The sequence below is a fragment of the Triticum urartu genome, chromosome 4 (genome assembly GCF_003073215.2).
Source record: "Triticum urartu cultivar G1812 chromosome 4, Tu2.1, whole genome shotgun sequence".
In the NCBI taxonomy this organism is placed as follows: Eukaryota; Viridiplantae; Streptophyta; class Magnoliopsida; order Poales; family Poaceae; genus Triticum; species Triticum urartu.
Window position 1 is genome coordinate 135,954,282 of NC_053025.1, and position 72,089 is coordinate 136,026,370.

The window sequence follows — 72,089 nt, forward strand, 5'->3', positions numbered from 1 at the left end:
CGCTTGTTTGAGGATGGAAAGCAGTGCTGAAGCGGATGTTGGTGCCCATGGCCTTCTGGAAAGAATCCCAAAACTTCGAGGTAAAGATGCTGCCACGGTCTGAAGAGATCACTTGAGGAATACCGTGCAGAGAGACAATGCGAGAAGTATAGAGTTCCGCCAATTGAGCTGCAGTGATCGACTCTTTGATAGGCAGAAAGTGAGCCACTTTGGTGAGCTTGTCGATGACAACAAATATAGCATCATTGCCACGCTTGGACTTTGGAAACCCAGTCACGAAGTCCATTTCAATGTGGTCAAACTTCCATTCTGGAATGGCAAGAGGTTGGAGGAGACCAGCTGGCCTTTGGTGTTCTGCCTTCACTCTTCTGCAGACATCATATTCATTCACGAATTGAGCGATCTCGCGCTTCATTCGAGTCCACCAATAAGCTTGCTTGAGGTCCTGATACATCTTCGTGCTCCCAGGGTGGATGGAGAGGAGAGAATTGTGAGCCTCGTTCATGATCACTTTACGAAGTTCACCTTTGGGCACAACAATACGATCCTCGAAGAAGAGAGTGTCCTTGTCATCAAGGCGGTAGCACTTGTACTTGGACTGACTCTTGGCAATCCCAATCTTCACCTTTTTCACCATAGCATCAAGAAGTTGGGCTTGGCGAATCTGGTCTTCTAGGGTAGGAGAGACTTGAAGGTTGGCGAGGAAACCTTGAGGAACAACTTGCAGATTAAGCTTGCGGAAAGCCTCACAAAGCTCGGGTTGATAAGGCTTGAGAATCAGACTGTTGCAGTAGGCCTTTCTGCTCAAAGCGTCAGCAATCACATTGGCCTTGCCTGGAGTATACTTAATACTCGGATTATACTCTTGAATCATTTTGACCCATCGAGTTTGCCTTAGGTTGAGATTAGGCTGAGTGAAGATGTACTTGAGACTCTTGTGATCAGTGAAAATGTCCACTTTTCTTCCCAATAGAAGATGTCTCCAAGTCAAAAGAGCATGCACAACTGCCGCCAACTCGAGATCATGAGTGGGGTAGTTCTTCTCATTAGGCTTCAACTGGAGAGATGTATAAGCAACAACTTTCTTCTCTTGCATCAAAACTGCGCCAAGACCTTGGAGAGAGGCATCACAAAAGACCTCGTACGGCTTGGATTCATCAGGCGGAGTCAAAACTGGAGCAGTGATCAACTTCTCTTTCAACGTGTTGAAAGCCAAATCACACTCTGGAGACCAAACATACTTGACGTGCTTCTGAAGAAGATTTGAGAGAGGCTTCGCGATCTTGGAAAAGTTTTCAATGAATCTTCGGCAATAGCTTGCGAGACCGAGAAAACTGCGGAGTTGCTTCACATTCTGAGGAGGTTCCCAATTCACAATTGCGGATACCTTCTCGGGATTCACGGAAATGCCCTTGGCAGAGATGATATGACCAAGATAAAGAACCTCATCGAGCCAAAATTCACACTTGGAGAACTTGGCATAGAACTGATGTTCCCTGAGCTTATCGAGAACCAAACGCAAGTGCTTGGCATGATCTTCCTTGTTCTTCGAGAAAACCAGAATGTCATCGAGATAGACCAAAACGAAGTCATTGGTGTAGGCGTTGAAGATGAAGTTCATCATGCGAGAGAACGTCGGAGGAGCGTTGGCGAGGCCAAAAGACATGACGGTGTATTCATATGAACCAAAGCTTGTTCTGAATGCTGTCTTGGGAATATCTTCTTCACGAATGCGAATCTGGTGATAACCCATACGGAGATCAAGCTTGGAGAATACTTGGGCACCTTTGAGTTGTTCGAACAGCTCATTGATGTTGGGAAGTGGGTATTTGTTCTTGATGGTCTTCTTGTTCACCGGACGGTAATCAACACAAAGTCGGTCCGTTCCATCCTTCTTCTTCACAAAAAGAACACCACAACCCCACGGAGAAGTACTAGGCCGGATGAGACCCAATCTTTCTTGCTCATCGAGTTGCTTCTTCAGCTCCTTCAACTCTTCAGGTCCGAGCTTGTAAGGACGTTTGCACACAGGTTCCGTGCCAGGCTCAAGTTCAATAACGAATTCAACTGGCCGGTGCGGAGGCATTCCTGGGAGCTCTTCTAGAAAGACGTCTTGATATTCGCAAACGACAGGAATTTGAGAGATGGCATCCAATTCACCCTTCTCATTGAGAGAAAACAGACGAATGGTATTATCCCGAGCGGCAAAGAGAATTACATCCTCGGACGAATGAGTCAATTGAATCTGCCTGGCAGCACAATCAAGCTGAGCCTTGTGCTTAGCAAGCCAATCCATCCCGAGAATAAGATCAATATCCGAGTTACCAAGAACCACCGGAGAAGAGAGAAATTTGTAATCGCCCAATGTGATAGAAACATCTGAGGCAAACGCGCTTGCATTCATAAATTTACCCGGAGAAACCACAGATAACTGACTAGGCAAATCTTGCAAAGGCAACTCATGCTTAGAAACAAATGGCGTCGAGATGAAACAATGCGATGCACCCGTGTCAAAAAGAACTTTTGCAGGAATATCATTAACAGGAAGGTTACCCATGATCACATCTGACGAGTCCTCTGCCTGAGCTGCATTCATCAAATTGACCTTGGCGGACTTGGGGTTATGCTTGACCACAGCTGTGCTTGCCGATCTGACAGGAGGAGGAGGAGGAAGACGCCTCTGGTTGAAACACTTGTTGTCATAGTGACCCTTCTGTTGGCACTTGTTGCACGTGACCTCTGAAAGCGGACGGTGATACGGAGCACTCGATCTTGGAGCTTGAGACGAAGCCTTGTTCTGAAAGCCTGGGTTGGGTGGGTGGGAAGAACCACTGCCACCTTTGCTCTTCTGCTGATATGGCTGACGGAACGGAGGAGGAGGAAGCCAAAACTTCTGCTGCTTGGCCACTTGAGTAGAGGAAGAAGGAGTAACATCTCTGACTCGCTTCCTGGAAGCATCACACCTCAACTGAGCAGCCTCTTGCTTCAGTGCCATGTTGTAGAACTCATCGTATCTCAAGGGCTCGAAGAGAACAAGAGCGAGCTGAATATCTTCTCTGAGACCACCCCTGAACTGTTATATCATGCTCTTCTCATCAGGCACGTCCTGCTTGGCAAAGCGGGCAAGCTTCTGGAACAATTTGTTGTAGTCATAGACAGACAAAGAGCCTTGCTTCAGATTGCGTAATTCCTCACGCTTGCTTTCAACCACGCTCTGCGGAATGTGATGAGCTCGGAAATCTTGACGGAAATCATCCCAAGTGATAACACGTTCACCTCTGGAATCCTTGTACTGCTGGAACCATTCTGCAGCTTGATCTTTGAGTTGGAAGGAAGCGAACTTCACAAAGTCCTCAGACCTGACGTTGCTGCACTCGAAATGCTTACACAGATCCACAAGCCAATCGTCAGCATCGGTTGCCTCAACACAATTACTGAAAGTCTTTGGCCCGTTAGCAAGGAACTGGTTGAGTGTAGCAAAGTGACCCTGGTTTCTGCCTTGATTCCCTTGACTGCCTTGATTGCGCTCTTGGAGAATTTGCATGATCAGCTGAGTGTTTGCATTGGTTGCGGCCATCACAGCTTGCCATGCCTCTGGAGGAGGTGGAGGTGGTGGCGGATCTGGATTCGGGGTCGTGCGCGTTGGAGGAGCCATCCTGAAGAGGTTGACCACCATTAGCACATTGACAGATAAATATTGAAGCTGAATCCAACGGAATGAAAATTGCAACATATAGTCTTCACATCCGAACAAAATGAACGAATGCATTCCTTTTCAAATGGTCACGTATCCATAAATTGAGAAGCCATGTAGAATTAAGGTAGAGAAATAAATCAACAAGGTACGGATCAAGAACGAATAATCGGTAAGAAATCCCAATCTCAAACCAATATCCGTGGAAGAAGAACTAGAGCTACTAGAATTCCCACCTATGAAACTCCCGAACCTTTCCGGTTATGCAATCAGGTGTTGGGGATACAGGGGAAGCATAATATCTCACCCAAACTAGCAAATCCTACATCCAGTTGTATCCATCCTTCAACACATAACCAAGAAAACTTCGGAAACCATCTACCTCAACCTTCGAAAAGCATCCGTTATACAAGTTATGGCGATACTCCCGAACTCCCGCCCCAGTACTGGGTGGCGTCGAGGTTATCTCACCAACGAACTGCATAAAAGAGATTTTCTATGTCGGCGAACATATCTCAAGTATTCCAGAATTGCAACGATAAAATTATGATGACAACACCTCAGAGCTCAACTCCCCGGGACACTTCCACTAAACCCCTGACAGGAGGCACCAAGACAGTATTCTCATCATAAGCCATCGGAACAAATCCAAGATACTCGCGTGATCCTAAAAAAAAATTTAGTGAATTGAGAAGAGAAGAGTCAAAACTCTACGTCAGGATGCCTTACCAGAGCGATGAGGAGACTGGGAAGTAAAAAGAATTCCTAAGCTCTCCGATATATAATTCCTAAAGACTCAAAACATTTTTCTAGACACAACTCGGCTGCTAAAAACGATCAAGCAATGGGGCTCCTAAGGTCGGGGAAGGCTCTGATTACCAACTTGTAACGCCCTCGATGCGGCTATAGCTCCCACGTGTCGAGGCACGACTTAGAGACATAACCGCATTGAAAGCAATGTCGCAAGTCAGGCAATCATTACAACATCCCATGTAATACATAATAAAAGGGGGAGATACATAGTCGGCTTACACTCGCCACGTCACATCAGAGTACATAAATAACATCCATCAAACAAACACTCATGGCCCGACTACGGCGCCAAAATAGAAAAGAAAACCCAACATGCGACAAGGCCCTGAATCAAACCCCAACTAGGCACCACTACTGATCATCGGGAAAGGAAACATAATAACGCTGAGAGTCCTCGTCGAACTCCCACTTGAGCTCGTACTCGTCACCTGGAGCGGAATCACCTGGACCTGCATCTGGAGTTATAATATCTGTGAGCCACAGGGACTCAGCAATCTCGCATCCTCGTGATCAAAACTATTTAATCTTATAGGAATGGATGAGGCAAATATATGTGGAGCTGCAGCAAGCGACTAGCATATGTGGTGGCTAACTTATCCGCAAAAGAGAGCGAGAAGAGGAGGCAAAACGCGAGCGAGAATCTAGAAGAGCAACCTGCGCAAGCATTACTCCAACACCGTGTCCACTTCCCGGACTCCGCCGAGAAGAGGCCATCACGGTAACACACACAGTTGATTTATTTTAATTAATTAAGGTTTAAGTTATCTACAACCGGACATTAACAAATTCCCATCTGCCCATAACCGCGGGCACGGCTTTCGAAAGTTCGATCCCTGCAGGGGAGTCCCAACTTAGCCCATGACAAGCTCTCACGGTCAACGAAGGAATAGACCTCCACCCGAGACACACCGATCAGACTCGGCAACCCGGTACAACAAGACAATTCGACAGGTTAAAACAAGACCAGCAACACCGCCCGAATGTGCCGACAAATCCCGATAGGAGCTGCACATATCTCTTTCTCAGGGCACACTCAGATGAGCCAGACATCGGGTAAGCCAGCCCAGAGTTGCCCCTGGTAGCCTCGGACATTGCTCAGTGGGACCAACACTCAGAGGAGCACTGGCCCGGGGGGGGGTTAAAATAAGATGACCCTTGAGTCTGCAGAACCCAAGGGAAAGAAAAGGGTAGGTGGCAAATGGTAAAACCAAGGTTGGGCATTGCTGGAAAAGCTTTAATCAAGGCGAAATATCAAGGGGTTCCCATTATAACCCAACCGCGTAAGGAACGCAAAATCCGGGAACATAACACCGATATGACGGAAACTAGGGCGGCAAGAGTGGAACAAAACACTAGGCGAGAGGCCGAGCTTTCCATCCTTCACCAAGTATATAGATGCATTAAGATAACATAGCAATATAATGATATCCCCAACAAGAAAAATAAATGATGTTCCAACAAGGAACGCCTCCAAACTTCACCTGCAACTAGCAACACTATAAGAGGGGCTGAGCAAAGCGGTAACATAGCCAATCAACGGTTTGCTAGGACAAGGTGGGTTAAAGGTTGACATGGCAATTAGGAGGCCGACAAGAAAAAGGTAGGCATCGTAGCATTGGCATAGCAAGAGCGAGCAAACTAGCATAGCAAAGATAGTAGTGATTTCGAGGGTATGATCATCTTGCCTGCACAATTGTCAGAGTTGACTGGATCCTCACAAGCAAACTCAACGGGCTCCTCGGTAGCGAACTCGTCTCCCGGCTCTACCCAACAAGACAAACAAGCAACAAGGATACAATCAACCACGTGCAAGACCAAGCAATATGATGAAATGATGATATGCTATATGGAATGCGATGCGGGATGCAAAATGCAAGATATGACAGAAAATGCATGGACCTGGCCTCAACTTGGAATTCCAAGGGTGCCACTGGATAGAGGGGATGAAATCGCTTGAAAACGATATAAAGATCATTGGAATCGGAGTTACGGTTTGGAAATGGCAAGCGTTTTAAGATATGACACCGGTCTGCAATTTACAGCAAGTAGGCATCTAAACGCAATGCAACAAACATGCTACAGCCACCAAACATGACAACAAAATACATGGCAGGGATGCACACAAGATGCTTAACAAAAGACTAGCACTGAGCCACGGCCAATTCATCCATTAAGAGGTTCAAACAAGCATGGCAAAAACGCAAATGCACAAAAGATTCCAGACTTAGTGAAATTAACACTAGTCTGAAATTTCAGACCACGATGCTCTCTTCGGAGCAGCAAAACAACATGATACATGACCTGAACATGACAAGTAAGAACATGGCATGGAGCTACTCAACAAGCTTAACAAAAGACCCAAAGTGACCTGGGGTCAAAAGGGTTCACAAAGTATATTAACGGGCACACGAACATAGCTAAAACACAATCAGTTTTCAGACTTAGTGAAAACTGAGACATGCTGAAATATAACTCACGAAGGCATATAAACGAGCTCGATGCACTCACCACGGAGCAAGTCATGGCAAGGCAAGCATACAGCCATAAAGAAGGCACAAAATACAAGCTAGACATGGCAAGAACAATGGCATAGCATACACGGATCAACTACAACAACGCCGGCAAAATCGCAAACGAGTTGACGATCTGCCCAGATTCACCATGAAGCAAAAGTAGAGCTCGATTGACTCAAGCTATGGTGCTCCATAATTGAAAACAAAGATATGGATGGAAAGAACATAACATGAATAACAAAAGTCCCTTACTGAGCATCCTCAAAAGAGGCACGGATCACTAGGAAACAAGCTGAACATATGGCATCATGAACTAAAATATCCCAGACTTAGTGAAAACAACTAAGTCCCTGAAAACAGATTTACCGGGTGCCTCTCTTTGCGAGCTTGCACAAGTCACCACACACATCCTAAAAATTCATGGGTTGCACCTCTGGAAATAAGACAAAATGCTTAAAAAACATATGAAGGACTCACAGGCATAGCATGCATACAATAATCATGGCAAAAATGACAAAAGTCTAAGATGAACTAGCAGATCTGACAATTAACTCACGAAGCCTCCTTCTAGCAGCATTTTGGGCACCAAGATGAACTCAAATGAAAATTATGCAATGGAAAGAAATGATGTACTCATTGAGGCGAAGATTTTGACATATCATATGCCCAAATCGGAGCTACGGATGCAAAGTTACGGGCGGTCAAAGTAGGCATAAAAATCTGGAATGAGAGGGAAAAAGTCAACCGTTCGAATTCCAGATCTGGATCCAGATCTCAGGTACTGTTCACGCCGGGGTACTGTAGCACGAGCTCGGCGCCGGAGTTCTTCGAGGTCGCCGGAGAAGTTGGCCGGGGCGGGGTCGGCCGGAGGAAGAGGGAGGCGAGGCCGGCCCGGGCGTGAGGCGGCGGGCTCCTTCGCGGCAAGGGGCGGCGGGGTCGGCTGAAGGCGGCGACGGGAGGCGTGCCGCGGCGGCGTGGCGGCGCCGGCCGGCGATGGCGGCGCGGTGGCCGACCGGGAGGAAGACGGCGGCGCGGCCGTCCCTGGCGGCGGGGCGATGCGGGCACGGGAGGCGGCGGCTGCGGGCCGGGAGGGCCATCCTCGGGCTCCATGGGCTGGCGGCGGCGGCGAAGTGGGCCTGAGGCGCGGGCCAACGGGGACGCGGCACGTGGCAGCGGTGACGGGTGGCGATTTGTCCGGCCGGGTCGGACGTGTCCGGCTCGGCGCGGGGATCTATTAGGGTTCGGAGGTAGGGGAAGATCCGAAAAACGGGGGGGTGTATATATAGGCATAAGTAGAGCTAGGAGAGTCCAATTGAGGTGCGGTTTTCGGCCACGCGATCGTGATCGAACGCTCTAGGACATGGAGCAGAGTTTGGTGGGTTTTGGGTCAAATTGGAGGGGTGTTGGGCTGCAACACACACGAGGCCTTTTCGGTCCCTCGGTTAACCGTTGGAGTATCAAACGAAGTCCAAATGATACGAAACTTGACAGGCGGTCTACCGGTAGTAAACCAAGGCCGCATGACAAGTCTCGGTCCAATCCAGAAATGTTTAATCCCCACACACGAAAGAAAGCTAGAAATGACCACCGGAGGAGAACGAAGCGCCGGAATGCAAAACGGACAACGAGGAAAATGCTCAGATGCATGAGACGAACACGTATGCAAATGCAATGCACATGATGACATGATATGAGATGCATGAAAACGAAAACAACACATGGAGACAAAACCCGAACCCGAGGAAATAAATATAACTTAACGCCGGAAACAGCAAGAGTTGGATACAAATTGGGAAAGTCGTATCTGGGGCGTTACAACTAACGAGGGCAACAACCAAGATACTGATGTCTACCTTCTCCTCTCTCGTCACTGAAAGGGACTCGGGAGTCCACACCCTCTCTGCAGAATATGGAGGGAGACCCGACTGGCCGTTGGCCCCGGGGACGTCTCTGCAGTAGAACAAGGTTCCCTACTACCCCTTGACAGAGTCGGGAAAGCTCATTTTACGAAAGGCGTTGTCACCCTGGAGCTGGATGCCCAAGCCCCCGCACAGCTGGTTGAACCCGGTCTTCTCACCAGTTGGTGAATCTTTCTTGACAACGATCGACCGACAAGTGAAGATGTGCTTGAAGATCCCCCAATAGGGGTGACATCCAAGGAAGTTTTCACAGAGGGAGATGGAAGCTGAGAGGTAGATGATGGCATTTGGGGGGATATGGTGGAGTTGCTCTCCGAAATAATCAAGGAACGCCCGGAAGAAAGGGTGGGGAGGCATTGAGAATCCCCTCGCAATGTGGGTGACCACCAGGACACGCTCGTCCTCCTGTGGCGCCGACTCGACCTCCCCCGCGCCCGGACGACACCACCCATCCCGAGGGATGAGTCCCTCCACCGCGAGATCTTCCAGCCGCTTGGCAGAGACGCGCGAAGGCATCCAGTTCCCCGTTGTGCCTCCATCTGTTGCACTGGAGCTGAAGGAGGTGGCTTTCCCGGCCTTCTTTGCCTTCTCCGCCTTGGCCATGGAGTCTCTTGCCATTGTTGAGGGGGCTCTGAGCACTCGAGTGGAGAGGAGAAGCGAAGGAGCCGGAGCAGAGAGAAGGGGATCTGAGGTCCTGGCCTTGGCCTCCAAATCTTTTATATCGCGAGCCAGATCTTGCACCATAGACCTCTGGATCAACGGCACACGCAATAGGGCATCACACAGAATAGATGCGGCATGTGGAGGATTTCATGCGCAAAATCGAGGCGTCGTGCCCCCACTTTCCCCACTAACGCACGTCGTTACCGCTTCTGTGTGCGCGCACACAAATTTAAATCCCGGGATTTCCGGAGCGAATCAATCCGATTGATTACCCATGATTCCTTTCCTAAAGGACACATGTTAGTCCGACTGACCACCCTCCGCGGGGACCCGTGCACTCAGCCAAGCTAAACACCCGACCGAAGTCCTCTTCAGGATTGCTATGAGATGAGCTTGATGCCCCTCCGCGGGTTGACTTGGCCCTTTCAGTAGGCTCCAAGGTGCATGACTCGTAAACCTGGACTAGCTGGCGTTCCCCTAGGATAGGAGTGGCACCTCTCCAGAGAATCAGACCATGCGTCGACATTTTCACTCGAGTTATAATGGCGTGCCCTCACTCGGACCCCAAGTCTATCTCCTTCGAGAGACAAACGAATGCCACCGGGTTTTTCTCGGCGATCAATATTTAACCGAAGGATCGACCCATTCATCCTACGAAACCTCAACCGATTCGGGGGCTAATGATGAGGTCACCTATTATAGGTAGGGTCAAGGACCCATCATATAGGACCCACATGGGGCCCATCACAACCATGGGTAGGTCCCTGGACCATACCAACATTCGGATGCATATCTATGGAAGTCCACTCAGACACCTCGACGGCACTCGGCTGGACAACCACCACTCGGACTAAAGAGGTGAAGGGATGGCGTGGGAGCTATAATAGTCGAGGAATCCTAAGTCACCCTTAAGGCGGAGTCAAGACTACTGTTACCTGTAACTGCTGTAGTAGAGGCTCTTTACATTTGTAACTGACGCAATCAATGGCATTAAGTGCCTTGGCGACGTGGAGGACATGGGGCTGCAACACACTCTATATAAGTCACACTCCACCTCCTGAGCTAGGGTCGGCAACATTTGTAACTATACCCATCAAAGCAAAACCAAGCCTCGGGGCACGAGACATAGGGTTGTTACCTCCGCCTAGAGGGGCCTGAACTCGTAAAACACCGGGTGGTACGCCTGCACTGTAGCTAGAGTCTGCCCCTTATTCGTACCCCTAGTACTCATTGTCAGGATGGTAACCCCGATAGTCCCTTCTGGTCCAGAAAAAATCGTCAAAAAGTTTCGTAGCGTTTGGACTTTGTTTGGTGCTGATTTTCTAAAAAGCCAAAAATAAGCAAAAAAACAACTGGCACCGGGCACTAGATTAATAGGTTAGTCCCCAAAAATGATATATATAATTGCATAATAAACATCCAAAGATTGATAGTATAATAGCATGGAACAATAAAAAGTTATAGATATGTTGGAGACATATCAGTATCCATGAGAGGTGATCAGGGCGATCATAGATCCCTTTGGCCTGCCCTTGCCTATCATACACGCGTTTGATGTAGCGTGAAAGCAAGATGTCAAGGAATTGCCCTGATCTGTCAGCAACCAACTTGAAAGAGCCGAGCATGAGCTACTGGCCTGGCGAGAGATCGCCAGCCTCTAATGGTTCCACGTGCTGGGTTCGTTCTTCGGTCAACGTCGCCCGGGCCTGGCGCGCCAAGTGACAGTGCAAATTCCCGTTAGATCCCTCGGTAGGGTTCATGAAGAGACCGGAAGTACCAGGATGGAGTCTGCAGACACAATTTACCCAGGTTCGGGCCTCCAGAGAGTAATATTCTACATCATGCTTTGTCTTGTTATTCATGGTGAGGGGCATCCTACAGAGGATTGCAAATGGTGTTTGGGATGTCTATCGAGATTGAGTTTCAGACTGGATCGCTAATGAGGACCTAGGCCTCCATTTATATAGACAGGAGAGGCCTAGGGTTTACACATGAGGTAGGTCAGATCAATTTAGCCGCCGCCCTCTATCTTGAGGCACACGCTCATTGCCTTTGCCTTCTTAGGGTTCCCCGATACACCTTGGGGCTGGTGGGCCTTGGTCGAGGTCGGGCTCCTTTACATCAGGTACCCTGGGTTCAGGATCCTGTCAATGGGGTATTCTATTGAGTCACTTGATATATGTTTTGATAATCAACATGAGGATTCCCGTGGTGACATCGGGGTAATCTAGGCATAGAGGTTGATACATGTTTACATCCTACTTTCTCTGAGAGGAACTTTGGAGTGATTCTTTATTGCACGTTGAGGGATTGTTATATGATTCAATCATGTTAGCACTGTTGAGAGATTGCACTAGTGAAAGTATGAACCCTAGGCCTTGTTTCCAAACATTGCAATGCCATTTGTGCTCACTTTTATCAGTTGCTACCTTGTTATTTTTATTAATTCATATTATAAAAACCTATATCTACTATCCATACTACACTTGTATCACCATCTCTTTGCCAAACTAGTGCACCTATACAATTTACCATTGTATTGGGTGTGTTGGGGACACAAGAGATTGCTTGTATTTGATTACAGGGTTGTTTGATAGAGACCATCTTCATCCTACACCTCCCATGGATTGATAAATCTTGGGTCATTCACTTGAGGGAAATTTGTTGTTGTCCTACAAAACTCTGCTCTTGGAGGCCCAAGAGAGTTTAGAAGAATAAAGTTCATAGTAGACATCAATTACTGACTCCGAGTTGCAGCGGAATAAGACGAGACGGTGTAGATCTTACTTGGACTCCCTCGAACCGTGGATGAATGATCCCCCGAACCGCCCACGAACAGTCCCTCGAACAGAAGACCGAAAGCACGACCTCTCTACTAGTTGCAAGCGCACAGTCTTCATGATCTGGCAGCGCTTCGCCCTCCAGAGCTAATCATCGCTAGAGAATTAGAGGAAGGAGATTAGAACCATATTGGGCTTCTAATTATGAGGATTATATGATCTAGGTCTAGCTCTAATTGATTAACTATGACCAACTAGAACTAGACATAGAGAGCTAAAGGAGGCTCCAAAACTTGTGTGTTCAAAGGTGCCCGAGACCTCTAGTATATACAGGTTGGAGGGGAGAGGAGGGGGCGCCCCACAGGGGGAAGGACCTACCCCCCTTGCGCCAGCCAAGAGGAGGGGGAGTCCCCCTCCAATTCGGCCTCCCCTCCCCTTTCCATGGGGAAAAGGGGGCGTCACCCCTTTTGGGCCCAAGTGGCCCAAGTAGCCTTCCACCACATGGCCTTTTTATGCCCCCTAATATTAAGTTAAATATATAAATGCCCTAACTATTACTAGAGCCTTTTATTATCAATTTAACATCTCCAGAAACATTTTCCACCTATATACTATTTATAGGTAATACCCAGTATTGCCTGGTAAACTCCGAAACCCTTCCAGTGACCCTGAAACGCTTTCGATTCCTCTTGAAACTATTTCACAAATATTTCCTCATTACCCTTGTCCTACTAACAATCAATAGATCGTGATTACCTTAATCTTGTGACCTTGTAGGTTCGGTAAAACATAGACATGAACAAAACCCCTTTGTTTAATTACCGATAGCGGAACCGTGGACATCCATATGGATCCCTATGAGTACATGAATGACATTCAAGTAAACCTTTGGTTATCATGTGCTATTCCCTTTGCTCCACGATACTTTACAAAACCCAAGGTGAGATATATCGGTATCCTCTTGAGTCATACACATGAAGGAAATATGCCCTAGAGGCAATAATAAAGTTATTATTTATTTCCTTATATCATGATAAATGTTTATTATTCATGCTAGAATTGTATTAACCGGAAACATGATACTTGTGTGAATACATAGACAAACTAAACGTCACTAGTATGCCTCTACTTGACTAGCTCGTTAATCAAAGATGGTTATGTTTCCTAACCATAGACATGTGTTGTCATTTTATTAACGGGATCACATCATTAGGAGAATGATGTGATTGACATGACCCATTCCATTAGCTTAGCACCCGATCGTTTAGTATGTTGCTATTGCTTTCTTCATGACTTATACATGTTCCTGTGACTATGAGATTATGCAACTCCCGTTTGCCGGAGGAACACTTTGTGTGCTACCAAACGTCACAACGTAACTGGGTGATTATAAAGGTGCTCTACAGGTGTCTCCAAAGGTACATGTTGGGTTGGCGTATTTCGAGATTAGGATTTGTCACTCCGATTGTCGGAGAGGTATCTTTGTGCCCTCTCGGTAATGCACATCACTTAAGCCTTGCAAGCAATGCAACTAATGAGTTAGTTGCGAGATGATGTATTACGGAACGAGTAAAGAGACTTGTCGATAACGAGATTGAACTAGGTATTGAGATACCGACGATCGAATCTTGGGCAAGTAACATACCGATGACAAAGGGAACAACGTATGTTATGCGGTCTGACCGATAAAGATTTTCGTAGAATATGTAGGAGCCAATATGAGCATCCAGGTTCCGCTATTGGTTATTGACCGGAGACGTGTCTCGGTCATGTCTACATTGTTCTCGAACCCATAGGGTCCGCACGCTTAACGTTACGATGACAGTTTCATTATGAGTTTATATATTTTGATGTAACGAAGGTTTTTCGGAGTCCCGGATATGATCATGGACATGACGAGGAGTCTCGAAATGGTCGAGACATAAAGATCAATATATTGGACGGCTATATTCGGACACCGGAAGTGTTTTGGGTGATTTCGGAGAAAACCGGAGTGCTGGAAGGGTTACTGGAACCCCCCGGGGAAGTATTGGGCCTTAGTGGGCCTGAGGGGAGAGAGAGGGCAGCAGCCCAGGAGGTGGCGCACCCCCTCCCATGGGGAGTCCGAATTGGACTAGGGGAGGGGGGCGCGGCCCCTCTTTCCCTCTCCCTCTCTTCCTAGTTGGACTAGGAAAGGGGAGTCCTACTCCTACTATGAGGAGGACTCCCCCCTCCTTGGCGCGCCCCAAGGGCCGGCCGGCCTCTCCCCCTTTCTCCTTTATATACGGGGGCAGGGGGCACCTCTAGACACACAAGTTGATCTTCGTGATCGTTCTCTTAGCCGTGTGCGGTGCCCCCCTCCACCATAATCCTCGATAATATTGTAGCGGTGCTTAGGCGAAGCCCTGCGACGGTAGAACATCAAGATCGTCACCACGCCGTCGTGCTGACGGAACTCTTCCCCGACACTTTGCTTGATCAGAGTTCGGGGATCGTCATCGAGCTGAACGTGTGCTAGAACTCGGAGGTGCCGTAGTTTCGGTGCTTGATCGGTCGGGCCGTGAAGACGTACGACTACATCAACCGCGTTGTGCTAATGCTTCCGCTTCTGGTCTACGAGGGTACGTAGACAACACTCTCCCCTCTCGTTTCTATGCATCACCATGATCTTGCGTGTGCGTAGGAAATTTTTTGAAATTACTACGTTCCCCAACAGTGGCATCCGAGCCAGGTTTTAATGTGTTGATGTTATATGCACGAGTAGAACACAAGTGAGTTCTGGGCGATATAAGTCATAATGCTTACCAGCATGTCATACTTTGGTTCGGCGGTATTGTTGGATGAAGCGGCCCGGACCGACATTACGCGTACGCTTACGTGAGACTGGTTCTACCGACGTGCTTTGCACACAGGTGGCTGGCGGGTGTCAGTTTCTCCAACTTTAGTTGAACTGAGTGTGGCTACGCCCGATCCTTGTGAAGGTTAAAATAGCACCAACTTGACAAACTATCATTGTGGTTTTGATGCGTAGGTAAGATTGGTTCTTGCTTAAGCCCGTAGCAGCCACGTAAAACTTGCAACAAACAAAGTACATGACATCTAACTTGTTTTTGCAGGGCATGTTGTGATGTGATATGGTCAAGACATGATGCTAAATTTTATTGTATGAGATGATCATGTTTTGTAACCGAGTTATCGGCAACTGGCAGGAGCCATATGGTTGTCGCTTTATTGTATGCAATGCAATCGCCCTGTAATGTTTTACTTTATCACTAAGCGGTAGCGATAGTCGTAGAAGCATAAGATTGGCGAGACGACAACGATGCTACGATGGAGATCAAGGTGGCGCGCCGGTGACGATGGTGATCATGACAATGCTTCGGAGATGGAGATCACAAGCACAAGATGATGATGGCCATATCATATCACTTATATTGATTGCATGTGATGTTTATCTTTTATGCATCTTATCTTGCTTTGATTGACGGTAGCATTATAAGATGATCTCTCACTAAATTATCAAGAAGTGTTCTCCCTGAGTATGCACCGTTGCCAAAGTTCGTCGTGCCCAGACACCACGTGATGACCGGGTGTGATAAGCTCTACGTCCATCTACAACGGGTGCAAGCCAGTTTTGCACACGCAGAATACTCAGGTTAAACTTGACGAGCCTAGCATATGCAGATATGGCCTCGGAACACTGAGACCGAAAGGTCGAGCGTGAATTATATAGTAGATATGATCAACATAGTGAAGTTCACCATTGAAAACTACTCCATTTCACGTGATGATCGGTTATGATTTAGTTGATTTGGATCACGTGATCACTTAGAAGATTAGAGGGATGTTTTTCTAAGTGGGAGTTCTTAAGTAATATGATTAATTGAACTTAAATTTATCATGAACTTAGTACTTGATAGTATCTTGCTTGTTTATGTTTAATTGTAGATAAATGGCCCGTGCTGTTGTTCCGTTGAATTTTAATGCGTTCCTTGAGAAAGCAAAGTTGAAAGATGATGGTGGCAATTACACGGACTGGGTCCGTAACTTGAGGATTATCCTCATTGCTGCACAGAAGAATTACATCCTGGAAGCACCACTGGGTGCCAGGCCTGCTGCTGATGCAACTGACGACGTTAAGAATGTCTGGTAGAGCAAAGCTGATGACTACTCGATAGTTCAATGTGCCATGCTTTACGGCTTAGAACTGGGACTTCAACGACGTTTTGAACGTCATGGAGCATATGAGATGTTCCAGGAGTTGAAGTTAATATTTCAAGCAAATGCCCGGATTGAGAGATATGAAGTCTCCAATAAGTTCTATAGCTGCAAGATGGAGGAGAACAGTTCTGTCAGTGAGCATATACTCAAAATGTCTGGGTATAATAATCACTTGATTCAACTAGGAGTTAATCTTCCGGATGATTGCGTCATTGACAGAATTCTCGAATCACTTCCACCTAGCTACAAGAGCTTTGTGATGAACTATAATATGCAAGGGATGGATAAAACAATTCCCGAGCTCTTCGCAATGCTAAAAGCTGTGGAGGTAGAAATCAAGAAGGAGCATCAAGTGTTGATGGTCAACAAGACCACTAGTTTCAAGAAAAAGGGCAAGGGGAAGAAGAAGGGGAACTTCAAGAAGAACAGCAAGCAAGTTGCTGCTCAGGAGAAGAAACCCAAGTCTGGACCTAAGCCTGAAACTGAGTGCTTCTACTGCAAGCAGACTGGTCACTGGAAGCAGAACTGCCCCAAGTATTTGGCGGATAAGAAGGATGGCAAGGTGAACAAAGGTATATGTGATATACATGTTATTGATGTGTACCTTACTAGAGCTCGCAGTAGCACCTGGGTATTTGATACTATTTTTGTTGCTAATATTTGCAACTCGAAACAGGGACTACGGATTAAGCGAACACTAGCGAAGGACGAGGTGACGATGCGCGTGGGAAATGGTTCCAAAGTCGATGTGATCGCAGTCGGCACGCTACCTCTACATCTACCATCGGGATTAGTATTAGACCTAAATAATTGTTATTTGGTGCCAGCGTTAAGCATGAACATTATATCTGGATCTTGTTTGATGCGAGACGGTTATTCATTTAAATCAGAGAATAATGGTTGTTCTATTTATATGAGTAATATCTTTTATGGTCAAGCACCCTTGAAGAGTGGTCTATTTTTGATGAATCTCGATAGTAGTGATACACATATTCATAATGTTGAAGCCAAAAGATGCAGAGTTGATAATGATAGTGCGACGTAATTGTGGCACTGCCGTTTAGGTCATATCAGTGTAAAGCGCATGAAGAAACTCCATACTGATGGACTTTCGGAACCACTTGATTATGAATCACTTGGTACTTGCGAACCATGCCTCATGGGTAAGATGACTAAAACGCCATTCTCCGGTGCTATTGTAACGCCCTCGATGCGGCTATATCTCCCACGTGTCGAAGCACGACTTAGAGGCATAACCGCATTGAAAGCAATGTCGCAAGTGAGGTAATCTTCACACAACCCATGTAATACAATAGGGGAAAAAGATACATAGTTGGCTTACAATCGCCACTTCACACAATTACATGAATAAAGCATTACAACATCCAAATACAATCAAGGTCCGACTACGGAACCAAAATAAAAGAAGAACCCCAAGTGCGACAAAGGTCCCCGATCGACCCCAACTGGGCTCCACTACTGATCAACTAGAACGGAACAACACAAAGGACAAGATCTTCAACGAGCTCCTCCTGAGCTTGGTTGCGTCATCTGCACAGACTCATCGGCACCTGCAAGCTGGTTTTGGAAGTATCTGTGAGCCACAGGGACTCAGCAATCTCGCACCCTCGCGATCAAGACTATTTAAGCTTATGGGTAAGGTAAAAGGTATGAGGTGGAGCTGCAGCAAGCGACTAGCATATATGGTGGCTAACATGCGTAAAAGAGAGCGAGAAGAGAAGGCAAAGCACGATCGATAAACTATGATCAAGAAGTGATCCTAGAACAACCTACGTCAAACATAACTCCAACACCGTGTTCGCTTCCCGGACTCCGCCGGAAAGAGACCATCACGGTTACCCATGCGGTTGATGTATTTTAGTTAAGATCAACTTCAGGTTTTCTACAACCGGACATTAACAAATTCCCATCTGCCCATAACCGCGGGCACGGCTTTCGAAAGTTCAAATCCCTGCAGGGGTGTCCCAACTTAGCCCATGACAAGCTCTCACGGTCAACGAAGGAATAGACCTCCTCCCGAGACGTTCCGATCAGACTCGGTACCTCGGTTCTTCAAGACATTTCGACAATGGTAAAACAAAACCAGCAACACCGCCCGAATGTGCCGACAAATCCCGATAGGAGCTGCACATATCTCGTTCTCAGGGCACACTCAGATGAGCTCTCCATACAACTAAAACCAAACCTCGAGTTTCCCCAGGGGGGCGCTGCAAAGGACTCTAGTTTGGACCAACACTCAGAGGAGCACTGGCCCGGGGGGTAAAATAATGATGACCCTCAGGAGCACGACTCCCAAGGGAAAAGAAAAGGCTAGGTGGAAAATGGTAAAACCAATGTTGGGCATTGCTGGAGGAGTTTTATTCAAGGCGAACTGTCAAGGGGTTCCCATTATAGCCCAACCGCGTAAGGGACGCAAAATCTGGGAACATAACACCGATATGACAGAATAGGGCGGCAAGAGTGGAACAAAACACCAGGCATAAGGCCGAGCCTTCCACCCTTTACCAAGTATATAGATGCATTAATTAAATAAGATATATTGTGATATCCCAACAAGTAAACATGTTCCAACAAGGAACAACATCTCCATGTTCCAACAAGGAACAGACTTCAATCTTCACCTGCAACTAACAACGCTATAAGAGGGCTGAGCAAAGAGGTAACATAGCCAAACAACGGTTTGCTAGGACAAGGTGGGTTAGAGGCTTGGTTCAACAATATAGGAGGCATGATAATCAAGTGGTAGGTATCGCAGCATAGGCATAGCAAAAGAGCGAGCATCTAGCAAGCAAAGATAGAAGTGATTTCGAGGGTATGGTCATCTTGCCTGCAAAGTTGTCAGAGTTGACTGGATCCTCGAAAGCAAACTCAACGGGCTCCTCATTAGCGAAATCGTCTCCCGGCTCTACCAAAACAAGACAAACAAGCAACAAGGACACAATCAACCACATGCAAACTCAAACAATATGATGCGAACATGGTATGCTATGCGGGATGCAAAATGGGATGCATATGCAAGATTTGACAAGGAATTAATGAAACTGGCCTCAACTTGGAAATCCAAGTATGCCACTGGAAATATGAGATGAAATCGCTTGAAAACGATATAAAGAACGCCGGAATCGGAGTTACGGTTTGGAAATGGCAAGCGATTCAAATATGGCCACGTTCTGCAATTTACAGCAAGTAGCCACCTAAATGCAATGAGATGAACATGTTACAGCATTCAAACATGGCATCAAAATACATGGCAGGGATGCATTCATGATTCTTAACAAAAGTCTAGCACTGAGCTACGGCCAATTCATCAATTAATAGGTTCAAACAAGCATGGAAAAAATGCATTTGGTAAACAGATCTCAGACTTGGTGAAATTAACACTTGTCTGGAATTTCAGATCAGGTAGCACACTTTGGAGCAAGAAAACTATATGCTACAGGAACTTAACATGGCAAAGCAAGACATAGCATGGAGCTACTCAAAGAGCTTAACAAAAGTCCCTTAGTGACCTTGAGCCAAAGGGATCAGAAAATACATTTGCAAGCATGTGAACATGGCAAAAACATAATCAGATCACAGACTTAGAGAAAAACTAGAGCATGCTGAAACAGATATCAAGTAGGCATGTTTACGAGCTCGATGCACTCACTACAGAGCAAGTCATGAAAATCTAAGCATACACCCATCAAGAATACACAAAATACAAGCTAGACATGGCAAGAACAATAGCATAGTATGCACGGATCAAACTACAACATCCTCGGCAAAATCGCTAACAAGTAGACAATCTGCCCAGATTCACAAAATAACAAAAGTAGAGCTCGATTGACTCAAGCTAGGGTGCTCCATAATTGCAAACAAAGACATGGATGGATAGAGCACTACAAGATTAGCAAAACAGCCTTACTGATCATCCTAAAAAGAGGCACGGATTACTAGGAAACAACATGAACATATGGCATATTGAGATAAACAGATCAAGGACTTAGTGGAAATGCTAAGTCCCTGAATTCAGCATTAACGAATGCACCACTTTGCAAGCTTGTGCTAGTCACCACACACATCACAAAAATACATGGGTTGCACCTCTGGATAGATGGCAAAACATATAACAAAACACATGTAGAGCTCATGGGCATATCATGCACACAATAATCATGGCAAAAATGACAAATAGCTATATGGTGCAGCAGATCTGACAATTAACTCAAATAGCACTCTTCTAACAACATTTCGGACATCAAGATGAACTCAAATGAAAATGATGCAATGAGATGAAATGATGTGCTCTCTGAGACGAACATTTTGATATGCTACACGCATGAATCGGAGCTACGGATGCAAAGTTATGACATGATGAACATGGGCATATGAATCTAGGAATTTCGGGGACTTAGTGAAATTATACCTCCGCGAAAGTCAACGCGGGACGGAGATATCCGGGACGAGGAGATCCGGATCGAGGGGAAGACGTTTGGATCGGGGAAGTGGTGGATCTCATCCCACTCCCCCGATCGGATCCGGCCGGAGTGGAGGAAGACGCCGGCGAGGTCGGCGCGATCTCCGGCGAGCGGTGGAACTCCGTTGAGGCGCGGTGGAGCTCCGGCGGCGAGGCCGCGCTGGCAAAAGGCCGCGCTGGCAAAAGGCGGCGCCGGCAGGAAGGAGCGGTGGCGGTGGAGCAACGGCCGGGCGGCGAGCTCGCGCGGCGGCCGGCGCGCGGGCACGGGCGGCGGCTCGGGTGTCCAGGCGGCGGCGCGGCGATCGGGCCCAGAGGGCCTCGCGCGGGCCCTGGCGGGCCGGCGGGAAGGAGAGATGGCGCGGGATGACGTGGCGGCGGCTGAGTGGGTGCGGGAGGCGGCGGCGCTGACATGGCACTCCCTCATTGGGCGGGGTGAGGTGGCTGGCTGGGTGGACGCGTCCGCCGGCGGGCGGACATGTCCGGCGGTGCGGAGAGAGGTAAGATCTAGGGTTTGTACCGCAATTTTTGGGGAGGGGATCACATATATATAGGTAGAGGGAGCTAGGAGAGTCCAAATGAGGTGCGGTTTTCGGCCACGCGATCGTGATCGAACGACCGAGATGATGGAGGAGGTTTAGGTGGGTTTTTGGGCCAAAATGGAGGGGTGTTGGGCTGCAACACACACGAGGCCTTCTCGGTCCCTCGGTTAACCGTTGGAGCATCAAACGAAGTCCAAATGGTACGAAACTTGACAGGCGGTCTACCGGTAGTAAACCAAGGCCGCTTGGCAAGTCTCGGTCCAATCCGGAAATGTTTAACCCCCACACATGAAAAGAAGGTAGAAATGACCACCGGAGGAGATAGGAGCGCCGGAATGCAAAACGGACAACGGGGAAAATGCTCGGATGCATGAGACGAACACGTATGCAAATGAAATGCACATGATGACATGATATGCAATGCATGACACGCAAGCAATGACAAGGCAACAACAGCGAATAACTAGAGGACACCTGGCACATTGGTCACGGGGCGTTACAGCTATGGAGAGAGCAACAAATTTGTTGGAAATCATACATACAGATGTATGTGGTCCAATGAATGTTGAAGCTCGTGGCGGATATCGTTATTTTCTCACCTTCACAGATGATTTAAGCAGATATGGGTATATCTACTTAATGAAACATAAGTCTGAAACATTTGAAAAGTTCAAAGAATTTTAGAGTGAAGTTGAAAATCATCGTAACAAGAAAATAAAGTTTCTACGATCTGATCATGGAGGAGAATATTTGAGTTACGAGTTTGGTCTACATTTGAAACAATGCGGAATAGTTTCGCAACTCACGCCACCCGGAACACCACAACGTAATGGTGTGTCCGAACGTCGTAATCGTACTTTACTTGATATGGTACAATCTATGATGTCTCTTACAAATTTACCGCTATCGTTTTGTGGTTATGCTTTAGAGACGGCCGCATTCATGTTAAATAGGGCACCATCAAAATCCGTTGAGACGACGCCTTATGAACTGTGGTTTGGCAAGAAACCAAAGTTGTCATTTCTAAAAGTTTGGGGCTGTGATGCTTATGTGAAAAAACTTCAACCTGATAAGCTCGAAACCAAGTCGGAGAAATGTGTCTTCATAGGATACCCAAAGGAGACAGTTGGGTACACCTTCTATCACAGATCCGAAGGCAAGACATTTGTTGCTAAGAATGGATCCTTTCTAGAGAAAGAGTTTCTCTCGAAAGAAGTGAGTGGGAGGAAAGTAGAACTTGATGAGGTAACTGTACCTGCTCCCTTATTGGAAAGTAGTACATCACAGAAACCGGTTTTTGTGACACCTGCACCAATTAGTGAGGAAGTTAATGATGATGATCATGAAACTTCAGAACAAGTTACTACTGAACCTCATAGATCAACCAGAGTAAGATCCGCACCAGAGTGGTACGGTAATCCTGTTCTGGAAGTCATGCTACTAGATCATGATGAACCTGCGAACTATGAAGAAGCGATGGTGAGCCCAGATTCCGCAAAATGGCTTGAAGACATGAAATCTGAGATGGGATCCATGTATGAGAACAAAGTGTGGACTTTGGTTGACTTGCCCAATGATAGGCAAGCAATTGAGAATAAATGGATCTTCAAGAAGAAGACTGACACTAACGGTAATGTTACTGTCTACAAAGCTTGACTTGTCGCAAAAGGTTTTTGACAAGTTCAAGGGATTGACTACGATGAGACCTTCTCACCCGTAGCGATGCTTAAGTCTGTCCGAATCATGTTAGCAATTGCCGCATTTTATGATTATGAAATTTGGCAGATGGATGTCAAAACTGCATTCCTGAATGGATTTCTGGAAGGAGAGTTGTATATGATGCAGCCGGAAGGTTTTGTCCCAAAGGTAACTAACAAAGTGTGCAAGCTCCAACGATCCATTTATGGACTGGTGCAAGCCTCTCGGAGTTGGAATAAACGCTTTGATAGTGTGATCAAACCATTTGGTTTTGTACAGAATTTTGGAGAAGCCTGTATTTACAAGAAAGTGAGTGGGAGCTCCATAGCATTTCTGATATTATATGTGGATGACATATTACTAACCGGAAATGATATAGAATTTCTGGATAGCATAAAGGGATACTTGAATAAGAGTTTTTCAATGAAAGACCTCGGTGAAGCTACTTACATATTGGGCATTAAGATCTATAGAGATAGATCAAGATGCTTAATTGGACTTTCACAAAGCACATACCTTGACAAAGTTTTGAAGAAGTTCAAAATGGATCAAGAAAAGAAAGGATTATTGCCTGTGTTACAAGGTGTGAAGTTGAGTAAGACTCAATGCCCGACCACTGCAGAAGATAGAGAGAAAATGAAAGATGTTCCCTATGCTTCAGCCATAGGCTCTATCATGTATGCAATGCTGTGTACCAGACCTGATGTGTGTCTTGCTATAAGTCTAGCAGGGAGGTACCAAAGTAATCCAGGAGTGGATCACTGGACAGCGGTCAAGAACATCCTGAAATACCTGAAAAGGACTAAGGATATGTTTCTCGTATATGGAGGTGACAAAGAGCTCATCGTAAATGGTTACGTTGATGCAAGCTTTGACACTGATCCGGACGATTCTAAATCACAAACCGGATACGTGTTTACATTAAACGGTGGAGCTGTCAGTTGGTGCAGTTCTAAACAAAGCGTCGTGGCGGGATCTACGTGTGAAGAGGAATACATAGCTGCTTCGGAAGCAGCAAATGAAGGAGTCTGGATGAAGGAGTTCATATCCAATCTAGGTATCATACCTAGTGCATCGGGTCCAATGAAAATCTTTTGTGACAATACTGGTGCAATTGCCTTGGCAAAGGAATCCATATTTCACAAGAGAACCAAGCACATCAAGAGACGCTTCAATTCCATCCGGGATCTAGTCTAGGTGGGAGACATAGAGATTTGCAAGATACATACGGATCTGAATGTAGCAGACCCGTTGACTAAGCCTCTTCCACGAGCAAAACATGATCAGCACCAAGGCTCCATGGGTGTTAGAATCATTACTATGTAATCTAGATTATTGACTCTAGTGCAAGTGGGAGACTGAAGGAAATATGCCCTAGAGGCAATAATAAAGTTATTATTTATTTGCTTATATCATGATAAATGTTTATTATTCATGCTAGAATTGTATTAACCGGAAACATAATACTTGTGTGAATACATAGACAAACTAAACGTCACTAGTATGCCTCTACTTGACTAGCTCGTTAATCAAAGATGGTTATGTTTCCTAACCATAAACATGTGTTGTCATTTGATTAATAGGATCACATCATTAGGAGAATGATGTGATTGACATGACCCATTCCATTAGCTTAGCACCCGATCGTTTAGTATGTTGCTATTGCTTTCTTCATGACTTATACATGTTCCTGTGACTATGAGATTATGCAACTCCCGTTTGCCAGAGGAACACTTTGTGTGCTACCAAACGTCACAACGTAACTGGGTGATTATAAAGGTGCTTTACAGGTGTCTCCAAAGGTACATGTTGGGTTGGCGTATTTCGAGATTAGGATTTGTCACTCCGATTGTCGGAGAGGTATCTCTGGGCCTTCTTGGTAATGCACATCACTTAAGCCTTGCAAGCAATGCAACTAATGAGTTAGTTGCGAGATGATGTATTACGGAACGAGTAAAGAGACTTGCTGATAACGAGATTGAACTAGGTATTGAGATACCGACGATCGAATCTCGGGCAAGTAACATACCGATGACAAAGGGAACAACGTATGTTGTTATGTGGTCTGACCGATAAAGATCTTCGTAGAATATGTAGGAGCCAATATGAGCATCCAGGTTCCGCTATTGGTTATTGACCGGAGACGTGTCTCGGTCATGTCTACATTGTTCTCGAACCCATAGGGTCCGCACGCTTAACGTTACGATGACAGTTTCATTATGAGTTTATATATTTTGATGTACCGAAGGTTTTTCGGAGTCCCGGATATGATCACGGACATGACGAGGAGTCTCGAAATGGTCTAGACATAAAGATCGATATATTGGACGGCTATATTCGGACACCGGAAGTGTTTCGGGTGATTTCAGAGAAAACCGGAGTGCTGGAAGGGTTACCGGACCCCCCTAGGGAAGTATTGGGCCTTAGAGGCAATAATAAATTGGTTATTATCATATTTCCTTGTTCATGATAATCTTTTATTATCCATGCTAGAATTGTATTGATAGGAAACTCAGATACATGTGTGGATACATAGACAACACCATGTCCCTAGTAAGCCTCTAGTTGACTAGCTCGTTGATCAATAGATGGTTACAGTTTCCTGACCATGGACATTGGATGTCGTTGATAACGGGATCACATCATTAGGAGAATGATGTGATGGACAAGACCCAATCCTAAGCCTAGCACAAGATCATGTAGTTTGTTTGCTAAAGCTTTTCTAATGTCAAGTATCATTTCCTTAGACCATGAGATTGTGCAACTCCCGGATACCGTAGGAGTGCTTTGGGTGTGCCAAACGTCACAACGTAACTGGGTGGCTATAAAGGTTCACTACAGGTATCTCCGAAAGTGTCTGTTGGGTTGGCACGAATCGAGACTGGGATTTGTCACTCCGTTACACGGAGAGGTATCTCTAGGCCCACTCGGTAGGACATCATCATAATGTGCACAATGTGACCAAGGAGTTGATCACGGGATGATGTGTTACGGAATGAGTAAAGAGACTTGCCGGTAACGAGATTGAACAAGGTATCGGGATACCGACGATCGAATCTCGGGCAAGTACAATACCGCTGGACAAAGGGAATTGAATACGGGATTGATTGAATCCTCGACATCATGGTTCATCCGATGAGATCATCGTGGAACATGTGGGAGCCAACATGGGTATCCAGATCCCGCTGTTGGTTATTGGCCGGAGAGTTGTCTCGGTCATGTCTGCATGGTTCCCGAACCCGTAGGGTCTACACACTTAAGGTTCGATGACGCTAGGGTTATTAGGAAGACTTGTATGTGATTACCGAATGTTGTTCGGAGTCCCGGATGAGATCCCGGACGTCACGAGGAGTTCCGGAATGGTCCGGAGGTAAAGATTTATATATGGAAAGTTGTTGTTCGGGTTCCGGGAAAAGTTCGATTTTTTCCGGTATTGTACCGGGAAGCTTCCGGAATGTTTTGGAGGTCCGAAAAATGTTCCACCACGTCCAATACAGTAGCATGGGCTGCAGGGGGCGCCCTAACCTTAATGGGCCAAGGGCACCAGCCCCCCGAAGGCCCATGCGCATGGGAGAGGGGAAACCCTAAGGGGAAGGGCCTCCACTTGACTTGGGAGGCACTCCTCCCCCCTTGGCCGCCGCCCCCAACCCTAGATGGGATCTAAATGGGGCCGGCCCCCTCTCTCCCCACCTATAAATAGTGGAGGGGTGGGAGGGCGGCCACACCCTTGAACCTAGCGCAGCCCCTCCCCTCCAATACCTCTCCTCCCCCGCGTGAGCTTGGCGAAGCCCTGCCGGAGAACTGCCACTCCATCACCACCACGCCGTCGTGCTACTGTTGGACTCTCTTCCTCAACCTCTCCCTCCTCCTTGCTAGATCAAGGCGTGGGAGACGTCTCCGTTCCGTACGTGTGTTGAACGTGGAGGTGCCGTCCGTTCGGCGCTAGGATCATCGGTGATTTGGATCACAACGAGTACGACTCCATCAACCCCGTTCACTTGAACGCTTCCGCTTATCGATCTACAAGGGTATGTAGACGCACTCCCCTTCCCCTCGTTGCTAGATTACTCCATAGATTGATCTTGGTGATGCATAGAAAATTTTAAAATTCTGCTACGATCCCCAACAAACACGCCGTGTTATAACAATTGAATTCTGATGATATAATCTCAAAGTATAACAAACAAGTTTGGGTCGATTCAATATGATTGTTCTTCTAGCGTCATACTCTCAATGTTGTTTTAGGACTATCATTACTCTTAACGATGTCCTAAGATCCGGAAAAAATGATCACCAACAACACTTGAGCTAGTCTTAGAGGCGAGACTAGGAATCTTATTTTACCGTTTATCATTCCACACATGCATACGAGTCTTTTCACTGAATCGCATATTTGATGATCATATTAGTTATAACATAGAATATAAACTCTTAGTTATGAACATGGAAATATAGTAATACAATATTATTGCCTCTAGGGCATGTGGCAACGTGGTCAGCACCCCTTAGTCCGGGACATCGTCAGTCGGCGTTGGAGATGCCCTAACCAACCCAAACACAAGAATTTTTCATAAAAAAGAACACAACGAAGTTCCCCACCACTTTGCTTGAAACTGGTTAGAACCAGAATTTAGCAAGGTATATAATGCTCCGACCCTTGCTGGCAGGAGGTCCAACTACGTTTTTGAAGGAAATATGCCCTAGAGGCAATAATAAAGTTATTATTTATTTCCTTGTTTCATGATAAATGTTTATTATTCATGCTAGAATTGTATTAACCGGAAACATGATACATGTGTGAATACATAGACAAACAGAGTGTCACTAGTATGCCTCTACTTGACTAGCTCGTTGATCAAAGATGGTTATGTTTCCTAGCCATAGACATGAGTTGTCATTTGATTAACGGGATCACATCATTAGGAGAATGATGTGATTGACTTGACCCATTCCATTAGCTTAGCACTCGATCATTTAGTATGTTGCTATTGCTTTCTTCATGACTTATACATGTTCCTATGACTATGAGATTATGCAACTCCCGTTTACCGGAGGAACACTTTGTGTGCTACCAAACGTCACAATGTAACTGGGTGATTATAAAGGTGCTCTACAGGTGTCTCCAAAGGTACATGTTGGGTTGGCGTATTTCGAGATTAGGATTTGTCACTCCGATTGTTGGAGAGGTATCTCTGGGCCCTCTCGGTAATGCACATCACTTAAGCCTTGCAAGCATTGCAACTAATGAGTTAGTTGCGGGATGATGTATTATGGAACGAGTAAAGAGACTTGCCGGTAACGAGATTGAACTAGGTATTGAGATACCGACGATCGAATCTCGGGCAAGTAACATACCGATGACAAAGGGAACAACGTATGTTGTTATGCGGTCTGACCGATAAAGATCTTCGTAGAATATGTGGGAGCCAATATGAGCATCCAGGTTCCGCTATTGGTTATTGACCGGAGACATGTCTCGGTCATGTCTACATAGTTCTCGAACCCGTAGGGTCCGCACGCTTAAAGTTTCGGTGATGATTGTATTATGAGTTTATGTGATTTGATGTACCGAAGGTAGTTCGGAGTCTCGGATGAGATCGGGGACATGACGAGGAGTCTCAAAATGGTCGAGACGTAAAGATCGATATATTGGACATCGGAAAGGTTCCGAGTGATTCGGGTATTTTCGGGGGTACCGGGGAGTTACGGGAATACGAGGAAGAAGTAATGGGCCTCATGGGCCAAGTGGTGGAAGAGAGGAGGCAGGGCGCGCGGCCCCCTAGCCCAAACCGAATTGGACTAGGGGGCCGGCCCCCTTTCCTCCTTTTCCTCCTTCTCCTTCCTTCTCCTTCTCCTCCTTCCTTTCCTCCTCCTAGTAGGAGTAGGAAAGGGGAGCCCTACTCCTACTAGGAGGAGGACTCCTCCTCCTGGCGCGCCCATAGAGGGCCGGCCGGCCTTCCCCCTTGCTCCTTTATATACAGAGGCAGGGGGGCACCTCTAGACACACAAGTTGATTAGTTGATCTCTCCCAGCCGTGTGCGGTGCCCCCCTCCACCATATTCCACCTCGGTCATATCGTAGCGGTGCTTAGGCGAAGCCCTGCGTCGGTAGCAACATCATCACCGTCACCATGCCATCGTGCTGACGGAACTCTCCCGTGAAGCTCTGCTGGATCGGAGTTCGTGGGACGTCATCGAGCTGAACGTGTGCTGAACTCGGAGGTGTCGTGCGTTCGGTACTTGGATCGGTCGGATCGTGAAGACGTACGACTACATCAACCGCGTTGTGCTAACGCTTCCACTTTCGGTCTACAAGGGTACGTGGACAACACTCTCCCCTCTCGTTGCTATGCATCACCATGATCTTGCGTGTGCATAGGATTTTTTTTGAAATTACTACGTTCCCCTACAGTTTTTAGGTGTCGTTTTGTGTCCGTTTAGAGTTTGTGTCCTGCTCAGGAAGGCGAGGCGGCGGCGGCTCCCCGAAGATGGAAAATGTTCTCCCCGCCCACCCCCATCCAGGCGGTGCATCTAGCCTTATCGGAGGGCGTGTGGAGGTGTGTCTCCGGCGAATCTCATGGGATCCGAGCGACGTTTGTCTTTGGTGGATCCACTTGGATCCGGTATTTGTTCATCTGTGTTTGTGTGTCTGCGGGTTAGGTCCTTTCGATCTACGCTTCTCTTAATCGGCGACGGTTGTTGTTGTGATGAGATGGTCCTATGGGGTCTTAGCACGATGACTTTCCGACTGTTTAATACAATAAGATTTGCTTGGCTCTGGCAAGGGAGGGCGATGACTAAGGCGCGCCTTCGGCTCGCTTACTCGTCGCTAGGTTGTCTACGAATCTAGATGTAATATGTACTTCTAGTGTCTTATGTACTACCTTGACAATTGATGAATAAATCAGAAGTTTCCCTAAAAAATACCGACCATATTTTTTCCTCAACGAGTGTATTAGTAGAAAATTAGAAAATGTGAATAAGTCAGCACTAAATCAAATTAAAACTTGTTATTGCATCAAAATTTAAAGCGTATAGTTATAGACCACTTCACACGGTTCAAATAGCCCACAAAACAAAAAAAACCCAACGCCAACAAATGGTGATTATTCTCGGCATCTATCTGAAAGCATCCAGACTAATAACATTCTGTAGAAACACTATATGTAAGACATAAATGGCATGTTTATTGTTGAAGCACGAACGAATTGAATCATCAGTTGCCAGTCATAAGTATAAATAAACTACGAGTCAGACAAAAAAAGCCTTTATATAGAGCATGTTTTATTTCAAGAGCATGCCAGGACGTAGCATGTATATAGAGCATGTCTGCTTGACAATTTTAATAGTCATGTCTGTTGGCGGCAACTTACCGCCCATCATTTTTGACCTGGCTACTTACTTAACATATCATTTGCCTCGAGAACTAACACCAATGCCACACTCCACACGCTCTGTCCACCACTACATATCAACAAACTGTCCATATAAATCTAGAGTCATTGGCCATGAGTCTGTGGGATATTAGAAAACCATAAAACCATAGCCAATCGATGGCTATTACTATGATAATGAAGTTGTTAGTGCATTCTTTTTTGGTACATGGGTTTGAAGCAATGCAGTTTCCACCAACAGGGGGGCTTGAAAGTTTTCCTCCGTGGGTGGATCGTCACACATCTTGGTGGACCAGTGCCACCACTCGTGTGACCATGAAATCGCAGTGGGCGGACTATAGAAACGCACTGCGCCATATCCTCTTTGTGGCCACCAAAGAGGAAAGGTAGTAGGTATCAACGGCGACAGACTCACCAGCAGGAGCGCCCACCCCGACACCCGTTGTTGCAGCCGCCACCCGCCGCTTGACCACCCTTGTGCCATAAAAGTCGATGCCATCGGCGATGGAAGGCTACACAACCAGAGGGACGACGGGGGGTGAGGGAGGATCAGTAGCAGGGGACCATGGGGACGATCCCATATGGAGGATGGGGTGGCGGGGAGAGACGACCTAGAGCCGTGTAGATGCAGGCTTGGTCTGGCCGCTGTGATCTTCTTCTGTGGTCCGATAGCATCTGTAGTTCGTAGCCGCCCGCATACGCTTAATTAATGATGGTGGTGGTCGGAGCTCGGCGAAGAAGGTAGTGGTGGCCGAAGCTTGAGCGGAGAGGGGCGACGACCAAGGTGAGAAATGGAAAGGGGAGGAAGACGACGACGTAGTCACGAAGTGTATGTGTCTTCCCGCCCCTCACCTAGTCAATGATGTGGCCCACTCAATGACGTTTTCGTGTGATTTGGGGCTGCGAGAAACATCCCACGACGAAACGAATGAGTGAACGGTTCGCTCCAGCCGAATCATCTAGCCGCCACACAGGGAGATTCATGCAGAACACCCAACAGCTCGCAGAGTGTTCGCCGGGAGTCATCAAACATCTGACGTTAGTCAGTTATCGTTTCCGTTATATGGAGCATGTTTTTTTTTTCCTCAAGAGCATGCTAGGACACATCACATACATAGAGGATACAACACGTCTGCATGGCAATATTAATAGCCATGTCGGCGGCAACTTACCACCCACCATTTTTACCATGTGAACTGGCTACTTGCCTACTGTACCATTTGCCTTTAGAACTAATAACACCCAATGCCGCACTCCATATGCTCCACCCACCGCTGCATAGTAACAAACCGTCCATAGAAAATCTAGAGTGTTGGCCACAGAGTACGGAGGGATTGAATACTAGAAAACCATAAAACCATGGCCAATCGGTGGCTATTACTATGATCATGAAGTAGTCAGTGCATTCTATTTTGGTGCATGGGTTTGAAGCGACGCAGCTTCCACCAACAAGGGGGACCTGAAAGTCTTCCTCCGTGGGTCGACGGTCGCACATCTCCCAACTGTCCCCAGAGTTTACCGACGACGCAATCCAAAGGCAAGAGAGAAGACCCAACGGCGCGGCCTCCATTAGCATTAGCAGCGAACTGAGCGACGCCGCCGATCAAGAACTGGGAGCAGGACAAGGAAAGGGAGAGATCTTTTCTCCGGCAACAGGAAAAGGCATAAAAAAGAAAAGAAAAGAAGGACGAAAAGGAAATCTTGGCTTCAAGCCGCCTCCTCCTCCTCTCTTCTTCGTCTTCCCCTTTCCCCCTCCTTCGGTCCTCCCTCCGCTGCTGCGTGCGTGCCGATCGAGCCTCGCGCACGCGGAGATAGAACACGTCATCGTCGTCATCCCCTTGTCTCTCTATCTCTCTCTTCACGCGCGGCGCGGGAGCAGGGAGGAGAGGCGACGAGCCGCGGGCGGGGGCGAGGGAGGGAGAAAAACCTGACCCTTTTTTCCTCCCGTCACGTATTAAAAATCCATTTCTTCTCCGTCTTCCCTTTTTCCGCTAATCCCGCTGTCCCTATCCCCTCCCGTCCCCTCGCCGCCGGCCCGGCGCGCCCAGATCGCGACCCCCTCCCCTCCGCCCTCGCCGATCGTCCCGCCCCCGCCGCGCGCTCCTCCGGGGGCTCGCCGTTGTCCGGCGTCGCCTCTCCCGGCACGTCTCGCCCACGTCGGGCGGTTGCTCCGCGCCTCGTCCACGTGCGAGGAGTCGCGGCTGCGGGGGCTTCGAGGGAGCGAGCCAGCGAGCGAGCTCCGGCGCCCATGGTCGACATCCACGAGTGCGCCGTGGTGCTCGTGCAGGAGCCCGACCATGCGGCGGCGGCGGCGGCCAACCCGGACCCGTCCTCGATCTCCGCCGGCGCCTGGCGGCCCTTCGAGGATGCCGCGGCCGCCGTCGTGGGCCGGATCCAGCCGTCTGTCTCCTCCGAGGACCGCCGCGCCGCCGTCGTGCACTACGTCCAGCGCCTCATCAGGTGCAGCGTCGGCTGCGAGGTAACCAGCTACTCCCTTCTTTTTCCGCATGCTCTGATTCTCTAACCCTTATGCTTGCCTTGCTCTATCGTTTGCTTACAAGCTCCGTGTTCCTTTGCGCATCAAGGACATGGGCACGGCGCTGTACCCTTGTTAGTTGTCTCTGACGTTCTCCAGATCATGCCTATGTGGCTGCCTTACGATGGTTTTATTACGAGGATTCCTCGCAGTTGTTAGGATTCATACTCTAGGTCATGGAAATATTGTCTGGATAACCTGCTAGGTGCAATTGGGCAGTGCTGCTGCTCATTTCATAGTTACTATGCTTCCCGTTCTGTTTGGCTCTACCATAATGCCCTAAGTGATTTTTTTATGCTATATCATGCTATCGCTAGTGATGCCGCCAAACTCCCCGACTTTCCCTTTTGCGTCAAGGACATGGGTGCCGCCAAACTCCTCGACTTTCCTTTGTGCGTCAAGACATGGGTGCCATACACTTGTAGTTATATGTGACGTAGTCTCCTGGTCATGTCTATGTAGATGTCTTGGGATGTTTTAGGAGGATTCCTCCCACTTGTTCTGATTCATCCTTTAGGGCATGGAAATGTTGTCTGGATAACCTGCTAGGTGCGATTGTGAAGTGCTGCTGCTCATTTCATAGTTACTATGCTTCCCGTTCTGTTTGGCTCTACCATAATGCCCTAAGTGATTTTTTTATGCTATATCATGCTATCGATAGTGATGCCGCCAAACTCCCCGACTTTCCCTTTTGCGTCAAGGACATGGGTGCCGCTAAACTCCTCGACTTTCCTTTGTGCGTCAAGACATGGGTGCCATACACTTGTAGTTATATGTGACGTAGTCTCCAGGTCATGTCTATGTAGATGTCTTGGGATGTTTTAGGAGGATTCCTCACACTTGTTCTGATTCATCCTTTAGGGCATGGAAATGTTGTCTGGATAACCTGCTAGGTGCAATTGTGAAGTGCTGCTGCTCATTTCATAGTTACTATGCTTCCCATTCTGTTTGGCTCTACCATAATGCCCTAAGTGATTTTTTTATGCTATATCATGCTATCACTAGTGATGCCGCCAAACTCCCCGACTTTCCTTTTTGCGTCAAGGACATGGGCGCCGCCAAACTCCCTGACTTTCCTTTGTGCGTCAAGGACATGGGTGCCATACCCTTGTAGTTATATGTGACGTAGTCTCCGGGTCATGTCTATGTAGATGTTTTGGGATGTTTTAGGAGGATTCCTCACACTTGTTCTGATTCATCCTTTAGGGCATGGAAATGTTGTCTGGATAACCTGCTAGGTGCAATTGTGAAGTGCTGCTGCTCATTTTATAGTTACTATGATTGAGTTTTTGTTTAACTCTACTGTAATGTGCTAATGGCTGAAATATGTTTTTTAACGCCAGCGCTGGTGATGCCACCAAACTGATGTATAAGTTGGTATATTAGAGATCCTGCTCTCATGGTGCTGGAGAGCTAGATTTATCATGCTTTAATTGGGCCCAAATGTTTTTATGCCATTAGTGGGCATGCATTCTAGTTTCTCACGTTGCATGGTTTAATGGTGGTCTATTTATGTGAGTGTGAATTGATGAATGACACGTGTCTGGGCACTGCATCGAACAACATCGACTTTGTTGACCTTGGGGTGGCCAGTTGGTTGTATACGTACGTAAATTAGTGACCGTTCTCATGATGTGGCTCTCACGGGTCTTTTGGTGCCCTTATTTTATATTTGCACGTGCAAGAAATTTCATGTCCTGACTTCATCGGTATATTTATGAATTTGAGTAAGGTGATATTTGCATATATGTTGCCTATTAGGTATATGTCGTTTTTGGATTATTGTTAATATGAAACACATGAGGTCTGGTGAGTGGTTGCCATAACTTGAGATGAATGGCACGTGTACGTTTATTTTGGTTTATAGTGAGAATCAGTAGATTGGAAGGGTTCCTTATTTGTGTCATGCATGCTCGAGTGCTTTTGCTAGATGATACATCACATGACAAACATGCAAGTAATATCGGCACTTCTGGCACGTGTTTGAGTCATCTCTGTGACACAGATGTTTGTGCTGTCTATACGCCTCACCATTAGCATCGACGACGAGGAGGTTGTGCAGTACAACTTTCTATACACCTTGAAGTTTGCACTTTCAGGGTCCTCTTTAGATGAATTGTTCTATACAGAAATGGAGTATCGGTTATTAAGTACAGATTTGTGCACTAAACAGCAAAACAAGTATACACATAAAAGTTCTTCAAGAGGTTCACAGTGAGTTGTTCTATGAAGAGTCCATTTATTATATTAGGTATCAACATGGTCTTAGATAGATAACCTGGAAATCTCAGATTTCATCGTGTACACAAATGGGAAAATAATTATTGCTTGAGATTTTGTTCCCCTGCCGAGACTGGTGCATCTTATTTTTAATAATTGGACAGAATGTGAAGTATACAATTAACCTCTTCTTTTCTGTGTGGAAAACATAGGTGTTTCCGTTTGGATCTGTTCCACTGAAAACATATCTTCCTGATGGAGATATCGACTTGACTGCATTTGGTTCCACAAGCTCTGATGAAAACCTAGCAAATGAGGTTCGCGCTGTTCTGGAATCAGAAGAACTGAGGAAAGATGCTGAGTTTGAAGTGAAGGATGTCCAGTATATCCATGCTGAGGTTTGCCGCTTTGACTGTGTTTTTTCAATATTACCAATTAGACCTAATTCACACGCTTCTAAGTTGCTGCTATGACTCCCGACATATGCTTGTTTTTTATTTGCTCTATACAATGTCAGGCAGTGTACATTTATATTTAATTTATCCAGCTATCTTTCAATGTCATCGAAACATTTCTGTCTTACCATACATGGTACTAGTGACAATAGAATAAATAATCCATCTTTGCATACAGTATCAATAACACATGTGAATATCCCAATGTTAGTGGCATACTGCCAATGATAAAATAAGTACTCCCTCCGTCTCAAAATTCTTGTCTTAGATTTGTCTAAATACGGATGTATCAAGTCTCGTTTTAGTATTAGATACATCCATATGTAGACAAATGATACATCCGTATCTAGACAAATCTAAGACAAGAATTTTGGGGCGGAGGGAGTAGTTGACTGCATTCAAGTGTACTGTCCAGTAGTTGACTGCATTTTTTCTTTGTTCTTCCTGTGCACATGGATATATCGATATCATAGATCATTTTGGAAGGTCACCTTTTGTATTGAACTGCTAGGGATTGTGCAGTGGTGGACATGCTGTCGCATAACAATTCTGTATTTATCGTCCAAATGTTTCAAATGACAAGTCTTTCCGATGGCAGGTGAAGCTGGTCAAATGCCTTGTGCAAAATATTGTTGTAGACATTTCATTCAATCAGATTGGTGGACTCTGTACGCTTTGTTTTCTTGAGCAGGTAACATCTCAAAAGCTGAAACATGTTGTCGATTGTGTTTTTTCCTTTAATGCACAGATCTATCTTCTATCTTATATTTGATGCAATAAAAATAATCTTTCTCTTTCTTATGTGGCACTCCCTCTGTAAAGAAATACAAGAGCGTTAGTGATCTAAACGCTCTTATATTAAACGCTCTTATATTTCTTTACAGAGGGAGTAGGACTTAGGGTGAAAGGTTTTCTTAAGTCAGCCTGCTCATTGGCATGCATGTTTATAACCATTATGTTTTACAGGTTGATGAAAGATTTGGAAAAAAACACCTTTTCAAGAAAAGCATAATGCTGATAAAAGCCTGGTGTTATTATGAAAGCCGCATTCTCGGTGCCCACCATGGTTTAATTTCTACCTACGCCTTGGAGATATTGGTGCTATATATTTTCCATCTTTTCCACAAGTCTTTGGATGGTCCATTAGCTGTAAGTTCTGACTTAAATTTGTATTCCACATTTGTAAAATTGCTGCTGACCTAGGTTACACAAATTCCAACCCCATGGGTGACATAACTGTTTCCTCTGCTGCAGGTCCTCTATAGATTTCTGGACTATTATAGCAAATTTGACTGGGATAACAAGGGTATAAGCTTGTATGGTCCTGTACCATTGTCTTCCTTACCTGAGCTAGTTTGTAAGTGAATGCAGTCTGATCTGTTCGTTTGGTTGAAATTTTGTTGTCATAATTGGTCATCACATAGTTTTTCTTGCGCAGCCGAAGCACCAGACACTCATGATGTTGATTTCCTTAAGCGGGAGGAGTTTCTCAAAGAATGTGCACAAAGGTTTACTGTCCCCCCTAGGAACTTTGAGAGAAATACTCGACTGTTCTCAAGAAAATTTCTCAACATAGTGGATCCACTGAAGCAGAACAACAATCTTGGGCGTAGTGTCAGCAAAGGTTTCTTCTCTGCTTCATCATGAAATTTGTTTGTACAGAGGAAAAGTGCGCTTGAAATTGTGCCATGCAACTTTAGTCAACTTAGAATGACTTGATGCTTAAACTTGATAGTTCTCAACTTACATTATTTGTGAATTCATTTTGGTCTCGTGAGTTGCCTCTCAGGGGAAGAATGTGGGTTGACTTCTTTTTTGTCAAATTTGAATACTTGCATTGCATGTAGCTGAGGTCAGCTTTTGGGCATAATCATCTCACCATCAGCTCACATAATCAGCTCACATAATGGGTGGTTGCATCTGGCTTCCCACATTTCGTAGCTTTACTGTTGATGTTTGCTTGTCTAAATTTGGGTTTTTGTATCTACTTCCTCTAAACTTGATTGTTTTAAATTTTACCACTAACTGCAACTAGTGTTATTTGGTCTGTCTTGCTTTTGCTACATTCTTGCTGCTGCTTGTCCATGCTTTGTTTCTCAGCGGGCCAAGATATTTATTTCAGTTCAGCACAGAAGCAAACTTTCAGCTACTTAACCAAGCAGTACCACTGTGCTCACTTGCACTGCATAATAAGCTAGAACTTGGATACTGATGGCATTGATTTATTTTATGTTGCATGGATAGTTGTGGTTTGAACCCAACCCACAAGCATTATGGTATGCTGCACAGTTACTTTTGTGCATTAAGCTGTTGCTTTGCTGTTTATTGTCCAAGATGCTTATAGCAGATTTTTTTAATTTGCTGGCCTAATATCACTCTGATGCGCAGGTAACTTCTATCGGATACGCAGTGCATTTGATCTTGGTGCCCGGAAGCTTGGGAAGATCCTTCAAGTGCCTATCAATTCTGCTGTGCCTGAAGTGAATCAGTTTTTTAGGAACACATTGAAGCGAAATCACACTATGGTAAGGCCAGATGTGCAGGACATTGCACTGGACTTCAATATTGAAAGAGACAACAAAGGTTTAGACCGTAATTCTTTTGGTGATCTATCTGATCAGTTCAACAGCATCAGTATTTCAGATGTCAATAACCATGGGTCTCTGAAGGAAAAAGAACAAAATCCTATGGTTGAGCATGAGGAAATGAAGTCTGTTTCAAATCCTGTAACAAGTTCTATTAGTACGAGGAATAACAGTGACTTCTGTGAGACTGCACCATCAACTAGTGAAACCTTGTCACCTGGGAAAGCTCTCTATGCACCACATCTCTTGTATGAGCCAGGAAATGGGAAGGTTGGTGCCAATCATGATATAAACTTGGCACACCATGGGATGACATCGAAAGGGTACCCAGGAACTAAGTATCGCAATGAGAATTCACATCCAGTGGATAACTGCTTACCACCAGCTAAGAACTCAGATAGCAATGGGGCACATATTAAAGAGGCAGGTGGTGATGGAGGTGCAATCAATGACATTTTATCAGATCTTGCTGGAGATCACGGAACAAATTTGTATAATCTTTCCTATGCACAAGGGTGCCAACAAGATTACCCAGTAAACCATGATTACCCGGTTAATCAAGTTTACTATCAAATGCCTGCTCCACCACCTGCACAATATCAGAACAATCGCTCACCAAATGGCCATAGCAGAAAAAATGGTTATGGCTATGCTGGTACAAGTGGAATATCCCCTGGTTCTTATCCATCTGGCTATTTCGTTGTAAGACCATTTTATCAACCGGATGATACTATGCGAGCTCGTGGAACAGGCACCTACTTTCCTGACCCAGTATGTTCCCTTTTTGTACATTATTATGCTTATATACAACTTGAAGTCACATTGAAATTCACTACATCTGGCATTTCCCTACATATTCATTTCATTTCACGTTTATGCATATGTAGATGCTGAGATGAACCACTACTACTTTTCCTGTGTACTTGAATAATTTCCTTATTGGAGTTACTGTACCTTCTGTACATGAGGCTGAAAAATAACCCTACTACTTTTATGTTTCTGTTGCAGAATTAGGTTACTTTTGCAAGGTTAATGCGCATTTGTGTTGTTTCGGCTTGTCTGTCTTGTGTTTTCCCTGAGTTTGTCTGTCTTTTTGGATATTGCAGACTTTGTGCAAGGACAGGCCACCTGCTGGACGAGGGGAAAGAGGAAGACATAGTTTCCATCCAAATCACTATCACAGGGCTCACCGCTATCCCAGAATGGATATGCCTTCAGATATGGTGCTGTCGGAGGAATGGAGGCAAGTGCCAGTGCCACCATTGCAGATTTACATTCCTGGTGCAAGTGATCATGGAATTCCCTCCCCGTTGAATATACCATTATCATCTCCATCCCCCCGGGCTCCAAGGGATGGTATTCATCGCAATGGTTTTATTCACCCACAAGACAATAAACTTGAATTTGGGACTTTGGGGGCATTGCCTTTGGAAGTTAAGGGTACTTCTCAAGACCATCCTAGCAAATCTAGTTCTGCCGCCAACAGTCAATCTTCTGCACCTGTAAGCCCTGTGTCTTCAGCATTAAATCCTGGAAAGGGTTCTAATCGGATGAGGTACGTATGATGCATTACTTTAGTCGTCAAAAGTATTAACACCGTCTCTTTCATGGGAGGGCCACCTAGCTGGTAGCTTTATCTTTAGATGTTACAGCTGGATTATTATCTATTGACACGCACTTCCTTTAATATATTTTTAGTGTTAGGTCAGAGCTTCTGCAAAATATATTAGTATGGTCATTATCCAGATCACCGTATTATGGTCTGCCCTTGCTCTCCCACATTACTAAAAACCAGTGCCCGCTATTTTCCGTACTTCACTAAAAGGACCGTCCACGTTAATCTTCATCGCTTCTGTTTTATGTGTTAATGTCTTTCCTTTGGGATACTCCTAATTAGCATGGCCGAACCCGTCCACTCTTATGTTACATTAATCTTCATCGCTCCTGTCTGTTATGTCTTTCCTTTGGGATAATGTTGATTATTGATCATCCCAGTAGTATGGTTAAAGACTGGGCAGTTTAACATGTGCCATCCCCTGTAGGCTTCTGATTGGTATATGGCATTCATGCATTTCTCTTGTCTTGTTTGTTGCCGCATTCACCTTTAACTTGTATGCTTTCAGCATTGAATCATTCACAATTGGTAATCGCGTATGTACAATTTGCAGGAATGGTGGGCCATATCATCTTAAGGACAACGGAGATTTCCCGCCACTCTCCAGCTGACGCAAGACATAGTTGACCATCATGTACCAAAGACATGTCAAGCCAAGAGAAAGATGCCGCTACATCGTGCACACCCGGTGCGGCAATAGCAGAGGGTTAATCTACAAAATAATTCACCATCATGTACATCCTGACTTTAACTTGTCGTTCCCAAGTCGTCGTCAGATTTTCACCATGCCGCCGGAACGCAGCCTGCGCTGCTGTGACTGGAATCTCATGGTGTCCCCCCATTTCCCTCAAAAAAGAAAAGAAGAGGAAAAGAAAGAATAAGCACAGCTTAATCTCTGTCTGTGCCATGTAGATACTTTGTTGGGGGGAAGAAAAAGAGCTAGCCTAGCTTGTGTTGTTTTGTGGTGATAGTGTAATCTGTCTGGTTCTCGGAGAGGCCTTTGTGTTGGAAGGCCCCTTGCCCGAAGTAACAGTAGATGCTTGATGAAATTGGTAGGTACAGAGTTAAAACTGTATGTGATGTTAGATTTACAGTTGGTCGGAAAATTAACCAGAGATAGTCATAGTTGTGCTTCATCACCGTTGCGACCAATGTCTACCCTTGTTCTTGTGCTTGTGTTCTACTACCATATCGTTCGTACTGTAGATTTTAGACGAAGCAGGGGAGAAAATCATGATGCAGAAGAAAAATCATGATGCTGGTTCTCGAGAGTGGAGCTTGAGAGGTTGGGCGCTCATCGCAGCGTCTTGTTCCTGGCGGTCCAGTCCATGGTTATCACAGCAGGAGGATGGAGGCTGTGAGCGAGTCCAGTACGGTCTACCCAAGTCAAAGTCCGGTAGTCCACGATGCATGCGTCTGCTACACTAGTGTGCTCTCACCGTCACACAATCTTATTCAGACTAAGCTTTGGTAGGCCCCTGGAATTCATATATGATCTGCAAATGCGCTGGTGCACCAGGCGCCAGCTCCAGGAGACCAAGCGTATATGCATATTACTCCCTTCGTCTGGAGTCACTTATTCTGGGGGCGGAGGCAGTACTACGTACTGACCAACCAGTCAAATTGATAGTGGTGGAAAAAGAAGCGACAGCTGAAAGACCAGACCGAAGTCATTGTGGAATGCATCAACGCGTCTTGCAAAGAGTCATGCATAAATAACAGCAGCAGTAGCATAGCATTCGATGTTACATTTGATTTAGGCATCTGAACATAACTTCACAGAGAAAGCCAGCTCTTGTGTGTGTGTGTGAGAGAGAGAGAGCCAGCTCTTGTGTTCAAGAGAGAGAGAGAGAGCCAGCTCTTTTATAGCTGTTTCTGAGAGCTCTAGTATGCATCATTTAGAGCATCTCCAGCCGCGTCCCCAACAGGCCCGCCCAAACTATTTTTTTCGGCGCCGGCGCCAAAAAAACGCCTCAGTCGCGTCCTCAGAACGCCGAAAATCGCCGGTTCGGCCCTTTTTTCCGCCCGGCGGTCACAGGCCGAACCCGACGCACTGGGGGGCAATTGGGGGCTCCGGCGCAAGGGAAAAGCACGGCTGGCCCACACCATCAGGGGAAAAGTCAAGGTTTTCTTCCCCAACTCGCCTCCCACCCCCGCGCCCTCGGCCGCCACTAGCTATATCCCGGCGCCGCCCGCCGCCCTTCACCGCTAGATAGCCATTCTCCGCCGGAAAAATAGCAGAGCTTCGCCACGACAGCCCCTCCAACAGCAGCTGTGCGTTTCCGGCCGCCGTTTCCGGCCACGGAGGTGCAGTTTAGCGGCGGGTACACGCCCACCGGGCGCAAGGTGTTCGGCGATTTGCCTGCCTCGGCGATGGACTCGGATGACGAGGAAGCGCTCACCGCGCTGCTGGAGGAGAAAGCCGAGGCCGACGTCCAGGAAGAAGAGCATCTCATGGTGCTCGCCGCCCTCGCCCAGCTGCCGGCGAGCAATGAAAAGCCGCGGCGAGGTGGCTCGGCGCCGGGGCGGGTGAAAGCAAAGAACCGGCATTGTCTCGAAGGCTACTGCATGCTCTACTCCGACTACTTCGCCGATGCTCCACTTCACGGCGAGAAAACATTTCGGCGCCGTTATCGGATCAGCCGAAAGCTCTTCCTCAGGATTATGAATTCCATCCGGGAGTTCAACAACTACTTCAAGTGCAAGATGGATTGCACCGGCGCCCTTGGATTCACCTCCATCCAGAAGTGCACGACAGCGATGAGGATGCTTGCATACGGAGCTTCCGGCAATTCACTCGACGATTATGGGCGCATGGCCGAGTCCACCAGCATAGAGTGTTTCTATAAGTTCTGTCGGACAGTGGTGGCAGTGTTTGGACTGCAATACTTGAGAACACCCAATGCAGAAGACACTGCTCGGATCCTAGCACAGAATGCAGCAAGAGGATTTCCTGGGATGCTTGGAAGCATCGACTGCATGCATTGAAAATGGAAGAATTGCCCATTTGCTTGGCAGGGGATGTACAAAGGCGCCAAAGGCGGTTGCAATGTGGTACTTGAGGCGGTGGCCACACAGGACCTTTGGATTTGGCACTCCTTCTTTGGTATGCCAGGAACTCACAATGACATCAACGTGTTGCAGTGCTCTCCTGTCTTTGCTAAGCTTGTTGAAGGTCATTCTCCTCCGGTGATCTTTGAGATCAATGGGCGGCACTACAACAAGGGGTACTATCTAGCTGATGGCATCTATCCGAGATGGTCGACATTTGTGAAGACGATCTCAAACCCTGTGCCAGGAGGCAAGAACGCCTGGTTTGCGAAGATTCAGGAGGTTTGCAGGAAGGATGTCGAGCGGGCATTTGGTGTGCTCCAATCTCGATTTGCTGTTGTCCGGTACCCCGCTCAGACCTGGTCCAAAGATCAAATGTGGGAGATTATGACTTGCTGTGTCATCTTGCACAACATGATCATCGAGAGCGAGCAATAAGACCCAGTGTTTGACACTAAACCATACTACAGGCAGGGTCCTCTAGCCGAAGTTGATCACCAGCTACCGGCAACCTGGACTGCCTATCTCAGTATGCGTCAGGAGATCCGAGACCCACAGGTGCATCATCAATTGCAGAAAGATCTGATTGAGCACCTATGAAGGCTCAAGGGGGACGACGGGCGCGACGTGTGATGAAATATGAGTTTTTATTTGTTGAACTATATAATTTGTATTGAACTTTTTGTTGTTGTACTATTTTGTTGAAGTATTTGATTTTTCTGTGATGAAATATGTGATAAGAAAAAAATGTGTTGATAATTGAACGCCGAGATACGGCGAACCACGCCGAATATGGGCCTATTCTCGCCCATATGGGCCTTTTATTCGCCGAAATGGGGCTGAAAAGTGAGCCAATTTCAACGCCTGGGGGCGACGGCTGGACGCAAAACCGCCCCCAACGCCGATTGTATCGCCGGCTCGCCCCCAGGGGACGATTTTTATGCGTCCTGGGGGTCCAACAGCTGGAGATGCTCTTACTGATCTTCCCCGAGAGCCAGACAGACGCACACCCACCAGAACCGAACCGAACGGTTCGGTTAAACCGAATGCCCAGTCCTCCTGCACAGGTCGCACACCCCTCTGCCTGGGAATGGCAAGATTAACGCATGGTGTTACCAGAACATGCACACCTATACAGGATGGAACAATGGCGGTGTTTCTTTTGTCACATCCCGACGTGCCAAAAGTTGTTGTGGCCCACCACCTATCACCATACACCGTCCGCTCAAGTCGGGAAAATATCTAGTGCTACCAACCTTTAGGTGCTACCGTGATATAAGCTTCTGGGCCGTCGGATTTTCATATCAGATGGCTCTCAACAACTCTACAACAGTTGCAAAAAAGCCTACGAGGAGTCTAAAAATTGTGTATAGGTCCAGCAGATCCAACAGCTCCCGGATGCCGTCCGATCTAAGAATCCGACGGCCCAGATGCCCGTATCACGGTAGCATCTAAGTCTTGATAGCACCAGATACTCTCGTCACCCTTTTTACTAGTCAGATGGCATTCATCATCGCTCGCATTTACCTTCTGTGCCAGCTCGTTCGCATGTGAATAAATTACTCAAAACCACCACATTTGTGACAAGGATACTTCAAAACTATTGCTTTTTGTCAAAAATCACAAAAAACCATCACTTCTGCGTAAAGTGAATAACAAAATGCACTAATTCCAAACTGAGCAGTGTCTAACAACAAAATTGACAGGTGGGACCTATCTATCAGGCTAATCTGGCGAAGACTAATCCTAATCAATGTGTTGACCTGCTGAGTTGAGTTGGACAGAGTCCCATATGTCAGCCACACATTTTATTTTCCCCTCTTAATTTTCTTCCTCTCCACATGGACAGGAACGCCACTGCACTGCACGCCGCCCTTGTTGGTCGATGGTCACGCCAAGCTCTGGCCGCCCCCGTGCTTGCAGCGCCCGCCGGGAGGCCCTGGCTGCGCACGTCGTCGTGGAACGCCATGTGCAGGCCCGTGCTCGCGGCGCCCGCCGGGATGGCCTGGTCGCGCCCGCGCTCATGGTGGTTCCCTGTGGTGGAGCGCCCTCGCCGCACCTGTGCTGGAGGCGGTGTGCTAGGGCCTCGTCGCGCCGCACGCGCACAAGAAAAATTGGGGCCCGTCACCGACGACTACCCCAGCACTACCAATGATTTTGACTCCGGCGGCGCGGGGAACGACCAGATCCAGAGCGTAGGGAGGCGGGGAAGGTCTAGGGCAAGGCAGGAGCCTGCCGCCCGAGCCGCCCGCAACACGGTGGTACGCGAAGGAATCAATCTGCCCCGGCCAGCAGCAGGTCAACGTCGTCGCTCCCGTTTCGGTCGATCCGCCTGCTCCCGCATCCATTTGCTACCTGCTCACGCCGCTTGCTTCTACTTCTCGCTCAGGATGGGGGGAGTGTGATCCAGTGCTTGCGCCGGCGAGGCAGAGGCCTCAGGCTCAACCACAACCGGCAATGGCGACGGTGGCCTCTGCCTCGGCCCGAGTAGGACGGGTCGCGACCACAGGCTCAACCGTGGCCAGCAACGGCGACGGTGGCCTCTGCCTCGGCCGAGGGTAGGACGGGCGGCGGCCACAGGGTTGATCACAGCCGGCAATGGGTCTGTCCCACCGGAGTGGGCCGGCGACAAGAAGAGAAATACGTAGGAAGGAAGGAGAGGAGAGAGGAGATAAGAGGTGTGGCTTACAGGTGGGCCCCTGTCCACCTTAGCAAGTCAAACATCAACTAGGACTAGTCTTTGCCACATCAGCACAGACATATAGGTCCCACCTAGTAGTTTTGTTGTTAGTCACGACTCAAGTCATTTAGTATGATTTGTTACTCACTTGACGCAAAAGTGATGGTCATTTATGATTTTTGACAAAAATGATGGTTTTGAGATCCCTTAGCCACAAATGTGATGATTTTGATCCATTTACTCTTCACATGTCCAGCTGCGCGCGATGAAACAATTGTGCCTAGCTTGTACGCCTAGAACCCTCCACTGCCTATTACTAGCAAACGAGCATGCGGGATAGAGAACTCATCTCGAGGGATTGTTTAACGGACAGAAGAATGTCCACATAAGTTCGCGTCCTTGGCCAGGTGCACTAGAAACTTAGACACCATTTCTTCCCTGTCCCCGGCGATCATTCCTATTAGACGTGATATATTCCCAATTTTCTGTGATGTAGACTTCGATTACCATTCAACTTTTGACAAGACCAAGCACCATACAATTTTCCTATCCTCAGTACAAGGGTTCTCGAGATTCAACAGATTCTTTCCGTTGGTACCACTTCAATTCTTAAAAGAGAAGAGAAAATACGGCAATGGAAGTGTGCAGGAAGCGGACCAAAGACACGGTTTCCTCGTGCGATGTAGTATATGCACGCACGTATGGTCGAAAAAAATAAGGGTTCAGACGCGCTTTTGATTTGTTTCATATATGGAGCTGAGTCATATCCTGATCGCTTCTCACGAGATGCACTTCACCGGCCATCACCAAACAAAATTAGGAGAATAAAACGAACAGACAAGCCGGCACTCCCCACTCCCTACGCGAATGACTGGATGGTGTCGAACTGGATACACAACGAGGCGCTGTCGCCAAATTTGTTTTTAAGAAGGATCCACAACGAGGCGGCAAAGACGAATATAATTTACCCAATGTGTACGGTGGGGAAAAAGAATACCCCGGCCACTGTCACATGAAATGAAGGGAGCAGCATTGCGATAAGCTCTACTGACCAAGGCTCCAATGATCATGGCGAACCGAGATCCTTCCCCTATCTTGTAGACAGCGTGTCGCTTTCCCTTTGTTTTCGTGATTTGTTTCCCCCCTTTACCTGCATAACCCAGCTTGAGGCACTACCTTAGTGAGTTGTCGTTTTCGCTCATGGTCTCATTTTTATTTTGCATAGAAAAACGGAGAGAATAAATTTATTTAATTTTTTATGTGGTTTGTTTTGATTCATATACATGGATTTTAACGGAGGCTTTTCCTAAGAATTCTTTTTCACTATAATTCACACCTAAAAATTCTGTTAACTCAAATCAGGAGTTTCTATATAGTTTAATGAATTCTATTCCGCTGATTTTACAAGCTCATGCTTTTACACAAGTTTGCTCCGTTGAGATTGTGGCCCAAAGACAACAACAAGTTTTGCTCACGGCGCACCATCGATGGGTGTGGTAGAAAGAAGACTTTGTCACTCCCGACGATTTGGATGTGTTTTCCAATTTCAGCAGGGACGTTTTCAAGGATTTGTGTTTTCACCTTTCCGCAAAAAATAAGGCTTCAATGATAAGTCTCTAGTTTAATTTCCTGTTGCAATGACTATTTTTATTCCCCGTGATTTTTTTTTTGAAAAAATGGCTATTTTTATTGCTCCTTTTCTTTTTGCATGTTGTGAGCGTCTATATTTTTTGTTTCTTAAAGTAAATAATGTGCCTAATTTTTTTCGTGGGTATCTCGGCCCCAGTAGATGTTACTGAATTTGGCTGTCCCTGTGTTGGCGTCTGCTTTACTTGTCTATCTAGTCCACCACATTCTGCAAGTTGTCGATTTGTTTGGAATATCTCGGACGGATTTGCCATCATCCATGTGGCGATGAGCATCCGAGTCATCCCTGAGCCAGAGATGGTGATCTACCCAGCCAGCCCAGAAGAAAACATCAACTTTGCCGGGCAAAGAAAGAAAACAGAGTATGCGGTGGCTCGAGGTCGAATGCTCGATAGGTGGTGGTGTGAGATGCGGACGGGGCGTGGCAGTGACCCATCATGGATCAACACGTAGGAGTACATCTGAAGACATGGACATAGAGTATGCTCGTCGTGGCATTATTGCGACGCGGCGACCCACCGCGTCCAGATGCTCAATCAATTTCCTGCGCTCGCTCAACCAACCACCCTACTCATTTCCTTCGATGGATTGGGTGCTAGTGGTGGTACTGATTGCTTAGCTTAAGGCTGCTATGAAAATCTGCCAAATCTGTACTTTCTGGATGACAGGTAGATTTTCTTCTTTAACAAGACTCTATATATGAGTGAGTTGCCCTTGACTGGGTGAATACATGTTAAAACCCATATTTTGGGTATAGTTTGTTTGCCTACATACTTCTCAGCCGGGTTGAGAAGAAACGCACACATGTTGTTTGGTTGCATGCTTGTTTTAACTGAAAAAGGCTTTCGTCCCGTTTTATATTATAAAGCAAATCGCTCAAGCCAAACATCCAACAAGGTTCACACACACAAGTCTCAACACAAAGAGGTAGCAAAGGGTTAATGCTGAGGGCACAGCTCAACAAGCCCTGTAAACAGAAAAACTCTCACACACAGCAGCCCAGACAACGGGACTAGTCGGGCCCCGGAGGAGGCGACGGCAGCGGGGGCGCCACGTGGAAGGCCATCGATCGAAGGTCGGCGAGGAGGGTGTTGATGGCCTCACAGTCCTGTGGGCGGCTAAGCGGCCGCCAGAGCTGCAAGTAACCACACATTTTGAAGATCGCGCCAGTCGCACGTCGAAGAGGAACATTCTGAATCACAAGCTTATCGCGGATGGTCCAAAGCATCCAGACAAGGACCCCAACGCACATCCATCTAATATGGCGTTAGCGGGGCGGGGGGGGGGGGGGGGTGGGGGGGGGGGGGGGGGGGGTGTGTGGAGGCGTGGATTTCAGCAAGCAAGTCGGGAAATTGGTGTTGCACCACTGTCCACCGACCGTCTCACGGAAACAGGATCAAAGGAACTGGGCTGTGGGGCAAGAGAAGAAGATGTGGTCCATTACGCTTAAGGACCTCAACCCCAGAAGGGAGGCGGCTCCGGATCCATTGCCATATGAAGATCCTGATCTTCAGAGGTAGCCGAATGTCCCAAATCAGGCTAAAGGGCTCGGGGGCCGACGAGGGGGCGATGGCCGAGTAAAGGGACTTAGTGGAGAAGCAGCCGGAGGGCTCCAGTCGCCAAGATGGAGTCAGGGGCGCCCTCGACATCCATCGGGAGATGGGTGATGTCCTGGAGGAGTGCATCCCAAGCGGCCACCTCAAGCGGGCCAAAGGGGCGACGAAAGGCGAGGCGCCCTAAGTCAATAAGGGCCGCCTCGACAGAGACCCGAGGGTCCACCGCAATGGCAAAGAGCTCCGGGAAACGCGCGGCCAGGGGGAGGACGCCGATCCAACGATCGAACCAAAACAGGGTCGAGGATCCGGAGCCAACCGGGATGGACGTGCCAATGCGGAGTACAGGTAGCAGTTGGATCACGGCCTGCCAGAACTGGGAGCCACCGGATCGCTGACAAAATGCGAGTGGCTGGCCCAGAAGGTACTTGTTCCGGATGATGGTAAGCCAAAGGCCTCCTTCCCCATTGGCGATGCGCCAAAGCCATCGGGTCAGGAGAGCAATGTTCATGCGCCGAGAGGACAAGATCCCAAGGCCACCCTGGTCCTTGGGTTTGCAGATGTCGGGCCGGCTCACCATATGGTACTTCTGCTTACCACCCTCGCCAGCCCAGAAGAATCTGGATTGGTACTTGGCGATCTCCTGATGGAGCGTCTCATGAAGGATATAGAAGCTCATGAGGAACCAAAGAAGGCTAGCAAGAGAGGAGTTGATGAGGATCATGCGGGCGGCCTTCGTAAGCCACCTCCCTTTCCAGGGCTCAACCTGGTGCTGCATCCGGGTCATCGTGGGACGAAGGTCAGCCACGGTGAGGCATGAGTCACTAATGGGTATCCCCAAGTAGGTCGTGGGGAAAGTACCCAACCGGTAATTCAGCCAGTCAGCTATATCCTGGGCCTCCGCCGGGGGGTACCCAAGAATCATCACTTCGCTCTTATCGAAGTTGATTGTGAGCCCCGACATCTGTTGGAAGCACAAGAGGAGGAACTTCAGATTGGCAATGTCTCGCGCAGTGCCCTCCACCATTATTATGGTATCGTCTGCATATTGCAAGAGGGAGACCCCCCCTCCTACCAGGTGAGGGACAATGCCGCGAATATGGCCAGCAGCTTTGGCCTTATCTTGTTTTACACAGATGCAAAGTGGGGTGTTTGATTACATGCAACACATGTCGTCTGGTAACCTCTTGTTAGAATGATGCGGTTACCAGCACACTCACATGCACATCATAAACGATAAAGCAGAGTCTTAACGCACACTCAGAAGCAGTTAAATGATAAACAGTCTCGAAATAGGCTTTCGCCCCGCTTTATAAATAAAGCAAGAACCAAATAGAACTATACACAATGGTGAAGCAGCCCACTTACAAAGCCGATCCAGAGGTACCCATCACACGTAGAACACACGCAACTACGCTACCGACAACACGCACCGGTCGAGCTAAACATCAACCTGGCACCCCTAGTGAGGGAGTAATGGACTAAGGCAATAACCGAACAGCGTACACGGCTGAACGATACACAATGGTGAGGCAGCCCACTTACAAGCCGATCCTAAGGTACCCAGCACATGTAGAACGCACACGACTACGCTACCGACAACACGCACCGGGCGAGCTAAATATACCCACGCTACAACCTGGCACACCTAGGCTCCAAGGCAACGCCCTCAAGAGGGAAAACGACGTAGAGCGCCGAGAAGAGAAGAACCACAACGACATCTTCAGGAAGAACACGGCACCCACGGGTGTCGCCATCATTAGCGCCAAGGCACGGAGCTTTCGCTCGGTGATGTCTACCATACAACTTATTCTTGTAGACTCGTGTTGGGCCTCCAAGAGCAGAGTTTTGTAGGACAACAACAAATTTCTCTCAAGTGGATGAACTAAGGTTTATCAATCCGTGGGAGGCGTAGAATGAAGATGGTCTCTCTTAAACAACCCTACAATCAAAGACAAGAAATCTCTCGTGTCTCCAACACACCAAATATAATGATAAATTGTATAGGTGCACTAGTTCGGCAAAGAGATGGTGATACAAGTGTAGTATGGATAGTAGATATGGATTTTTGTAATTTGAAAATTTAAAAACAGCAAGGTAGCAAGTGATAAAATGGAACACAAACAATATTGCAATGCTTGGAAACAAGGCCTAGGATCATACTTTCACTAGTGCAATCTCTCAACAGTGCTAGCATAACTGAATCATATAACAATCCCTCAACGTGTGACAAAGAATCACTCCAAAGCTCTTATCTAGCGGAGAACATAAGATAAAATTGTTGTAGGGTACGAAACCACCTCAAAGTTATCTTTTCCAATCAATCTATTGAGCCATCCCTCTAAGTGTCACAAACAACCCTAGAGTTCATACTAAAATAACACCATATGATACACATCAACCAACTCTAACGTTACCTAGATACTCCAATGTCACCACAAGTATTCGAAAGTTGATTATTCTATATGCATCAAACAACTTCAGATTCATAATATTCAATCCAAAACAAAGAACTTCAAAGGGTCCCCAAAGTTTCTACCAGAGAAAGTAGGACGAAAATGTGCATCAACCCTATGCCTAGATTACCCCAATGTCACCACGGGAATTCGCAAGTTGATTGCCAAAACATATATCAAGTGAATCAATAGAACGCCCCACAATCACCACGGGTGTCCACATGCAAGGCATACATCAAGTGTTCTCAAATCCAAAATATTCAATCCGATAATAGTGAAACCTCAAAGGAAAAGACTCAATTCATCACAACAAGATAGAGAGGGGAAAGACACCATATGATCCAACTATATTAACAAAGCTCGCGGTACATCAAGATTGTGATAAATCAAGAACACGAGACGAGAGAGAGAGAGAGATAGATAGATAGATAGATAGATAGAGAGAGAGAGGTCAAACACATAGCTACTAGTAGATACCCTCAGCCCCGAGGGTGAACTACTCCATCCTCATCATGGAGACCGCCTGGATGATGAAGATGGCCTTCGGTGATGATTTCCCCCTCCAGCAGGGTGCCAGAATAGGGCTCAAGATGGGATCTCTTTGGTACAGAGGCTTGTGTCGGCGGACTCGAAGTTTTAGGTTTATTTATGGGGGTTTCTTTATTCATAGGAATTTTCAGCGTTGGAATCACGCGAAAAGGAGTTACAAGGGGCCCACAAGGCACTTGGGCATCATCACCCCCCTAGACGCGCCCATGTGCCTTATGGCCGCCTCGTGGATCTTCTGGTCCTCCCACGAAGCTTCAAGGGTCTCTTTTGTTCCAAAAAATCGTCAAAAAGTTTCAGCCCATTCCGAGAACTTTTATTTGTGCACAAAAACAACACTACAGTGGTTCTGCTGAAAACAATGTTAATCCAGGTTAGTTCCATTCAAATAATAGCAAAACCATATAAAATTGTTATAATCATGGCATGAATACTTTATAAATTATAGATACGTTGGAGACGTATCACTCGCCAACTCAACCGTGTCACTCCCCATATCCGGATCAGGACGTCACCCTCCGGGGAGAGAGCACGTCCGGGCTACCCACCGCACCACCTCCCATTGTACCCACAACCCGGGAAGGGAGCCACCATCATCTCAATGTTGTCCGTCGAAGAGCAAGCATGCGAACCGCCATCCGGGGACGCCGCCCCGGCATCCCTATCGCGAGATATCGTCGGTCGCGCACCTCACACCGCACAACCACGGTAGGAAGAGCGATGCCAGTCCATCAACTCCTAGCCCGGCATCAGTCCCCGAGTCTGGGTAGGCGCCTCCACCATAGGAGGCGCCCACACCTGTGTCCCTTGCGAATACCCTGTGGACTGGGGGACATGACTCTAAGACTATCGCCGGCGAGACTACCGAGCGCCCATGGCCAGGCGAGCTCACATGACGCCATGTCCGTGGTCACCGGCGCCAATCCATGCACCGACGCACCGTAACACGACTACCACCATCGAGCACTGTACCTGGGCACCCCTGCGGGCACATCCCAAGCCACTCCCAACCTCGATCCGCCCCGGACCCCGATTCGACCCGCCCGAGAACGAACCCTAGATCTAGTCCATCCTCGAAACGCATGTGGCCGGCACCACCGGCGCCCGCCCATCCCCACGTACCGTCCGAATATATCCAGGAGAAGGGGGCCGACACCGCCGCCCCATGCCACCTGAACAAACCTGGTTGCCGCGCCACCACAGCCACTCCATGCGCGCTCCGCCACCCTGCCCAGGTGCCGCCCAGGACGAGCTCACATGCGAGGTAGAGCACCACCACCGCCCGCGTTCATAGCCACCGAAAGGGAAGTAGAGGCCACCAGCCAGCACTGCCTGCCGGCCAGAATCGACCATCGCTTCGAGGCGCACACCACTGCTCGCAGCCGTCCACGCCCGCAAGGAGACTACGCGCCACCATGTCGCGGTGCCCCACGCCCACACTCGACTGGGAGGCCTGCGCTGCCTGATACGTCCATTTTGCGTCATGCTTTTATATCGATATTTATTGCATTATGGGCTGTTATTTCACATTATGTCACAATACTTATGGCTATTCTCTCTTATTTTACAAGGTTTACATAAGGAGGGAGAATGCCGACAGCTGGAATTCTGGGCTGGAAAAGGAGCAAATATTAGAGACCTATTCTACACAACTCCAAAAGTCCTGAAACTCCACGGAATACCTTATAATAAATAATGAAAAATCCTTGCCAAAGATGAAGACTAGGGGGCCCACACCCTTTCCACGAGGGTGGGGGGCGCCCCCCCTAGGGCGCGCCCCCTACCTCGTGGGCCCCCTGGTGGCTCTCGGATGACCATCTTCTGCAATATGAAGTCTTTCATCGAGGAAAAAACCAGAAGCAACCTTTCGGGATGAAACTCCGCCGCCACGAGGCGGAACCTTGGCGGAACCAATCTAGGGCTCCGGCAGAGCTGTTCTGCCAGGGAAACTTCCCTCCCGGAGGGGGAAATCATCGCCATCGTCATCACCAACGCTCCTGTCATCGGGAGAGGGCAATCTCCATCAACATCTTCATCAGCACCATCTCATCTCAAAACCCTAGTTCATCTCTTGTATCCAATTCTTGTCTCCAAGTCCGGGATTGGTGCTAGTAGGTTGCTAGTAGTGTTAATTACTCCTTGTAGTTGATGCTAGTTGGTTTAATTGGTGGAAGATTATATGTTCAGATCCTTTATGCATATTATTACCCCTCTGATTATGAATATGAATATGCTTTGTGAGTAGTTACGTTTGTTCCCGAGGACAAGGGAGAAGTCTTGCTATTAGTAGTCATGTGAATTTGGTATTCGTTCGATATTTTGATGAGATGTATGTTGTCTAGCCTCTAGTGGTGTTATGTGAACATCGACTACATAACACTTCACCATTATTTGGGCCTAGAGGAAGGCATTGGGAAGTAATAAGTAGATGCTGGGTTGCTAGAGTGACAAAAGCTTAAACCCTACTTTATGCGTTGCTTTGTAAGGGGCTGATTTGGATCCATATGTTTCATGCTATGGTTAGGTTTACCTTAATACTTTTGTTGTAGTTGTGGATGCTTGCAATAGAGGTTAATCATAAGTGAGATGCTTGTTCAAGTAAGAACAACACCCACGCACCGGTCCACCCACATACCAAATTATCAAAGTACCGAACACGAATCATATGAGCGTGATGAAAACTAGCTTGACGATATTCCCACGTGTCCTCAGGAGCACTTTTCCTTATATAAGAGTTTGTCCAGGCTTGTCCTTTTCTACAAAAAGGATTGGGCCACCTTGCTGCACTTAATTTACTTTTGTTACTTGTTTCTCGTTACAAATTATCTCATCACAAAACTATCTGTTACCACTTATTTCAGTACTTGCAGAGAATACCTTGCTGAAAACCGCTTATCATTTCCTTCTGCTCCTCGTTGGATTTGACACTCTTACTTATCGAAAGGACTACGATAGATCCCCTATACTTGTGGGTCATAAAGACTCTTTTCTGGCGCCGTTGCCGGGGAGTGAAGCGCCTTTGGTAGGTGGAATTTGGTAAGGAAAAATTTATAGAGTGTGCTGAAATTTACTGTCACTTGTTACTATGGAAAGTAATCCTCTGAGGGGCTTGTTCAGGGTATCTTCACCCCGACCAGTAGAGCAAAGAGTTGCTCCTCAATCTACTGAACCAATTGAAAATAAAATTCCTTATGAGTATCCTTCGGGTATGATAGAAAAACTGCTAGCTAATCCTTTTACAGGAGATGGAACAAAGCATCCTGATGAACACCTAATATATGTGGATGAAGTTTGTGGATTATTTAAGCTTGCAGGTATACCCGACGATGTTGCTAAGAAGAAGGTCTTCCCTTTATCTTTGAAGGGAGACACATTGACATGGTATAGGCTATGTGATGATACGAGATCATGGAACTATAGAAGATTGAAATTGGAATTTCATCAAAAGTATTACCCTATGCATCTTGTTCATCGTGACCGCAATTATATATATAATTTTTGGCCTCGCGAAGGAGAAAGCATCGCTCAAGCTTGGGGGAGGCTTAAATCAATGTTATATTCATGCCCCAATCATGAGCTCCCAAGAGAAACAATCCTTCAAAAATTTTATGCCCGGCTTTCTGAAAATAATCGCACCATGCTCGATACTTCTTGTGCTGGCTCTTTTATGATGAAGACTATTGGATTTAGATGGGATTTATTGGATAGAATTAAAGGCAACTCTGAAGATTGGGATCTCGACAAAGGTAAGGAGTCAGGTATGAAACCTAAGTTTGATTGTGTTAAATCTTTTATGGATATCGATACTTTCCGTAAGTTTAGCACTAAATATGGACTTGATTCTGAGATAGTAGCTTCTTTCTGTGAATCTTTTGCTACTTATGTTGATCTCCCTAAGGAGAAGTGGTTTAAATATCATCCTCCAATAGAAGTAAAAGTAGCTGCACCTATTAAAGTTGAAGAAAAGTCTGTCACTTATAATGATCCTATTGTTCCTACTTGTTATGTTGAGAAACCACCTTTCCCTGTTAGGATAAAGGATCATGCTAAAGCTTCAACCGTGGTTCATAAAAGCAATATTAAAACATATAAACCTCCTGAGCAAGTTAAAGTTGAACCTAATATCGCTATTGTTAAAGATCTCTTGTCTGATAATATTGATGGGCATGTTATTCAGTTCTGCGGTGAAACTGCTAGAATTGCTAAACCTTGTGCTAATGATAAAAATAGACCTGTGGTAGGCATGCCTGTTATTTCTGTTAAAATATGAGATCATTGTTATCATGGCTTATGTGATATGGGTGCTAGTGCTAGTGCAATACCTATTGACTTATACAAAGAAATTATGCATGACATTGCACCTGTTGAGTTAGAAGAAATTGATGTTACTATTAAACTTGCTAATAGAGATACTATTTCACCAATGGGAATTGTTAGAGATGTTGAAGTCTTGTGTGGGAAAACTAAATATCATGCTGATTTTCTTGTTCTTGGTTCCCCACAAGATAGCTTTTGTCCCATTATATTTGGTAGACCCTTCTTAAATACTGTTAATGCTACCATAGATTGCACAAGGGATGTTGTTACTGTCGGCTTAGATGATATGACTCATGAGTTTAATTTCTATAAATTTAGTAAACAACACCGTGAAGAATAATTTCCTAGTAAGGATGCAATTATTGGTCTTGCTTCTATTGCTGTACCTCCTAGCGATCCTTTAGAACAATATTTGCTAGACCATGAGAATGATATGTTTATGAATGAAAGAAGGGAAATAGATGAAGTATTCTTTAAACAGGAACCTATTCTGAAACACAATTTGCCTATTGAAATCCTAGGGGATCCCCCTCCACCTAAGGGTGAACCCGTGTTTGAGCTTAAACCGTTGCCTGATAATCTTAAATATGCTTATCTTGATGAAAAGAAGATATATCCTGTTATTATTAGTGCTAGACTTTCAGAGCATGAAGAAGAAAGATTATTGAAAACTCTGAAGAAGCACCGTGCTGCTATTGGATATACTCTTGATGATCTTAAGGGCATTAGTCCCACTCTATGTTAACATAAAATAAATTTGGAAGCAGATGCCAAACCAGTTCGTGATCCTCAACGACGTCTGAATCCTAAAATGAAAGAAGTGGTAAGAAAATAAATACTAAAGCTTCTGGAGGCAGGTATAATTTATCCCGTTGCTGATAGTCAGTGGGTAAGTCTTGTTCATTGTGTCCCTAAGAAGGGAGGTATTACTGTTGTTCCTAATGATAAAGATGAATTGATTCCACAAAGAATTATTACAGGTTATAGGATGGTAATTGATTTCCACAAATTAAATAAGGCTACTAAGAAAGATCATTACCCCTTACCTTTTATCGATCAAATTCTAGAAAGATTATGCAAACATACACATTACTGCTTTCTAGATGGTTATTCTGGTTTCTCTCAAATACCTGTGTCGGCTAAAGATCAATCAAAGACTACTTTTACATGCCCTTTTGGTACTTTTGCTTATAGACGTATGCCTTTTGGTTTATGTAATGCACCTGCTACCTTTCAAAGATGCATGATGGCTATATTCTCTGACTTTTGTGAAAAGATTTGTGAGGTTTTCATGGATGACTTTTCCGTCTATGGATCTTCTTTTGATGATTGCTTGAGAAATCTTGATCGAGTTTTGCAGAGATGTGAAGAAACTAATCTTGTCTTGAATTGGGAAAAGTGCCACTTTATGGTTAATGAGGGTATTGTCTTGGGGCATAAAGTTTCTGAAAGAGGTATTGAAGTTGATAAAGCCAAGGTTGATGCTATTGAAAAGATGACATGTCCCAAGGACATCAAAGGTATAAGAAGTTTCCTTGGTCACGCCGGATTTTATAGGAGGTTCATTAAGGACTTCTCAAAAATTTCTCGGCCTCCGACTAATTTATTACAAAAATATATACCATTTGTCTTTGATGATGATTGTGTAGAAGCATTCGAAATACTTAAGAAAGCATTAGTCTCTGCAGCTGTTGTTCAGCCACCTGGTTGGAATTTACCCTTTGAAATTATGTGTGATGCTAGCGATTATGCTATAGGTGGTGTTCTAGGGCAAAGAGTTGATAAGAAATTAAATCCTATCCATTATGCTAGTAAGACTCTAGAGAATGCTCAAAGAAATTATGCTACTACTGAAAAAGAACTTTTAGCAGTTGTATTTGCTTATGATAAGTTCAGACCTTATATTGTTGATTCTAAAGTAACTATCCACACTGATCATGCTGCTATTAAATATCTTATGGAGAAGAAAGATGCTAAACCTAGACTTATTAGATGGGTTCTCTTGCTACAAGAATTTGATTTGCATATTGTTGATAGAAAATGAGCTGAGAACCCTGTTGCAGACAACTTATCTAGGTTAGAGAATGTTCTTGATGACCCACTACCTATTGATGATAGCTTTCCTGATGAACAATTAAATGTCATAAGTACTTCTCGTAGTACCCCTTGGTATGCTGATTATGCTAATTACATAGTTGCTAAATTTATACCACCTAGCTTCACATACCAACAAAAGAAAAAGTTCTTCTATGATTTGAGACATTACTTTTGGGATGACCCACATCTTTATAAAGAAGGAGTAGATGGTGTTATTAGACGTTGTGTACCTGAGCATGAACAGGAATAGATCCTACGCAAGTGCCACTCCGAAACTTATGGAGGACACCACGTGGGAGATAGAACTGCACATAAGGTATTGCAATCCGGTTTTTATTGGCCTACTCTCTTCAAGGATGCCCGTAAGTTTGTCCTATCTTGTGATGAATGTCAAAGAATTGGTAATATTAGTAGACGTCAAGAAATGCCTATGAAATATTCACTTGTTATTGAACCGTTTGATGTTTGGGGCTTTGATTATATGGGACCTTTTCCTGCCTCTAATGGATATACACATATTGTAGTTGATGTTGATTACGTTACTAAGTGGGTAGAAGCTATTCCAACTGGTAGTGCTGATCATAACACTTCTATTAAAATGCTTAAAGAAGTTATTTTTCCAAGGTTTGGAGTCCCTAGATATTTAATGACTGATGGTGGTTCACATTTTATTCATGGTGCTTTCCATAAAATGCTTGCTAAATATGACGTCAATCATAGAATTGCATCTTCGTATCTCCCACAGTCTAGTGGTCAAGTAAAATTGAGTAATAGAGAACTCAAATTAATTTTGCAAAAGACTGTCAATAGGTCTAGAAAGAATTGGTCCAAGAAACTTGATGATGCATTATGGGCCTATAGAACTGCATATAAAAATCCTATGGGTATGTCTCCGTATAAAATGGTAGATGGAAAAGCATGTCACTTACCTCTCAAACTAGAACATAAGGCATATTGGGCTATTAAAGAGCTCAACTATGATTTCAAACTTGCCGGTGAAAAGAGGTCATTTGATATTAGCTCACTTGATGAATGGAGAACCCAAGCTTATGAAAATGCCAAGTTGTTTAAAGAAAAGGTTATAAGATGGCATGACAAAAGGATACAATAGCGTGAGTTTAATGTAGGTGATTATGTATTGCTATACAACTCTCGTTTAAGATTTTTTGCAGGAAAACTTCTCTCTAAATGGGAAGGCCCCTATGTTATCGAGGAGGTCTATTGTTCGGGTGCCATAAAAATCAACAACTTCAAAGGCACAAATCCGAAGGTGGTAAACGTCAGAGAATTAAACATTATATCTCAGGTAATCCCATAAATATTGAAACCAATATTATTGAAACCGTAACCCCGGAGGAATACATAAGGGACACTTTCTAGAACGTTTCAGACCCCGAAAAGGAATAGGTATGTGGTACGGTAAGTAAACCGATTCCAAAACAATTTTAAGGCAATATTTCTTCGTTTTGGAATATTTAGAAAAATAGAAAATTAAGTAGCAGTCCGGGAAGGACACGAGGGCCCCACGAGGGTGGAGGGCGCGCCCTACCCCCTTGGGCGCGCACCCCTACCTCGTGAGCACCTCGTGTGCCTTCCGGACTCCGTTTTCTTGCACGATACGTATTTTGGTCGGTAAAAATTCACTATATATTCTCCTGAAGGTTTTGACTCCCGTATCACGCAAATATTCGCTGTTCTTGTTTCGAGCTGTTTTTCTGACATATCTAGATTATCATGACGTCCCCAAGTGCTTCCAAGGACAAGTTCTTCGAGAAGGTCATCAACCCTTACCTCGCGGAGGTGCTGCGACACCCTCAAACCATTGAGATGCGTGATGGGTTGCTGCACATCCGCGATGCTGAGGGACCAAAGGGAACCGGAAGCGTGGAGACGAGGCTCGAAGTAATGGAGCAAAAAGTTTTCAAGTGCCAGGGGATGGTGGAGCGTGGAATCAACGCTAGCCACACGATGCTCGCGGAGTTCACTAACAACTATAAGCCGGATGTCAAGAACACCGAGGAGGCCATCTTCAAGCTACATGAGAAGATCGAGCACCTCCAAGCCCAAATCTATGACATGTGAAACCAAAACTGTGAGTATGAATATAGATTCAAAAGAATGAGTTTGGCTGCAGATTCGAGGATTCCGGAGACTCGATCCTCCTTCTATGATGGTGAACCTATGCCTTGGAAGATGGATGACAAGCCCGCATCATCAACAACACCTCCACCTTCTTCACCAACCAAGGAGATATAATCACATGGGTATGGGCACTCCCCTTGGCAACTGCCAAGATTGGGGGAGGTGCCCCGGTATCGTATCACAATCACAACTCTTATCTTTACCGTTTTCCTTAGTTCGATCCTATTAGTAGTATTTTGATCTAGTAGAATAAGGTTTATGGCATGATCTAGTTTTAAGTTTTGCTTTATGATCTCTCTATGTAATTGAGTCCGTGAGCTATATAATAAAGATTAGTGTTGAGTCAAGGGCTTGATTTTCTTGCTATGATCTTGGGTGAATAAAAGAAAAGAGAAAAAGAATAAGAAGAAACAAAAGTTCATATTGATCTTATTGATAGTAATGGCTTCACATAGAAAGAGTGTGATGATTAAAAGTTGTTGGGAGTTGGCAGACATAGCTTTGGTCATCATTGCAATTAATAGGAAGTAATAAGGAAAGAGAGGTTTCACATATAAATATACTATTATTGACATCTTTTATGATTGGGAGAACTCATCAAAATATGACATGCTAAAGAGTTGATGTTGGACAAGGAAGACAACGTAATGGGTTATGTTTTCTTATATCTGAGATAAAGTATGTTGTCATGGATCATCCAACATGTTGAGCTTGCCTTTCCCCCTCATGCTAGCCAAATTCTCAGCACCAAGTAGAGATACTACTTGTGCTACCAAATACCCTTAAACCAGTTTTGCCATGAGAGTCCACCATATCTACCTATGGATTGAGTAAGATCCTTCAAGTAAGTTATCATCGGTGCAAAGAAATAAAAATTGCTCTAAATATGTATGATTAGTGTGGGAGAAATAAGCTTTATACGATCTTGTGATGTGGAAGTAATAAAAGCGACGGACTGCATAATAAAGGTTCATATCACAAGGGGCAATATAAAGTGACGTTCTTTCGCATTAAGATTTTGCGCATCCAACCATAAAAGCGCATGGCAACCTCTGCTTCCCTCTGCGAAGGGCCTATCTTTTATTATTATCTTCTACCTTCTGCAAGTGTCATGGTGATCTTCACCTCTCCCTTTTTCATTTTATCCTTTGGCAAGCCCGGCATGTTGGAAAGAACCTGATATATATATCTAATTGGATGTAGGGGGGCATGAGTTATTATTGTTGACATTACCCTTGAGGTAAAAGGTTGTGGGGCAAAACTATAAGCCCCTATCTTTCTCTATGTCCGATTAAAACTCGGTAACCACAAGTATTGCACGAGTGTTAGCAATTATGAAGGACTAGATGATAGTTGAGTATGTGAACTTGCTTTTTAGCTCTGACATAGACTCTTTCTCATGTTATCATAAATTGCAATTGCTTCAATGACTGAGGTTATAGTTTGTTGGTTCTCAATAAGTTTCTGATTCATACTTTTGCATTGTGAATAGATCATCACTTGAACATAAGTAATCATATGACAATATCTATGTATGTTGCTGTTATGAGAATAATCATGATGCCCTCATGTCCGTATTTTATTTTTATCGACGCCTCTACCTCTAAACACGGGGACATATTTATTGTTACCGGCTTTTGCTTGAGGACAAGCGAGGTCTAAGCTTGGGGGAGATGATACGTCCATTTTGCATCATGCTTTTATATCGATATTTATTGCATTATGGGCTATTATTTCACATTATGTCACAATACTTATGGCTATTCTCTCTTATTTTACAAGGTTTACATAAGGAGGGAGAATGCCGGCAGCTGGAATTCTGGGCTGGAAAAGGAGCAAATATTAGAGACCTATTCTGCACAACTCCAAAAGTCCTGAAACTCCACGGAATACCTTATAATAAATAATGAAAAATCCTCGCCAAAGATGAAGACCAGGGGGCCCACACCCTTTCCACAAGGGTGGGGGGCGCCCCCCCTAGGGTGTGCCCCCTACCTCGTGGGCCCCCTAGTGGCTCTCGGATGACCATCTTCTGCTATATGAAGTCTTTCGTCGAGGAAAAAACCAGAAGCAACCTTTCGGGACAAAACTCCGCCGCCATGAGGCGGAACCTTGGCGGAACCAATCTAGGGCTCCGACATAGCTGTTCTGCCGGGGAAACTTCCCTCCCGGAGGGGGAAATCATCGCCATCGTCATCACCAACGCTCCTATCATCGGGAGAGGGCAATCTCCATCAACATCTTCATCAGCACCATCTCATCTCAAAACCCTAGTTCATCTCTTGTATCCAATTCTTGTCTCCAAGTCCGGGATTGGTGCTAGTAGGTTGCTAGTGGTGTTAATTACTCCTTGTAGTTGATGCTAGTTGGTTTAATTGGTGGAAGATTATATGTTCAAATCCTTTATGCATATTATTACCCCTCTGATTATGAATATGAATATGCTTTGTGAGTAGTTACGTTTGTTCCTGAGGACAAGGGAGAAGTCTTGCTATTAGTAGTCATGTGAATTTGGTATTCGTTCGATATTTTGATGAGATGTATGCTGTCTAGCCTCTAGTGGTGTTATGTGAACGTCGACTACATAACACTTCACCATTATTTGGGCCTAGAGGAAGGCATTGGGAAGTAATAAGTAGATGATGGGTTGCTAGAGTGACAGAAGCTTAAACCCTAGTTTATGCGTTGCTTTGTAAGGGGCTGATTTGGATCGATATGTTTCATGCTATGGTTAGGTTTACCTTAATACTTTTGTTGTAGTTGCGGATGCTTGCAATAGAGGTTAATCATAAGTGGGATGCTTGTTCAAGTAAGAACAGCACCCAAGCACCGGTCCACCCACATACCAAATTATCAAAGTACCGAACGCGAATCATATGAGCGTGATGAAAACTAGCTTGACGATATTCCCATGTGTCCTCGGGAGCGCTTTTCCTTATATAAGAGTTTGTCCAGGCTTGTCCTTTGCTACAAAAAGGATTGGGCCACCTTGCTGCACTTTATTTACTTTTGTTACTTGTTGCTCGTTACAAATTATCTCATCACAAAACTATCTGTTACCACTTATTTCAGTACTTGCAGAGAATACCTTGCTGAAAACCGCTTATCATTTCCTTCTACTCCTCGTTGGATTCGACACTCTTACTTATCGAAAGGACTATGATAGATCCCCTATACATGTGGGTCATCACTGCCCCGTGCCGGAGGAATTGAGCCCCGCCGGCACCGGCGCTGTTCGGGCTTCACCCATCCCCTGGCGGCGGCGAGGGAAGGGGAGGAGGAGGCGAGGGGAAGCCTGCGGTGGGTATCTGGATGCCTTCCCCGGCTGTCTCACGGGTGGAGGCACGGGATTGGGTAGGGTTCGGGGGGTCTAGCTGTTGGGTTTCGTAGTAATTTCAAAAAAATTCCTACACACACGCAAGATCATGGTGATGCATAGCAACGAGAGGGGAGAGTATGATCTACGTACCCTTGTAGATCGACAACGGAAGCGTTTGGTTGATGTAGTCGTACGTCTCCACGGCCCGACCGATCAAGCACCGAAACTACGGCACCTCCGAGTTCTAGCACACGTTCAGCTCGATGACGATCCCCGGACTCCGATCCAGCAAAGTGTCGGGGAAGAGTTCCGTCATCACGACGGCGTGGTGACGATCTTGATGTACTACTGCAGCAGGGCTTCGCGTAAGCACCGCTACAATATTATCGAGGACTATGGTGGAAGGGGGCACCACACACGGCTAAGAATATGATCACGTGGATCAACTTGTGTTTCTCTGGGGTGCCCCTGCCTCCGTATATAAAGGCACAAGGGGGGGGGGGTGCGGCCGGCCTAGGAGAGGCGCGCCAGGAGGAGTCCTACTGCCTCTAGGAGTAGGATTCCCCCCCAATCCTAGTTGGAATAGGATTCGCGGAGGGGGGAAAAGAGAGAGGGGGGCCGGCCCCCTCTCCTTGTCCTATTCGGACCAAGGGAGGGGAGGGGCGCGCGGCCCATCTTGGGCTGCTCCTTCTCTTTTCCACTAAGGCCCACTTAGGCCCATATAGCTCCCGGGGGGTTCCGGTAACCTCCCGGTACTCCGGTAAAATCCCGATTTCACCCGGAACACTTCCGATATCCAAACATAGGCTTCCAATATATCAATCTTTATGTCTCGACCATTTTGAGACTTCTTGTCATGTCCGTGATCACATCCGGGACTCCGAACAACCTTCGGTACATCAAAATGTATAAACTCATAATATAACTGTCATCGTAACCTTAAGCGTGCGGACCCTACGGGTTCGAGAACAATGTAGACATGACCGAGACACGTCTCCGGTCAATAACCAATAGCGGAACCTGGATGCTCATATTGGCTCCTACATATTCTACGAAGATCTTTTATCGGTCAGACCGCATAACAACATACGTTGTTCCCTTTGTCATCGGTATGTTATTTGCCCGAGATTCGATCGTCGGTATCCCATACCTAGTTCAATCTCGTTACCGGCAAGTCTCTTTACTTTTTCTGTAATACACCATCCCGCAACTAACTCATTAGTTGCAATGCTTGCAAGGCTTAAGTGATGTGCATTACCGAGAGGGCCCAGAGATACCTCTCCGACAATCGGAGTGACAAATCCTAATCTCGAAATACGCCAACCCAACATGTACCTTTGGAGACACCTGTAGAGCTCCTTTATAATCACCCAGTTACGTTGTGACGTTTGGTAGCACACAAAGTGTTCCTCTGGCAAACGGGAGTTGCATAATCTCATAGTCATAGGAACATGTATAAGTCATGAAGAAAGCAATAGCAACATACTAAACGATCGGGTGCTAAGCTAATGGAATGGGTCATGTCAATCAGATCATTCAACTAATGATGTGATCCTGTTAATCAAATGACAACTCTTTGTCCATGGTTAGGAAACATAACCATCTTTGATTAACAAGCTAGTCTAGTAGAGGCATACTAGTGACACTCTGTTTGTCTATGTATTCACACATGTATTATGTTTCCGGTTAATACAATTCTAGCATGAATAATAAACTTTTATCATGATATAAGGAAATAAATAATAACTTTATTATTGCCTCTAGAGGATATTTCCTTCACTAGCATCCCTGTTTCGGCCTCTCAAACAATAAACAGTGGCGGAAAAGTCTTGGACATCCTATGGAAAAGTCACAAAGGTGCGGAGTTAACTTCCTAGGCATCCATAAAAAAGGCCCCCTCGTGCCTCTTGCACCTGATTGATCACCTTCAGGGTGTTGGGAGTCACCAGTTTGAAGGTGGCGAGGTACCTGATCCTAATATGGTGAACAACGATGAAGGGGGCCCAACCATGATCAAAGGTGAGCCTGACATTGATAGTCCGGACCGTCACCCTTCAAGCACAACCAGTGTTCATCCTCAACACGTATTCCTCTAGGGCGGTGATCAAGTGCTTGGTCAACTCTAGTGACATCGATAGACAGTCCAACTTGGATGCAAGGATGACCTTGTAGAAGTGGGTTGGACGTCCTCATGGAAACGCCCTTAGTTCTTTGGCCTCTTGGGGGCACTGCCGAGCTCCACCACCGTCTTGCCCTTCTTGTCGGCCACACTCTCCTTGCCCTTGGAGGTGTTTCCAGAAGCGTCCTAGCCGATCTACATATATGAACATGAGATCAATGGAGTGACACATCATATATCATATATTCTTAAAAGGTCCATCTCCACTACAAGCCATTATCTCAACATGTAGCTTTACCACACCAAGTGTGCTATATCCCGCCCACCTAAATCGCTTTTACCCTCTAAAGCCCCTATTTCTCTACCACCAAACTCCACTATCTCTTCCAACCATCCATGTCTTCCACCGTCTCCTCTTCCACAACTCTCGCTCTCTCTCTCTCTCTCTCTGAGCATCACAACCGCCCCACTGCCATGAACCCCTTCCCCAACGACCCTGGATGGAGGGAATTCCTCCTTGGGTGCTTTCTCGATGACCACACCAAGTTCGCATAGACCATGTAGGTGTTCTCTCAGTTCAAGAGCGTGGGCGAGATGTATAAAGAGGTAGACATGGTGCTATTGAAGGTGATAAAGACGGAGTTGAAGAGGCTGATACCTGACCCAACCAAAGGCGCTATGTTAGTGGACATACTATGGTGGGTGATGGATGAGGTCGAGTCAGTCGATCTAAGTCAAAGAGCTAGATGGGCAAAATATAGGTCTGTTAGGGCTCCCGATGACCAGTCGGCCATCGTAGTGATGACAGCCACCATCGTTCTGAAGGGGTGGAGTAGGAGGAGATGGTGGATGATGCCAATGGCGAATCAGTCGAGCCTCGGGATGCTGGCAATCCTGAAGCAGTGGACATGGTGGTCAGGGCTCCTTAGCCATATGCAACTATACGGTGACCTTGGAGGTCAATGATTACAAGCCCTAAGGCTACCACCACGCCAAGCGTCTTGAGGCTCGTCGTGGCTAGGAAGTAGTGCTTGCTAGGATGCATTTGAACTTATGTAAGCTTTATTTACTCCGCCCTTAGTAATAAGCATAATGAATCTCGTCTGTCGTGGTTTTGTCACGGCAGATGTCCTAGAGAAAGGACTTAGTCGTGGAGCCATCGCGACGGTTTAGCTTGAAGGGGTTAAAGAGGACACAGGGACGCAAGAGAGTTTATACTAGTTCGGCCCCTTCGATGAAGGTAAAAGCCTACGTCTAGTTGTGATGGAATTGATGGGGTTTCGATGACCAGGGAGCAAACAAGCTTCACCCATGTCTCGAGTTGTGGTATGTTGTCCTTGAACCGCCGCCAGGTTGTCCCCTTATATACACTGGTGACGCCCGTCGGTTCACAGAGTCCCAATACTGGCTCATAGATGTGTCCGGTTTGGTCTCTAGTTATTCCTAACTTACAATACAAGTTAAATACCAATGCCGATTTACGGCTACAGGCCTTGAACCGACTATGGGCCTTGAGCCCTCATCTGCCTTCTTGGGCTTTAACATACTTAACTACTGACGAAGTTAACCCGGCCCAGATAGGACGGTTTACGCCCAGTAGTGATATCCCCAACATTAGGCCCCAAATTGATTTGAACATGTTCATGTCAATCCTTTAGCAAAAATCTTCATCTTCAATATCTTCTTGTAGTTTGTTGAACCGCCGTGATGTCATCTTCTCTGGTCGTTGTAAACCGGCGTGACGTCACCTGTTATAAAGGACCTTAATAGGCCTGCGACAATTAAGGTGACATCTTCGTTTCCAAACCCACGGTCCCTTGATTTTCACGCCTGACTCCTGTCCCTTGCCTTATAAATAGGACCGAAGGGTCATTTCTTTTTCCCCTCCGTGCCCTTGTGCTTCGTCTTCCTCGTGTCGCCCAGCTTCGGAGCTCCGCCGCCACCGTCAACCTCTGCATCAACCTTGGCCGCTGCATCAATTGGGCGCACCAGAGCACCGCGGCAACCTTCCGCGTCTTTCTCATCTCCAGTAAGTCTTCTGTTCTTTTCAACACAGATCTGCTCTAGGGTTTCATGTTCTTCTAGTGTTCATCGCCTGTTTCATGTTCATACGATAACTCCTAGATGCATCTGTGAATCCTTACTCTGTGTAGCAGTAGTTTTTAGCATCCGCCTTCAGTTTCATGCCTCAAGACCATAGATCTATATGTATCTCTGCCCATTGATTCAGTACTGTTCTTTTTTGAACCTTGAATATTTTCCTTATTTTCTGAACTTGCTTCAGATCCGTCGCTGTAGAGAAGTCTTATGAAATCTATTTCTGTAAACTTACTCATCTGCTTCAATGTTTAGACCAGGCGGTTTAACTTTGTAGAAAAAATTGCCAAACCGGTATATACCATTAGTCCCCTTGTTGAACCGCTAGATGTTGTTGCTTCATAAAACTCCGGTTTAGATAGATCTGTCTCCGGTTTAACATTGCACATACCAATGTACCTTAATCAATGCATTTTTGAACCGGGATCATCTACCTTGTAGATTTCATCATGGCCAAGAAAGTATATGAGTGCAACTGGGTTCCTTCTCGCGTCACAGAGGCTCAACTGGATGATTTAGTCCTGATCGGCGCCTTAGGCAGCAAAGATACCATCCATTGGAGGGATCCTGGCAAAGAATGCCCTCCCACACCTCAAGAAGGAGAGGTCGTCATTTTCGTAGATCACTTAGCCTGGGGCTTTAAGCCGCCCGGTTCTAAATTTTACTGGGACGTTTTAGCCGATTTTCAACTCCACCCACAAGACACCGGTCCCAACTCTGTTACAAACATGTGTCACTTCCAAGTGCTCTGTGAGGCGTTCTTTCAAGAGGAGCCCACAGTGGAGTTGTTCAGAGACTGTTTCCATCTAAACCGCCGTACTGAGTTTTCTGATGGTTCCAATACGGAATTGGGCGGTGTGGCGATTCAGAAAAGGAAAGAGGTCACATACCCTCATGCCAAGCTGCATAGCCACGCCAAAGAATGGAATCAAACATAGTTCTATTGCAAAGACACCTCCCCTGCTGGTGAAAATCCTTTGCCTGGCTTTCGTCCAGAGCGGCTTAGCAATACACACCCCTTTCCGCAAAGGTTGACTGCCAAAGAGAGAAGCAAATACGCTCCTCAACTGTCCAAGCTCAGAGCCTTTATGGCCAACGGTTTAACAGGGGTTGATCTCGCTCGCTGTTGGATATCATGGAGCATACTACCCCTTAGTCAGCGCTCCGGTTTGATGTGCGAGTATACTGGCAGTGTTGATGACCCACTGCGACATGCTAACATCCAGCTCACCGACGAAGAAATCACAGAGGCTGTGAACAAGATGCTGAATGAACCGGAACACATTTGTGCTAAAACCGCCCTGCTTCCCTTCTGTGCCACCAACAAACCGCCAGCTGTAAGAGTTTGATTTTTCTTTTTTCTGAACCTGTTATTGATATATCTGGTCATTGTTTAATATCAGTGTCTGTGTAACCAGGGCAATGATCCGTTTTGGAGCAAGAAACTGCCGCAGTTGAAACCAGAAAAACCAAACAAACCGGAAAGATCAACCCGGCAAAAGACTAAAGCTATGAAGAAGACTACCCACAGGAAAAGAACCACTGCATCCTCTAATCCGCCCCCTGATGATGATGTGGATAATCCGGACCTTGAGGTAGGGCTTGACTCACTTGGCTTATTTTTCATGCATCTTATTGATGGTGATATTTGTCAGGATGATGCCGAAGCCAGCCATGCTGATGCTGCAGAGGTAATTATTCTCTCTTCTGATTCAGAACCTTTGCCTTCACTAAAAATCCATCAGGCAAACCAGAAAGTTAAATTTTCTCATCCTCTTGCTTACTTGGATCCCAAATTTCTTATGAAGACCCAACAGCACGAAGCTCGCCGCACAACCCGGCACAGCGGCCAAGTAGTTACCTCCATCGGTTTATCGAACAGTCCGGTTCAGAAACGCTGTTCAGAGGTCTCTAATTTGCTTGTCAGTGCTTGTCCTAAAGCGGACTATTTTCGTCAACCTATTAATCCATCTGACTCCGATTATCAGGTTACTTCCCACTCATCCTCTGGCGAGTCATCGGCTACTCAGCTGCCACCGCTCAAAACGGTGCTTGGGTAAGCCATGCTTATCTTAATATGTCCGGTACATCACCTTGGAACATATGCTGTATTTGACTTTGTTATTCCTTTCAGGGCCAAGCCTAGGCCGAGCAAAAAAGCTTGCCTGGATAAAGCGGCCGAGGAGGATGCCGTCCCTGAACCGGGCAAAACAGCAGATCTTGAAGCAGCTATTCCTGAAGACATACCCAATGATCCACCGCAGTGAGATGACAATCTTATTGCTGAAGAGAGGCCTATTGATACCTCAAGTCCTGTCAACCAGCCCACAAGCCCCATCCGGATTGAGAAATCCACCAATCCAACAAAGCCTACTGATAAGCCAACGGCCCCAGTTCAAACCAGTGATGCCAAGGATGATGAGGTTGTCATTACTGGCATTGGTCGCACAGAGCCAGGCAATCCTGTCGCTTTGTCTAAACATACTGCCAAGGAAGAATTTGCTGCCTTTGGCAAAGGCAAGTGGAATGTTGATCTGACGACTTACACTGCTCTGAACGCCCAAGACATCCATTCCGGCTATCTGAACCGGCTGTATACCAGTCGTGACTATGAAGCCGGTCTGGTTAACATGATGAAAGATAAATATGAGGTAACTTCCATATGCTCTTTCCTGCTTGTATGCTTCAATTCTTGCTGACTCTCCTAGCCCCCAAGGGCCGGTTTGTAATCTTCTTTCAAACCGGGGCTTACTAATATAAATCTTAATGCCTCGAAATTCGCTGATGTAGCCCCCAAGGGCCGGTTCAACTTAGTGTAGTTAAACCGGGACTTAAGTAATGAATATCTCCGCATCAGAACTTTTTTGAACAAATAGCCATTAGCCCCCAAGTGCCAAGTTGAATACTTGTATTGAGCTTGGGACTTTGTAATCAATTGAAAGATGACGATCAAATAGGCATTAGCCCCCAAGCACCAAGTGCATAACTTGTTATGTGGTTGGTGCTTCAATTCTTGCACTGCTTGTTGAATCATATAACTGTCTGTATGCAGGCTGAGCTGAAGACAAAAGAGACCCAAATCGCCGATCTCCAAGAAAATCTGAAGTCCCAATAGACTGAAACCTCAAAAGCAAAAGAGGAGTTGATCAGCGCCTTAAGCGTCATGGGACAGCTTAAGAAGGATTTCAAGAAGGAGCGGGCGGATTGGGCTACTGAAAAATCCGCTTTAACCAAACGAGCAGAAGACGCCGAGGCTGCACTAAAACCGGTGGTGGATGAACTGACCAGCATAAAGCGGCACATGCATGCCATGACCGCTGCTATCTTTGGTAAGCCGGTTTGATTTTTGAATTGATTCTGCCGTCTTACAGAGCTACCGGTTTGTTAACCCTTGGTAATATTTCAGGGACACGCATTGGTCACTTGGGGTCAGATGTGCGGAAGAAATTGAAAGCCGCCTACACGTTGATCGAACAACTGTACACTGGTGCACAACGGATCATCTGTACTGCATCCCACAACAAGCCGCGCCCACTTTGATTCAGGACACTCTGATGAAACTGTCGGTGCTTCCTGCCCGTGTTGAAGAGCTGAAGAAATCTGCTGCTCGAACCGGTGCGATAAATGCCTTAATCTGGGCAAAAGCTTGGGTGCTGGATTTTGACCCTATTGAAGTGGCTCAGGGCTATCCCAGCTTGAAGGAAGACGGGACAGAGTTTAGTGAAGCGGATCTGCAAGAAATAAACCGGGAGGTGCGTCCGCTAGCTTGTCAATTGGCTGAAGAAGCAGACTTGTCTCATTATCAAGCCCAATATGACAATCAAAACAAGCGAGTAGCTGCACCAATTCATGAAGCGGAAAATCTTATCCCTCCAATCCGTAAGCACACTTACGCTCCCGATATTGACCCGTCGTTGCTGATCCATGATGAAGCTGTCTTTCAAGCATTAATGGGAATTGAC

General features: G+C 46.2%; 2 protein-coding genes across 2 annotated transcripts; both read left to right on the forward strand.

The window, feature by feature from the left end:
- The first annotated feature begins 32,314 nt into the window (after positions 1 to 32,314).
- Positions 32,315 to 41,239, forward strand: LOC125551090. Its single transcript, XM_048714242.1, has 9 exons — positions 32,315 to 33,171; positions 35,661 to 35,846; positions 36,502 to 36,594; positions 36,870 to 37,052; positions 37,158 to 37,260; positions 37,342 to 37,527; positions 38,292 to 39,259; positions 39,595 to 40,043; positions 40,657 to 41,239. The coding sequence occupies exons 1-9, from the start codon at positions 32,941 to 32,943 to the stop codon at positions 40,712 to 40,714; spliced, it is 2,457 nt and encodes an 818-aa protein (XP_048570199.1). The 5' UTR covers positions 32,315 to 32,940; the 3' UTR covers positions 40,715 to 41,239.
- Positions 41,240 to 44,749: 3,510 nt separating this feature from the next.
- LOC125551091 lies at positions 44,750 to 46,081 on the forward strand. The gene is made up of 2 exons (XM_048714243.1): positions 44,750 to 45,452; positions 45,544 to 46,081. The coding sequence occupies exons 1-2, from the start codon at positions 44,996 to 44,998 to the stop codon at positions 45,714 to 45,716; spliced, it is 630 nt and encodes a 209-aa protein (XP_048570200.1). The 5' UTR covers positions 44,750 to 44,995; the 3' UTR covers positions 45,717 to 46,081.
- The last annotated feature ends 26,008 nt before the right edge of the window (positions 46,082 to 72,089 follow it).

Coding starts and splice junctions, on each gene's coding strand:
- LOC125551090 (XM_048714242.1), top strand. CDS start 32,941: ATGGTCGACATCCACGAGTGCGCCGTGGTGCTCGTGCAGGAGCCCGAC. Junction 37,053..37,157: donor CTTTGGATGGTCCATTAGCT/GTAAGTTCTGAC, acceptor CCTCTGCTGCAG/GTCCTCTATAGATTTCTGGA. Junction 37,528..38,291: donor TGGGCGTAGTGTCAGCAAAG/GTTTCTTCTCTG, acceptor TCTGATGCGCAG/GTAACTTCTATCGGATACGC.
- LOC125551091 (XM_048714243.1), top strand. CDS start 44,996: ATGGACAGGAACGCCACTGCACTGCACGCCGCCCTTGTTGGTCGATGG. Junction 45,453..45,543: donor TCTGCCCCGGCCAGCAGCAG/GTCAACGTCGTC, acceptor CTTCTCGCTCAG/GATGGGGGGAGTGTGATCCA.